This window comes from Chenopodium album, chromosome 13 (genome assembly GCF_948465745.1).
Source record: "Chenopodium album chromosome 13, dcCheAlbu1.1, whole genome shotgun sequence".
Classification (NCBI taxonomy): domain Eukaryota; kingdom Viridiplantae; phylum Streptophyta; class Magnoliopsida; order Caryophyllales; family Amaranthaceae; genus Chenopodium; species Chenopodium album.
In genome coordinates this window covers 45,985,657-46,057,745 of record NC_137846.1, presented here as the reverse complement: position 1 = coordinate 46,057,745, position 72,089 = coordinate 45,985,657, and the positions used below count along the sequence as shown (strand labels likewise).

Genomic DNA, 72,089 nt, shown 5'->3' with positions numbered 1-72,089 from the left:
AAAAAATAATTTAAGTTCAATAACAATAATTTCAAGTTAATAATGACATAGATATCTATTTACAAACAAAACTACAAAAAATACGCTATTCTATAAATAAGTGATAGGATATCGTATTATAAGGAGGGTGTGCCCATCGTAAGGGATCCTTCTCCTTATATGCCCATGGCCCTTTAAAAGCCTAGGACTTTACACTTGTTAGGGTGTATTAGGATTTGAATTCCTGACTGTTTGGGGGACCTTGAATTAGATTTGATCCTATCATTACGCTTTTTTGTAAGAAACAAGTAAGGTGTCGCCAATGAGTTTTAGGAAAACTCATAAACCTCGTTCATGCCTTTCTCCCAAGTAGAGTTCAAGGGATATTTAGCATGAATCATAAGTTTACCCCGTGCCCAAATTGGTCTACGTGTACCAAAAATGAGTTCGGGAACGAGGGTACTAAAATAACGTTCCCTTTAGGGGGGAATCGCTATTCTAGCCCTAGTGCGGCCTCTACTAGCTCTTCCTTTTTCAAAATTTCATCACCAAACAATATATGCAACGTGATACCTAAAACTAAGTTAGTTGATTTTATTTACAAGCATTAATCACATAGGAATTACATTGCAAAAGTCGTTATTCTTTTGTTATTCAAATTCGTGAAAAGAACAAGAAATAAACAATGTTCGCCTTGACTTAGGTGATAAAACAATCAATTAATTATTCAAATTCTAGTCTTGATTAACACAAGAATGCATTGTGAATTAAATTAATTAAAAGTTTGTTTAAAGTGATCAAACAACACTATTTATTCAATTAAAGTTATTTAAACAATAAAAGAAAAGTGATTTATCTAAGTGCTCAGGAAACTAACTGTTCTTCTATTATGTTAAATCTCCGTCTAATGCGTTCATGGACCTTATTTCTTCTTCGTACCTCCAAGGATTTCAATGGATTCGGTTAGGGTTGGAAAGTATTTGGAAAGAGAGAAGAAAAGTAGTATGATAGTAAGAGAAATTGAGAGATTAGGGATTCAAGAATACTAGGGTTTAAAATTCTGATTTTTTGTCCTCTTACGGGTTGAACGAAGACCCCTATTTATAAGCGTAAGAATCTAGGTTTAGGGTTTTAGATCAGCAGCGTCAGGTGGCGCGCGCAACTCTCAGAACCGCGCTGGAATGCCCAGCGCAACTCTTTGACTTGCGCTCGGCAGGCGCGCGCGTTTCTGATAGTTGCGCGCGGTGCGGTTTGCCTTATACGAAAACACGTTTTTAAAACTTCCATAACTTTTGATTGCAAAGCCGGATTAAGGATTGTGAGATATCATTGGAAATATATGAATGTCTACTTTCCAATGCCATTAGAATTAGGTTATAATATGTTATGGATCAAAAGATATAGCCGTTGAAGTGCAAGGGTGTCGGTTTTAGGGCTCGGTTTAGTGTTTTTATCATAACTTCTTCGTTTTAACTCGGAATTGGGCTTATAATATACCGTTGGAAATTCTTTGAAAGGGCTATCCATATGTATTGGTATCTCATAGAAATTTGATAGTTAGTTTTTCTGATTGGCTCGGTTTTTAACAATGTAAGATCCATTGGATCCAATCATTGCATTTGACGCATTTAGGTCTGTTATTAATCAACTTTAAACATGTATGAGCACGTTTTAGGCCTAATTAGTTAAATTAAAAGGATTTAAGATAACTTGGTCTCAAATATGGGTTTTAACTTACTTCATAATGCATTTCATAGTTCATAAACACTTCAACTTTAATCTAGCATGAAGAACGGATTTTTGTAACATCATTGCACTTCCTGTCGGGACAAGAGGCCAAAAGTAGGTGTCTAAAGTTAGCCCCCACTTTGATTGAGTGTAGAATAGACGATGATCAAAGTAGCCAAGGAAATAAATCCGAGAGTCATTCTGCGAAGTTCCATAAAATAAGGAATCTTTCAATAGTGTTTGAGAATGTCGAAACTATCCACGATTCGCTACATGTTCAAGACAAGTAGCTGCTAAGGCTAGAAAAAGTATTTTCTAGACTTAGTTTGCTAAAGAACCTAGATTGATCCTTTGCAAATGTAGAATGCTTTTACAAGTAAAGTTCGTCCTAAGTGATGTCATGTCATGAGAAGATATCGGTTTAAAAAAGTGTAAAGAGGATGATATCCTCTCAATTATGGCATCATTGATCTAAAGTCCCTCGATATGTCATTGAAACTTTAGTCTCTAATTTTAACAAGTTAAAAGATGATAAAAGGAGAGGTATTTTGGCATTAGTAGCCTAACACGTGAATAAAGTTCTTGACACTCGCTTGCCAAAATGCAGTATTCACGGTCCACAAGATAGAAATACATGTCTCAGGATTGGAGGCATATATCCAAATCCAATGAGAGAGAAGAAAATCGGCAACTCTCTCAGCAGTTTTGTCCACAAGATGAGAACACGTATCTCAAGACTGGGGGCACGTGTCTAAACAGATGCGACTTCGCATGTCGCTCTTTATACAGGGGGTGGACGGACACCCTAACTGTCTGATAAGCCAGTAAGCTCACTAACTACCGTATTTTCTTCCAATCGAGAAGTGTCTGTTCTCGATTGGTTTGGCGCGCCAGTCGACTAGTTTAGCTAACGCCTACAGAAAGACAGAAAATTCTACCGTTTTAGTTACGGGAGGTAGATCACGTTGCAGGGAAGAGGTGAAATTTTACGCAACACCTACGCCATACAATTTTACGCTATATGATAACGCCATCCTTTTTACTGTGGACGTCAAAAAGAAAGAAAAGAACGTGACATTTCTAGAGTCAGTACAGTAAAATGACAAACCTGTCTATGGGAGGTTTTTCGTAAAGCACCACTACGGAACATTTTAAGACACGCTTACGAAAAACGTCCAAAACGTATGCTTAGGGTATGCACAAAGCACGATGTGCATGCAGGATGATGCAAAAAACTATCAAAAAAGAAAATAAACTACGAGATGCAAAGTAAAAGATTTCGATTATTCGTGCGTTATTACGGCTAACAACGCACAAAACCGTTGGAAAATTTCAAAACGATCAAAATCTGAGTACCAGTCTTTGGAAGTATCCGCGCGCAACTCAGTAAGTCGCGCTGGCCAGGCGCGCGCAAGAAATTGGGTTGCGCTGGGATGCCACGCGTAACTTGATGAGTTGCGCGCGACTTTTGATCAGTAAAAAAGGTGGAGAAGTGTTTGTAGCTTACTCTCTTCTTCTTCACTTTCGCCATTTTTGTTCCATTTTTGTTGTCGTTTGAAGCTAAGGAAAGTAAATCTTGCTCTTTTTATTGTACCAAACTTTGAACTTGGTCAATAAAATGGAGAAAGCCGAATGAAGAACTCTAACTTTTTCATCCGACTTGTTTTCATGAATTTGTTTGTTCTATGTCATTGGGACATGTTTGAAAAGTGTATTGCAACAAAGTAATGTGAAATGGTAAAGTATTGACTCTGTATGAGCATATACAAGCATATACGTATTTTTTATTTAATTTCGAATTTGTGCTCGAATTTTTTTCTTTTCGCTTATATGGACTATACTTGTAAATTTTAATGTAAATTGAAATGTTAGAACGAAAATTATGCACTAAAATTCTGATCGAAATTTTGTACTTTGATAATGGCATGAAATTGTTCTTGCGACTCATGTATATTTTTGTCATGCCTAAGTTGCAAAATTGGTTTTAATGATGATAACAATAATCGAAAGTTATTATTATTCACTTATAAAAATATGATTTCAAGATTTGCATAAACTAGAAAATTTAGGAAATTCTTGAAGACATCATCGAACTGGTGTAATTTGTCTGTATCTCGAGCTTTTAAGCCCCAATTTTATTTTTTTGAATGTCGTAGCCCCCAATATTGGGTAGCTTCGATGACTTATTTGTTTTTAAGAATTAGACCCTTTCATGTTGCTCGAAATGGGTCTAGAAATCCCTTGTTTTGTCTTATCGTTATAACAACTAGGATCTTTGAAACTTTTAAACGAGTGTGTTAAAATCGTTTTCGACCATTCATAGTTTTATCAAATGAAATTTGCTAAGTCTAGTAATATTGGTCGTTTATTGGAACAAGTAAGAGGAAAAAATGAAATGTTGCTCAACTTTTCCCTCTATTCTCTCTACTCTCGAATTCTTTTTCTTGAGTTCAAATTTTGTTACTGATTGAAGCTCGAGAAAGTAGATATTATCCTCTTTGTGAAATTCTAATGTTTTCAATTTTTTATTCGTGCAACAATAGAGAATTTTAAATGAAGACCTCTTAATTTAGAATTTAGGAGTCTTTTATTCTAACTCATGAAACTGTTTATCTTATGTTAATGAAGTGTCTTGATACAAATTTCATGATGAATGTTTGAGTATTAAACTTTCGTATGAGCAAGTACATTGTATGCGTTTGAATTCTATTCATGATTTTGCTCTATGCTAGTCGTACTAATCTCTAATCTTTAGAGTAAATTGAAGTGTTGAGACAACAATTATTCACTAAGATTAGTTTTTGAAGTTGAACTTGAAAATGGCTCGAATATGTAGCTTGTTCTATGGCCAAGTTCAATTGCAAACTTAGTTTTAAAAGGAACGAAATGGTTATTAAATCATTGTGATGCATTTGAAAATTGTAAGGCTCAAGATCTACGTAAACCATTTGTAGTTTTATGTGATTCTTGAAAGTAGCTCGAATGGCATGGACATCTCATTTTTATATTGGAGCCCCCATGTGTCGAGTTATGCGCATTTTTGCAATTTCTCAATTCTTGGAGCCCCCAATTTGGGGTAGTTCTCATAACTTGCTATTGTTTGGACCATTCATATAATCATGATATTGAGATGGACCTATGTATATATTCCATTTTTTTTTTGTTTTGAGATTTTTTAGACGATGACATGGCTTTCGCATTTTAGTTAAAGTCATGTTCAAGAAAGCAATTTAATTCTTTGCTTGTTTACAAACCAAAAACAATTCTGTTTAAGGTTTAGTAATCTTTACCTAATGTCAAAACGTTCGTAGAGATCATTGCGGTAATATTATTCTTCAAAGTTGATTTAAAACATCAAATGATTTCATTGTTCTTATCAATCTTTGATTTTGGTCTGTAGGTGGATCGTTTACCATCCCTAAGCCCATATTCGCACGATAACTAGGCGAGAACAAGTTTGAGTCAAGAAGAAGTCGAATCTTAGTTCATTCCTTTTGGAAATATTTATGTATATACAAGTATTATCCAAACGGTTATTGAGAATCTGAAAATTTATTTATTTGAGAAAGTGAAACAAAAATTCAGAAAGGAAATTTTGAAGACTATTTTTTAGAGAGTAAGAAACATGTTATTTCGAACTAGAATTCAAAATTTGGAGAGGATCCAATAAATTTAATAAAAGTTTGTTTTGAAAATAAAATGAAGCAACTTTTTCTAGTACGCAAAATACATAATCATGTTATTTTCGAAACTGGACCCAGAATGGAAAGAAAATTCTAGCTCGTAATTAAGTGTGACTTTTCCGTCCATGATTGATGAAGGTAAGTTGTAATTTGCAACTTATTTCAACAAAGCTATGAAAATGTGAGCAAACTTTTGTATATCTAATTTTGTTTATGTTTTTCTTTTTAGTGTTTGTCATCATTGTCATATTTTGCTAATTGAAAGTGAAGTTCTTCCAATTAAATAAGCACCGTAGTTTGAGAATCAAACTTAGGTTTGATGGAGTGTTAGAATAATTTATAAAATCATTCGAATCACTTTCCAAAATATGGTCTCACGATAGTTAAGGTAAAACCTATATTTTATATCCCCCAAGTGTAGACTCAGGTGACTTTCAGAATTCATGTATTCATATGCTAGGGGATGTTTCTCGTGTTTATTTGGGCCCCAGGATTTGTATTTTCAATTTGTGGAATATTGCATATGTCTATCACGAACTGTTTGATCAAGTAACATAATTAATTATCTTGGTCAAATAATAGGAAGTGGTATTATTACGATGATTCGTAATAAGCTTTGCATGACATTGATTTCGTAGCATAAATAGCGTGTTCAAATATGTAAATAGAGAGAACTGGGGATGTCTTGGCTTTTTTAGCCCCCAGTTTGAGGCAAAGAGTGAAAAAATTATGCTATTCAAGTATTTTATTTGCCAAATGGGAGGGATCATCCCGACTTACCCCCTGAAAAATAAATGAACAAAAAAGACGAACTTGCATAAAAAGGAAGGGGATCCAACTTTCCCATGGAAGAATAAAAAAAAGAAATAGACATGTTTTCAAAAAGTAAGGATTATTGACTTAATATTAGAATCATCGTGATGATTTGGCAGTGAGGTATACGTGTGACAGCGATAACGATCATTTTTGCCATGTAGCGATCATGTTCGATCAATGTTCCTCGCTTTCGAGAGGATGAAAATATCCCATACATGCGGACATATTAGTTGCTCATGACAAGTGAGAAGACCAATGCTCAAGAGTTGTATAAGACATCTAAAGTTAACCTCGAGGCTGTTGATATATCAAATCAATTTACTTTATTAACTCGTTTTCTTTCTAGGCAATGTATATAGAACTTGAATCACCTTAGTAATAAATAGCCCTATGTTTAAAAGAAAATAAGATGATTGTTTTTGTAAAAGTGGTAGTCATCTCATTTTTCTTGGCAAAAGATATGGAAAACATCGAATTTAGTTTGATTCGATTGCTTTACTAAAATGATGTAATCAAGCCGATGGCTGTCAAATCATCAAAATTATTTGAATTTTTTATATGATTTTGTAATCATTACTCAACACTTCATGCATTTTATGTATGGGCATAACTACTCAATAGTAGGGTCCATATGTGCAAAGGCCTAAGGTGGGCCATATTTTTGTAGAATGATGATTTTGTGGAACATGATTATGGTCTACCTCAAGGAGGGCCTTTCCAGGGTTGTAACGTGGCTAGGCTTAAGATTATGAAAAATGGACAGGCTCTAGTATACTCCCTTAATCCTTTACTTTTGGTGCTTCTCAAATTAAAACCTTTCTACTTTGTGTGACAACTCCTACATTAGGTGCCTTTTCCTTGTCCTCTCTCTCTCTTTCTTATTTTTCTCTTTCCTTTTTGACAAGTTTGGTTTTGGGTTTAGAACGATTTTGCATTCAATCTTTCCTTTTTTGAGTTTAGACTAACTCTGTGTCCCCCTCTTATGTTTCGTTCCCCCAATTTTTCTTCATTTGTATCTCTTTGCACTCCCATCACAAGGTTTTGAATAATGTAGGTTGAATAAGTAAGGCTCAATTGTCGAAGCTCAAAAGGGCTAACAAAAGATAGATTGTTCTAAGGTTATTGCATGGAATTATCTACGTGGAGTTTCAAGTTTCCTCCTGTGTTGGTGTAATCATCATATATCTTTTTAGTGGGCCAAAAGATAGGCCTCTTTTCATCTAATACATCTTGTAAGCCAAAGCTCATCAAGATTCTTAAAGTGTTGAGTATGTATGCCTTTTTTGATATTGTCTGTTTGCATGCATATGTTTTATTTGATTCGAGCTAATAATAATAAAGAGATTGAAAAGAAAATAAGATAGACGTACTTAAAAATATAATTTTTATTCATTAATTAATGAGAGTACAAAATAAGTAGATTTGACAGCATGAATCTCTTAGTCTATCATAAAGAAAAACAAAAGGAAAGAAGCAAAACAAGACCTAGGGTGCTACATCTTGAATTGTTGACAACTTCTTGAGATTGCATCTTCGAGATTTGTCCGTTTCCAATGTAGATGAAATCCTCTCTAAAAATCTTTTCCGTCTATATGATTCATGGTTTCATTTATCAAGTCTCTTTCAATTAATGTTCCCACATTATAGACTTTTTGAAATGTGTCTAAACCAAGGTATTGTAAATGGCACTTGTATGGTGGAGACATATTGTCTATGAACTTTGGGACAAGTTCATGATTCGGAGGTCTTTGTGAAAGAAGAGCAACCTTTGATCGTCGCCTGGAAAAGAAGTCAATAAAGCCTTCTTCTTCCCCTTGCTTAAGAAATTCAAGATCGCGCAAGGTAGTTGTGAGCTCGATGTTATCTCCATATTGGATTGAGAACGCTTTTACAACGTCACTCCAAGTGGAAGTTTGTTTTGCATCGAGGTTATAAAACCATGATCTAGCAGTTGGGTCCAATGAAAGAGGAAAATTACATGCATATAGGATTCGCTCAAACCCTTTCAATGCCATAATTCCAATAAAGCTCATTAAGTGAGTCCTAGGATTGTCTGTCACCTTAAAGGTTAGTAAATCCGTAGTCAAGAACTTTTCTGGGAGAGTCTTGCCACTAGGTTGTGGTGGCAAGCTCATAATTGAAGTACTTAGTCCCTGAGCTAGCTCGCAGGACAAGTTTCTCCAAGGCCTCTAGTCTTTCGGCTCTTGCCTTTTCTTGCAGAATGTTTTCTCTTTCTTTATCTGTTTTCATTTTAGCCTTTTCTGATTTTTTATGAGCCTTTAATTGGGCTTCTTATTCTCATAGGGCCTTTAGGTTTTGGAGTTCCTATCTAAGTTTCTCCAATTCTGCTTTGTCACCCATGATTAGACTAGTATGCAATGTGGAATATGACCTAGTAATGTGTATCAGGAGAAATTGAGCGCGTTCACTTAAACCTTTTCTTCCAAGCATTTAAACAATGAATCAAAGTCAAAATGATTGTTTTATTTCTTTTTTTTTAATCCTTGTAATACAAATTCACTTTAAGCAAGTTTGTTGATGAAGAATGTCAAAAAATTCACGAACAATCATTAATGGAATGTCATGATTTATGTTGACTTCAACAAAGTAATCATCTAAGGATTTTACTTGAAGTGAATTGTTTTCGAAAAAAGGGAGAAGAGAAAGAAAGGGAAAGTTGGATTGACATGCTCATCAAATTTTTAGAAATATTAGTCAACCTTGGTACACTCCTTAAAATGATCAAAATACTAGAAATATGGTATTTGTTGATCATTTAGATTACAATAGAGATCTTTATCGTTTTTTTTAATTATGATTCTCGTATTGCTCTTCTTTAAAGGATAGTATATTACTATTTGCTTAAAAAGAATGATGGCCTTCGAATGTTAAATCCAAGAAATAGTTAAATCATTTTCTCGGTTTTATCATTCATTATCATCTCTCTCTCTTTTTTAGGATAATAATCCTTTTGTATCATACTCTTCTCTCTCTTTTTTTTTTCTTTTTTTTTAGAATGAGTTTTTGATTTTTTTTTCTTCGTTCCAATTTTTTTTTTTTTTTTTTTTTTTTTTTTTTTTTTTTGTTGTGAGGCAATCATCCCAAGTAAGGTTCTCGGGATTTTCTTTTTAAACCATAGAAGAGGTAAATAAATTATGTTCTTAGGTCAAGGTTGCTAATTACAACTAAAAGATGACAACCATGAAAATATGCATGTTTAAGAATGGGAATATTGATGACACCCTATCAAGAGATGCGAACTTCTAATGACGAACCTTATGAGAAGTAATGTCATTAGTTCGATTATAAAGTACGTAAATGAATCATCATAATTGAAAACAGTATTCGCGCGCAATTTTCTGTCTTGCGCTAAGGTAGTAGTGCAACTTCAAGAGTAGCGTATGCCACATGCTTTTTTTTTTTTGCGAAAAAACGCATAAAGGACGATAAAAGACTTTTTTTTGGGAAATGAAAAGGACGATTAAAAGACATGTTTTTTGATTTTTTGAAAAAAGAAAAAAAGAAAAAAAAACGATTAAAGTAAAAGTTCCTAAGTTAGACAACGTTGTTAGCCAAAGAGATATTTTAGCACCTACATAACTATTAACCTTGAAGCGGTAATATCATTTTCTCCGTATAACATTGCTCGTAACGAGACAAAGTCAACGTTGAACAGTGGGCGCGCACAAGACACAGAGTTGCGCGGAAGGGACGTGCGCAGCTTCTGAACTTGCGCTTGGAAGGCGCACGCAACTTTGACAGTTGCGCATGCCACGTGATAGGTTCGACACATTTTTTTTCGAAACTCGAAATACAATTTTTTTTTTTAGAAAATCGAAGTACAATTTTATTTTTTTTTCGCGAACCACAAATTTTGCTAATTTTTTAAATATCTCCAGGTAACAATTTGGAATTAATTAGATTAGACACGAAACATACAATAAGCATATATTCATGTAGTCACATAAGCACATAAAAGGAACCGTCAAAGCATACAATGTTATTCTAAGGTCAAGGCTTGGGTGTCCAAAGGTACCATATCTTAAGGGACGATCCAAGAATCAATCACTCAACGTGTTGACCCATGACATAGCCCTTCCAACATTTTGTTGGCAATATGGGTGGGATGATTGTTATTGATTTCGGGATAGAAGCCTAGTGTTGGCGACCCCTAGTCTATGAGCCAATCCCCAATGGTTAAAGTGTGCTATGATTATGCATGATGCAATGTTGCTTTGGCTTTTACTTTTGTGAAAAAAGAAGATATTATGCATTTAAGTCTCACTCTCTAACTAGAGATTATCCAAGTTAGTCATCGTTACAACCCATAGGTAACCTAGTGTTGGAAACCTTGGACCATAACTCTGAACTAATCTTGTAACCTCTAAGTCCCCAGTGGAGTCGCCACTATAAAGAGGGTGTGCCCATCATAAGGGATCTTTATCCTTATATGCCCATGGCCTTTTAAAAGCCTAGAACTTTACACTTGTTAGGGTGTATTACGATTTGAATTCCTCACTGTTTGGGGGACCTTGAATTAGATTTGATCCTATCATTACGTTTTTTTTGTAAGAAACAAGTAAGGAGTCGCCAATGAGTTTTAGGAAAACTCATAAACCTTGTTCATGCCTTTCTCCCAAGTAGAGTTCAAGGGATATTTAGCATGAATCATAATTTTACCCCATGCCCAAATTGGTCTACGTGTACCAAAAATGAGTTGGGGAGCGAGGGTACTAAAATAACGTTCCCTTTAGGGGCGGGGGGGGGGGATCGCTATTTTAGCCCTAGTGCGGCCTCTACTAGCTCTTCCTTTTTCACAATTTCATCACCAAACAATATATGCAACGTAATACTTAAAACTAAGTTAGTTGATTTTATTTACAAGCATTAATCACGTAGGAATTACATTGCAAAAGTCGTTATTTTTTTTGTTATTCAAATTCGTGAAAAGAACAAGAAATAAACAATGTTCGCCTTGACTTGGGTGATAAAACAATTAATTAATTATTCAAATTCTAGTCTTGATTAACACAAGAATGCTATGTGAATTAAATTAATTAAAAGTTTGTTTAAAGTGATCAAACAACACTATTTATTCAATTAAAGTTATTTAAACAATAAAAGAAAAGTGATTTATCTAAGTGCTCAGGAAACTAATCGTTCTTTTATGTTAAATCTCCATTTAATGCGTTTATGGACCTTCTTTCTTCTTCACACCTCCAAGGATTTCAATGGATTCAATTAGGGTTGGAAAGTATTTGGGAAGAGAGAAGAAAAGTAGTATGATAGTAAGAGAAATTGAGAGATTAGGGATTCAAGAATACTAAGGTTTAAAATTCTAATTTTCTGTACTCTTTCGGGTTGAACGAAGATCCCTATTTATAGGCGTAGGAATCTAGGTTTAGGGTTTTAGAGCCACGGCGTCAAGTGGCGCGCGCAACTCTCAGAATCGCGTTGGAATGCCCAGGGCAACTCTTTGACTTGCGCTCAGCAGGCACGCGCGTTTCTGACAGTTGCGCGCGGTGCGGTTTGCCTTATACGAAAATGGGTTTTTAAAACTTTCATAAATTTTGAATGCTAAGTCGGATTAAGGCTTGTGAGATATAATTGAAAATCTATGAATTTCTACTTTCCAATGCCGTTGGAATTAGGTTATAATATGTTATGGATCAAAAGATATGGCCGTTGGAGTGCAAGGGTGTCGGTTTTAGGGCTCGGTTTAGTGTTTTGATCATAACTTCTTTGTTTTAACTCGGAATTGGGCTTATAATATACCGTTGGAAATCTATTTGAAAGGTTTATCCATATTTATTTTTTTTGCATAGAAATTTGATGGTTGGTTTATCTGATTGGCTCGATTTTTAACAATGTAAGAACCATTGGATCCAATCATTGCATTTGACGCATTTGGGTCTGTTATTAATCAACTTTAAACATGTATGAGCACGTTTTAGGCCTAATTAGTAATCCGAAAAGGCTCTAAGATAACTTGGTCTCAAATATGGGTTTTAACTTACTTCATAATGCATTTTATAGTCCATAAACACTTCAACTTTAATCTAGCATGAAGAACAGATTTTTGTAACATCATCGCACTTCCTATCGGGACAAGAGGCCAAAAGTAGGTGTCTACACGTATACCTAAATATCCTGCATTATCAAAAGGGATTACATAAAGATATTAATGAACATTCAAGCCAAAAAATTCTAAAATTTTAACAATCTGGGCATCGCCCGGGACCAAAACTAGTATATATATAAAGGGGAGTTTTTTCTAGAGTTTTTAGTGAGCCACATAGAATTAAATTTTCTCAACGTGCCATGTAGGATTATAAATTTTTGTTATGGCCAATTAAATAGGAGATTTGTAAATTCTTTTAGAATCAAATAATTCAAATACCACATAAACAAAATTGACAAATGAAATTTTTTAAAGTTTAAATTAATTAAATATAAAATATTATCTTTTGAGATTAACAATTTTATCTAAATATATAACGAATGAGTGGAAATTCACAATTTGTTTTAAAATAAAATATTACGTACAACGAATAAAATAACAAATTTTATCACACAAAATACAAAAAATCTTTGTTTTAAAAAAACCAAACAAACCGTGCATTTGATGCACGGGCTTCATATAGTATCATACCATATCACTAATAAATAAAAGTCGGTCTCGCAGCCAGGCCACGAGACATCGACACTTGACATTCCAGTTTTTCGTCAAGTTTCACGCCATGTAGGCGACAAATATGAATTATTGTGATATATATGACGCTAAGTAAGTGATGATAGATTATTTTTAAGATAAAAATGTTGTATAGAGTTTTATTATCACTATATTTCTAATATTTCATATATACAAAATTAATCATAACTTTTAATAAATATCCTATAACTCGATTTTATTTCTATAATTTCAAGTCAATAATAGCATAGATTCTATTTACAAACAAAACTTGGCAAACACTTGTAAAAAAAATAAAAAAAAATTAATGGCAAACGGGTCGTTCAGGTCGATTTTGGGTCAAACAATATACGGGTCGGGTCAAGTTCGGGTCATGTCAGTTCGAGTCGGGTCAATTTTTAGGAACAATTTTCGGGTCAATTTTGGATCAGGTCAATTCGGGTCGGGTAAGTTCGGGTCGAGTCAAGTTTGTGTCGGGTCATTAAAATAAATCCACTTAAAAAAATAGTTGGAAAAATAAAGTAAAATTGTTAAAAAATAAATTTAAAAAAAAAACTTGAATACCTATTACTTAGGAAAGAAAGAAGCCCTAAACTAAGTAATTAACTATTTCACCCTATTTACTTCAGGAATCGGGTCATTTTGGGTCGGGTCATGTCATTTCGGGTCGGGTCGATTCGGGTTATAATTGGGTCGGGTCACTTTGGGTTTTGGGTCATTTTGGGTCGGGTTAAGTTCGGGTCAGGTCATTTCGGGCATCGGGTCAACTCCGTTTCGGGTTGGGTTAGTTCAGGTTTGGGTCATTTTTGGGTCAATAATTTCGAGTTAACTTTCGGGTCACGGGTCAGGTCGTTCGCGTCGAGTCACTCGGGTCAGGTCAGGTTAAAGTACACTAGTCTAAAAATAAGCGATAGGATATCGTATTAATGAACATTCAAGCCAAAAAGGGATTACATGACCGTATTAATGAACATTCAAGCCAAAAAGTTTATCCTTATTAAAATTTTGTGAACAATTCAGGCATCGCCTGGGCACAAAACTAGTATATGTATAAAGAGGAGTTTTTTTCCCGAGTTTTTAGAGAGCCACATAAGATTGAATTTTTTTAACGCGCCATGTAGGATTATAAATCTTAGTTATAACAAATTAAATAAGAGATTTATAAATTCTTTTAGAATTAAATAATTCAAATTCCACATAAGTGAATTTGGCGAATGAGATTTTAAACTTTAAATTAGTTAGATAAAGATATTATCTTTTGAGATTAGCAATTTTATCTAAATATATAACAAATGAGAAGAAATTCACAATTTATTTTAAAATAAAATTATTAAATGATATACTACATAAAACAAATAAAATACTTGTAACAAAATTTTCCTAAAAAAACAAATTTTATCACATAAATACAAAAATACTTGTTTTAAAAAAATACAACTCGAGATTTTTTATATATATGTAACACATAAGAATTTTTAGAGAAATTCAATTTTATTTTTAAAAAAGTGTTATATAAGTCATTTAATTTTAATTGACTATCATTGTTTTAAAAATCTTATTATTATGAATCCGTGCATCGCACAGGGTCAAAACTAGTATTTTCAAAAATCTAGTTTTTTATTTTTAGAATTTTGTTAGATTTATAGTCAAATAAAAATTATAAATGCTTAGGCCTCGTTTGGTTCGTCTTAATTTTGCTTATCTGAACTAATCTGATCTAGTCTGATCTTATCAGATTTGGTCTAATCTTATCTGGTATGGTCTGGTCTGATCTGATCTGAATGTCAGATTTGACCAAACTTTGACCTTAAATATACGGTAATCTATGCGGAAAAAATATATCAAGTGGGATCTTGTTAGATTCGTTATAATGTGTATTTTATTAATATGTGATTTTCATAATTTTTTTCATTACGAAATTAAAGATATTTAGTGATAAAAAAACTGCACATAAAACGATGATCTGGTCTGAATTTATTTTTTCTGATCTGATCTGAATTTATTTTTTCTGAAATAAGTAAAAATAAGGTGAACTAAATAAGGCCTTAGTATGTAAGTAAAATTAAATAAACATCTATCTATACTATAAACTAAAGTAATCACCGGATGGAACACTTGGCATAATTTTATGAAAAATTTTCCCTCCAAAATGCTTTTTTTAAATTCATAATATATAATTTATTAATAACAATAGTCAATAAAAAAGTTTCATGTAACACTTTTTTTTTTTTTTGAAATTTAAATTTATTAATGTCTATCCTTTAAATTCTTATGTGTTACAAATATGTATAAATAAAACTTATTAAAAGAATTTTAATTTTTTAATCGTAAATCCGTGCATTGCACGGGGTCAAAACTAGTAACTAATATTAAAAGAATTACCGCTGACATCATAACTATCCACATGGCAGCTTCTTATAAAAAAATTTCCCTCCAAAACTATTGTTGACATCATTTTTTTATTGGTGGATTTTAAGTTGTACCCGCCCTATCCCCACCTTATACCCACATCTATATATCTTTAAAACAAAATTATATACTTTTATACTATTTTATAAAGTAATTAGATGAAATAAAATATTAATTATAATACTTTGTATTACACTTATATTATAAACAAAAACGTGTGTAATACTACCTTCGTTAAATGTTATGTGCAACTTTGGGGTATTATTTGTGAGATATAAACTATTCCAAAGTTGCACATAACATTTAAAGGAGGTAGTATTAAGAGTGTTTTTTTTTATTTTTTTATTGTAATCTGTATTAATTATGTAGGATTGTGTATTTAAGAATCGGAGGTAAGGTGGTCGAGTCTTGGGTGGGGATTAGGTGGATCTTTGGTGGGGATTAGGTGGGGGTGGATATCCAAGTGGAGGATGGGACGAGATGGTTTTGGAGTTGTACCCGCCGGGGTGGGGATGGGATGAATTTTAGACCTGCTGCAGGGATGGGGATGGGGATGAAAATGTTAGGTAGGGATGGGAAAGCCAACATCCGCCCCGCCCCACCCCACCCCACCCCATTGACGTCCCTAATTACTCCCTCCATGTTTTAATTAGTATTATACTTATCAAATCTTGCAGTATTTTAATAAGTGTTACACTTCCTTTTTTGGCAAAAAAACTACCTTTAAATATTTATCTCTCTCCTGTCATGATCTCCATCCAAACATACTACTTTTTTATTATATACTTCTTCTCACATTCATTATTTTTTTAATAAACTATTAACACCATTATCTTTCTTTTACATTTTTTTAAGGAAATTGAAAAATAAAAATCCAACTTTTGCACTTTTTTCTCATAAAATTCCAACCTTCATTTTATTCCTCAACTTTATACCCCACCTTCTCCACTAGATCCATTTGACTTTTAATTCTCTCAATTTCCTTTCTCACTCCTCCTCTTTCTTTCTCCTCAAAAATGGAAACAACCCAAGAACCCCATGTACACCACCAGAACACTGTATCACATACGCCGTCAGTACACCACTAACACCAGTCAACCACTCTCTCACCACCACAACCCATCCCGTAACCACTCTCAACACCACCATGACATGAAATCCCACCATAACCACCCCAAACAAGTCGCACCAACACCATAACCCTTAACCCAGTCACCACCACCGAAATCCGAAACCCAATCCACCCATTTGCAGCCACAACCAAGATCTGAAACCCCTCTAAAACCACCGAAAACCAACCTCAACCAACTTTAACAAGGGAAAAGAATCAATCGGCGGTGGTTGTCAGATAAGAGAGAAGAAATAAAAAAATTGTTGTGTGAGGTAAGTGGTGGTTCGGAGTTGGTGGTTGCGGGTTTCAATTGATGGTGGATGATCGATTGGTGGTGCTGGTTGAGGTTTGGAATTGTTGCGGTGGTCAGTTGTTAATTGGTGTGGGTTGAAGTAGGTGTGGCGGCAGCCTAATTGGTGGTTGGTTTTGGGTTTTGGGCTGCTACTGTTGGCTGGCCGTGATTATTGGTGGCTGGGCGGTTTGAATCGGTGGTTGCGATTTTCGAGGCTGCTGAAATGGAGGGTTGAAATGGAGATATATGGGCGGTGGTGCAAGCTAGATTCGCTAATTGGTGGTCGTGACTGTTGTGGCGTGGCGGTGCAATTGTGTTGCTGGTGTCGCTGGGTACCGGTGGCCGTTGGGCGGTGGGCGGTGGGGATAGGGTGGTCAGGGAAGGATCGGAGGGTAGGGTTGGCTTTTCTGATTTTATTTTGTTTTTTTTTTCTTTTAATTATTTTTGTTTTTTAATGATTAAAAAAATAATTGACTAATTAATGGCTGACACGTGGCAAATAACTTTCAAAAATCGGTCATCAACTAGTAATGGATCCGTTGGAGAAGGTGGGGTATAAAGGTTGGATTTTTGAGGAATAAAATAAAGGTTGGATTTTTATGAGAAAAAAGTGTAAAGGTTGGATTTTTTATTTTCATTTTTTATTTTTTTAGTACTACAACTTCTCACTTATCTCTTATTTTATTTAAGTTAATTAAATTGCCTAAAACTATACGCCGGTCAAAGTGTAACATTTATTAAAATACGGAGGGAGTACAATAGATTTTCATAAGTGAAATTCATTCTCTTTCTCCCGTTTCCCTCTCTTCCCCTTCTCTTCAACCTCTTTGTCCTTCGTCTTCAAGCTCCCGATGCTCTCTTAGCTATGGATTCCGACTCCGACTTCGACATGGACTCGGACTTCAGTGACTCCATCTCGGCCAAAACTAGTAGAAGAGGAAAAAAGAAAACCAACAAAGTAGAGAAAAATTTTGTTTGTATCGTATGATGTGTCAATTTATAATGGTAGGTATCACAAATTTTAATTAAATTATAATTAACGAACAATTTTTATTTCTTATCATAAATACTATCAAAATTTATCTTATAATGGTATGTATCAAACTTTATTATAAGCGTTTATCAATTGAAAATTTTGTTTTTATTATTATTGAAGATTTATCTTTTCCTATATTTTTTTGGATTTCTTATACTTGTAGTATTGATAATAAATTTACCTTTTCCTATATTTTTACTTTTTTTTCATTAAAATAATTTAATTCGTGGATTATAATCTACGTGGCATTAAAATTTTAGATATATCAAATCTAATTCGTTACTTTTATCTAGGTGGTGATATAATTTTTTAATTCAAAAATAAAATACAAATTTTTTTCTTATTGGTCGAAAGAAGTATATTTCTTACGTGGTGCTCCGAATACTCTCCAAAAATACCTACTTTATATATATATATATATATATATATATATATATATATATATATATATATATATATATATATATATATATATATATATATATATATATATATACTAGTTTTGTGCCCCGTGCGATACCCGGGTTGTTTATTACTCCGTAATATTTAAGATACATTTTAAATCTATATGTCAAATTTTAAAATATATTGATACAAAATTAGTTAGCAATTGTTGTGCTTTTTGACGCTTTGCTATCTAGTAGGCATGTAATGACATAAAAAATTAAAAATTAGCAAAAAATAAATTTAATAAAAAAAATGTTCAAAGCCTGTTGGGTTGACCCGAACCCAAACTTTGGGCAAGAGTTGAACATTTCTTGGCCGTAACCTAAAGTGACCCGATCTGAGATGACTCATGACCCGACCCTGATTGATAGATTTACATAGTAATAAAATTATATTAGATTGTGAAGTATACTATTTTAACCGATTAGTATATATATTAGAAATGGATGTTTTATGTTTTGAACTATTTCTTTCGCTCCAAAAAATATTATGATGTTAAAAATAAAATTATATAACTACTTTTGAGAATTATAATCTAAAATATTTTTTGAATAAAATTATAATACAATTTGTACATCTGAAATCTTGGTCTTTTATCGAAAATAAAACTCTAAATTAATAATTTTATCCTAAAACTCTATCCAAATTTGATTGAAAATAAAATTCTAAACTAAAATCCTATGAAGTCTATCTAAATCTGTCCAACGTGGCACGACACTTGGCGAAAAGTTATAACGCCAAGTGTTACTGTCTCGTGGCCTGACAAAAAGTTTAGGTTTAAATATTAGTTACTTCCTCCGTTTTTCTTTTATTGCACTATAAGGACTTTTACACTATTCACTTAATCTTCTTTGACCATCTTTTGTGATTTATCCATTAGGAAAAATATAATCATGTGAGATCTAGTTAGATTCGTCTCGAAATCTACTTTTCAAATATCAATTTTTTATAATTTTTACAAAAGTATAATTAAACATATTAATAGCTAAAGTAGTGCATTGGCAAGCGTAAAACCCCCTTATCAATATACCTATACTAAAGGCGAAACCAGAAATGACACTTGTCATAATCTGGTTAAAAATTTTCCCTCCAAAAGGTCCTCTTTCTTTTTTTCTTTTTTTTTGTTTTTTTTTTCAAAGCTTCTTAGAGAAGTATTTAATTTAATACTTACTTTACAATAATACTTCTTTTCTATTTGGCAAGTACATTCATTTTTACACATTCAACAAAGATTTATATATTTATTTATTTTATGACGGGAACAAAATCATATAATACATCAATATATACCTATACTAAAGGCGAAACCAGAAATGACACTTGTCATAATCTGGTTAAAAATTTTCCCTCCAAAAGGTCCTCTTTTTTTTTTTTTTTTTTTTGTTTTTTTTTTTCAAAGCTTCTTAGAGAAGTATTTAATTTAATACTTACTTTACAATAATACTTCTTTTCTATTTGGCAAGTACATTCATTTTTACACATTCAACAAAGATTTATATATTTATTTATTTTATGACGGGAACAAAATCATATAATACAATAATGTAATATTATCTATAACTTTGTAATGTAATCTATGATTATTTTTGTTAGTCGTGCATGCATTTCTTCCTCTGTTTTCTTTAAAGATTCAAAAAAATTGTAATTACAGAACTTTCATCCTATTTTGCAATTTGATATAATTTTTTATAGTAAAATAATTGTATAAAACTAATGATAAATATTGAAATTACCGTGCATGGCACGGGATCTAACCTAGTGGTACAATAAAAAAAGAACGAAAGAAAGTATATGATTAGATTAGTCAATATAACCCTTAACATACAAGTGATACAAGTAGTTCCTAAAATTTTGTCATTTTATACGTCAGTAGGTGAAAAAAAAGGTAACTCTTTTATATTAGTGAGAAATTAATTGTAATTATATTAGTGAAACAATACAACTTTAAAAAGAGTTACTTTTGAGTATCAAAATAACTTGCTACTTTGGACCTTGTATTGAATTGGTTAAGCTTATAATTAAGGACAATCTAGTTTAATTAAACAAAAGGGAATTGATCCTTTAACAACTCAAGCCCAAAAGTTTACATCCAAGGTCTAGTGAAATCTTTCACCATTCATACAATCTAACTTCTTTCAAAGTGATTTATGTATTTTAGACACAATTTAACGTTTTTGGAAAATAAATTTTCCTTAGCCTAAAGACACATTCTTTTCTCAAATAATTGAAGATTTTGTGCGAGTCCGTTTCACGTGATTTCGGTTTATAATGTATACTCCCATCCCCTACCCATTGTCAGCTCTGTCACTACCCAGCCCCTTTCGGCGGCCGACGACCTTCTCCCTCCCAACCCCCGATGCCGATGACCTTTTCAACGTCGATGGCTTTACATTCTCATCGTTACTGCTTTTCTTCTCATCTTCACCATTTCCTTCACTTTCTAGGTTCTTTCTCTCTCCTTTTTTCTGCTATAACTGCTATTTCATGCATTCATTTTTTATTTGTATTGGTTGATATTATCTGCAGTTTTTAGGTTTTCAAATTGAAAGACAAAGTGCAGGAAGAAAGAGGGAAAAAAGGGAGAAGATTACCTAAAATTGGCGAAGAAGATGATGCAAAGCTGAGCAAAAGTAGAGCTTTGCTCCTCATCATCGTCTGACTCCTAGTTTTCACTTCTTAGACATGAATACCTGCTGGCTGCTACTGCTAGTGTTGGCTACTGCGAAAATTGAAAAGGGGATTTAAGATATGAACAAAACAACCTGACCAATAGTATCTAATACCTGACCAATATTATCTAATTTCTAATACTTATTATCTAATACCTGACTAATATTATCTAACTTCTGACACTTATTATCTAATTTTTGATACTTATTATCTTATATCTGACCATTATTATCTAATTTCTGATACTTATTATCTAATACCTGATCAATATTATCTAATTTCTGACACTTATTATCTAATTTCTAACAATTCTTTTTTTGTATAATTGGAATCACGTGAGTCCGTTCTACCCAATACTTTTCCGTCAAAGAATGACTTGTTGTTTTACATGAGATCAATGGTGTGAATACCCATGCTTCTTAGTTGACCTTTAAGCAAATAAATTCAAAACTACTTAATATCCTATCTTTCTAAATTTCTATTGTACCAATAATTATTAAATCAACTAAACAATATTAAATAGGGACCCCTTTTTCGTTTTATTTTAAAATTGATTTGCCATTTATATTGAAATTTTTCATTTCAATGTATAGACTCTACTAGTTATGAAGATACAAAAGTCTATCAAAGGTTCCCACATATGTCTTACAAGTGACTAAATAAATAAAATAATGATTTATATACATCATTTGAAATGCTAGCTACACCAAAATCTCGCACAACCCAACTCGGCCCAATCAGTGGGTAAGACACTAATGCCCTCTTGGAAGTTGTAAGTGATAAAAGCAAGAGAAATTTCACCATTAAAGTGCCTCTAATAAAATCTCACAAGCATAAAGTTGTAAAAATTTTGAAATTAATCTTTATTCTAGACCAAACTTTACTTGATAAGTGATACGCCATCTTACCACCCGTGCTCTTATCTCTTGTATTCGAGTTGCTCTACCTAGAATCAAACAAAGTGTTTAAATCAAAAAATAGCCCCACCACACGATAGATTCCACACAAGAGACAAAAATTACAACCCCCCTCAAATAATACTATCCACTTTAGTTGACACCAGGGAAGGCTCTTTCTCTCATTTTCCTTGTATATTTCAACCAAGTCCACTTCCTCCCAAATCTCCACTATTTTCTCCTTCAATATAAAATCATATAATCCAAAAAAAACAATAATTTATTCATCAAAAACAACATCCTTACAAATTTAACATGTCACCCACTGCTGAACCTTTTCAAGGTACGTTCATGCTTCCCTCTCCTCTTTTATTTCATTACATAAAATACGAACTAATAGAGCTGATCATATAGCCGGCTTAGGGTCACAGCGAGTTTAAACTCTAAAAAATTGTGCCCAAACCCACTAAATTCAAAATAGGCCCAATCGGCCTAGCTAGTCAAAGACTATTAATTAATAGTCTAAATGTGTATTTTAATCGGACTATATTTGATCAGCTCTATATATTATTATCCTATAATTATATTTATAATTTGTGGTGCGATGGATAATACAGTTGAAGGGGTTGACCCAACAGAGCACCTGCTCGTTAGCATTGAAGATGATAACAATATTATCAATGGTGATGATAAGGTAGAAAAGAAATTTGAAATAAAGAATTTGAGGAAAGTTTAAGATAAAGGGGTGTGCATATTAGATGGGGTGAACTTGAAGATATCAAGGGGTACGATCGTAGGGATCATTGGTCCTAGTGGTAGTGGCAAGTCGACGCTGCTACGGGCGTTGAACCGGTTGTGGGAGCCGCCGGCTGGGACGGTGTTTTTGGACGGCCGTGATATTTGTGATCTTGATGTGCTCTCCGTTCGCCGTCGTGTTGGCATGCTCTTTCAACTCCCTGCCCTTTTTCAAGGTAAATTGTTAGCTTAGTCTTTTTTTTTTTTTTTTTCCTCTTGGAGTTGATCAAAATGGATAACAAATGTGTTGTTATAATGAATCTAATTTGGATATTTATTTTGAAAGTGTAATTTTTGTAGAGGATGCCCCAGTTTCTCATGATGAGAAATCATGGTGGCATTTGTGAATAAATCAACAACTTTTTCAACTTTATTCAACTGTGGAGCCCACAATATTGAAAAAGTTGTTGATTTATTTACGAAAATGCCCCCATGAGAAACAAATTTCGTTTCTCACCGTGAGAAACAGGGAATTTCCCATTTTTGTATCGGGTTTTTGGTTTGGGTTTCTTACCATAATTGCCTTAATTGGTTTTTAAAGTGAGTCTAAATGATAAATAGTGAATGTAATTTGAGTGGTTAAAGTTATATGCAAAAGCTAATGAAAACAAAATAAGTCGATGGTTATATATGTATGGAGTAGTAATAAATGGTTTTGCAAATAGCTTGGTTGTTTACAGGAACTATATAAATCCAAAAGTTTTGGAAAATGTGGCTTTAGTAGTTTACTTGAGCTAAATGCAAATAGACTAGCTTAGATCCTTGAGTGAGCATTGAATTATAAGTTTGTAACATCAAAAATTGATTGTTAATTCTAAGTGCCTTATGTGATACAACGGCACTAAGGCAGCCAAGGACCGAGGGTCAGAGTGTAGGTCCAAACTTCCTTCTCAATAGAGGAATTCATTTACTTTTATCTACAATAAATACTCCGTAAATCATTAATATATCGGAGAAATTTGAAAGAAAAATGTTACCCTGTATCCCACTTATTCCTTAGCTTCTTAACCCGTCCTTTCCATTATTTACCTCTCAATCTCCTCTCTCTTTCTCTCCACCAGTGTTATCCAAACATAGGGAAGAATTTAGTGTTCTTTTAGTTCTTATAACAAATTGATATCGATTGAAGACCAACTTTCTTGATTTAACTCAAAGTATCACTAAGTATAAGTTTATACGTACCTTACATTATTGTTTATAATACAGCGTATGTACCATACCAATCTATACATTTTTAAAATTTCTAAGAAAAGAGTAAGTTCAATTGTTCACATTCTAAGTAAGCTTAGAAAGTACTTTAATAAGGTACGGCTTTAAAAGGAATTAGGAACTATTTTACGACTGAGGGAGTGTAATTTTGTTTCGAGGAAGGCAAGGCATGAAAACTTTTACTGTAATAAGTCCTCTAATATGCATTTTATGAGATTTGATTCTAAATTGCTAAAAAATGTTTTGAATACGAGCTTGGATGCCCCTCATGAGAGTTGGTCTAAATTATTGAGCTAATAAATTGCTTAACAATTCTTAATTGGTTTCAATCAGTACATTTTCCTGCTTTAAGTTTTTATAAAATTGCAAATTGATGAAAATCCATGTTTTTACACTAAAAAACAGCAAGTCTATGTCAGTCTAACTTGTTCTGATTTGACAATATTCGATAATGTTCCAAATTATCGAATAAACTAGTTTATGAACAAGAATATTATATTGCTCGAGTCATGAAACATCACATGGTGACATGAAATCTTATGAGGTTGTTACATATTTGACTTGTAAATGAATTACACATGAAATTATCCAGATTAATATCTAATCAAAACTTATGTGAAAAGTAAATTTTCGAAATCAATCTTGTGTGATTTATCGTCAGTATATTATTGTTTACCAAATGAACCGTTATATATTGCAAAACAGAGGAGATATTATGCAATGAACTTTCCTGATTGCAAGTTTGAGTTTCGATTAGGATTGTTTAAAAATCTAAAGACCTTAAATTAATGATTAAAATTGCAGGGACGGTAGCAGATAACATACGTTATGGGCCAAAATTGAAGGGAAATAAGCTAAGTGATCAAGAAGTCCAAAGATTGCTAAATGCTGCTGATCTTGATGCCTCTTTTATGAACACGAATGGGAACGAACTATCTGTTGGACAACAACAGCGAGTTGCACTCGCAAGGACCCTTGCCAATGAACCCGAGGTAACAACAATGACTTACATTCATATGTCCAATTTCATGACTTTCATAAATTCTAAATTTTGAGATTGTATTGTTTAAAGGTTTTGCTGCTAGACGAACCTACAAGTGCCTTAGATCCAATATCGACTCAAAACATCGAGGAAGCACTCGTGAAGTTAAAGACGGCACAAGGGATGACAGTGATCATGGTATCTCATAGCATAAGGCAAGTGCAAAGAATAGCTGATATAGCTTGCCTTTTGGTAGATGGTTCCGTATTTGAAGTTTTGCCGCCTAATCAACTTTCAGATGCTAAGCATCCAATGGCTAAGAGATTTCTCGAGCTTAGTTCTTAATAACCAAATTAAGACATCCTTGCAATTAAGGAGAGAAGTTCTTCCTTGTTTGAATATGAAGAAGATTAGTACTTTATAGAGGAAGAAACTTCCTTGATTTGGATATAAAAGACTGATGTAATTGTATAATGGCACTTAGGTCTTGTTTAGTTCACCTTATTTTTGCTTATCTGATCTGGTCTGATCTGAATGTCTAATCTGACCAAACTTTGACTTCAAATATAAGATAATCTATACGGAAAAAATATATCAAGTGGGGTCTTGTTAGATTCGTAATAATATGTATTTTATTAATATGTGATTTTCATAATTTTTTCATTACAAAATTAAAGATATTTAACGATAAAAAACTACACATAAAACGATGATCTAATTTGAACTTATTTTTTCTGATCTGATCTAATCTGAACTTATTTTTCTGAAATAAGTAAAAATAAGGTGAACTAAATAGAGCCTTAATAAGAAGTCGGTGTATTTTTGAAAATGTGCAATGTCATACAGACAACAGAATGCATCAGATATATATATGTTCTCTTTTAAGATTTAATCAACTTTGCAATTAGTTTTAGGATTTTTTTACTTTTACCAAAAAATAAAAAAATCAAAAAATAAAAAAATCAAAAAATTGTTGTTTGCCACCAAAACTTCTAAAACTTTTATTTTACCACAAAAAAAATTCTAAAAATTGTTTTTACCACCTACCGTCAAGATTTGTTTAAGAAAATCAAAATCATTTAGAGTATTGTTAGATTCTCTCAAAGTCTATTCATATCAAATTGATACGATTTTTCTTAAATATGATGTATAATTGAAGATATTAGAATTTGAAATTACAAGTAATACCTCCGTTTCATATTATTTGCAACGTTAGATATTTTGCCTCTCTAGTTTATGTCAAATCTTTGCAAATAATATGATACAAATGTAGTAGTTGACAAATATGTGTTACCGTGTATATGAAATGTGCCATTTAAGATGAAACAACGAAGGAAGTACTCCATTTGTTCCACAATGATATTTCTATTTGGAATCTTTGACTTTTTAAAAATAAGAGGAAATTTTCTAAATTTCTCTCAATCTATAAAAACAAATATAGTCATGTGGGATCTACTTTAATTCGTCTTGATGAGTACATTATTAATATCTAACTTTTATAATATTTGCTAATGTGATACTAAATATATTTGCGGTCAAAGATAGGTAAAAATTTGCATTGACTTACATAAACAGAAACATAATTATGAAACGGAGGGAGTAGTAATTAGTGTAGTGAAAATTTTCACTAGACCTGACTTAATTTATGTGAAAGATGACTAGTTATTTGCATGCGTTACCAATTTTAAAAAAAAAAGTCTTTACCTTATTCCTACAACACAAGCGAATAATTATCCTCTTTACTTTTTATAAGTACTTCATTTTGACTTTTGCACTATTCAATTCACATGTACCACTTTAACCAATATTTGTGTTTTGTACATAAGAGTAAACATAGTCGTATTAGTACAAGTAATAATCATTTTAATGTGTATTTTTCAATAATTAAAAATACTAGTTAAAGCTCCACATCAGCAAATGTGTTGATCAAAGAAAGACAAATAAAAAACAGTAGGATTTTGATTTTTGCAAATCTATACTAATATATTAAAAGGCGTTTCTAACAAAGTCTATGTGCCACGTAGACCCTTTCACATAAGCCACATCACCTATTTAAACTCTCATTGTGCCACACAACACTTCAATCAACCTTCATCATTATTTCACGTCACTACTACTCCATATAACACCATAAGCATAAGAAGATTCGAACTGTAATACCCCGTATTTTTAAAACGTATTTTTTAATTAATATTAATTAGTATTCTCTTAAAAAGAGTATTTTAGTAATTTATTTTACTATTTGAATTTTGGCGCCAAAAGTATTTTAAAACTCAATTACTTAAAGGAAATCCGAAAATTTGGAGCATGGAAGCTCAAAATATACGGCCACCTTGGTTGGATTTTGGGTAAATTATTTTGGTAATTTGTATTTTTATTTATCTCCTTAAAATCTCTTGTTTTCCTTAATTTTATTTTTCAAGCTCCTAAATATTTGATCATCTTATTTTCCTACCTTATATCTTCCTTGATTATTTTCCAAGTAATCTCTTTTGCCATATTATATTTCATGACAACACACCTTCCTTAAATTAATTATTCTTAGTCACCTTAATATTAAACTTTTCATAATTCTTTAACTCTCTTCTCCAAGTAATTTCCTTAATTATTTTTACCATAATTCTTTCTACATTCTCCTATCATAATTCTTTCATTCATGAGTCTATAAATACCCCCTTCATACCTCTCATATTATTCACACCAAAACCCAATTCTCTTCTTCTCTCTTCTTTTTCTTTTCCCTAAACCTTTTCATATTTTTCTTCTCCTCTTTTTATACAAATCAGCCCGTATACCTTTGAATCCACTTTTCGGGCACTTCTGGTCAGTTTTTGGGATATTGATGTAACAAAAGATTGTTCCTCTTGAAAAAAACTTGAGGTTAGGCTCAAGAATTACCCAATTTGGAGTTATATTGAAGGAGTTATGGCCTCTGCAAGTTCTGCCTATTCTTTCCAACGAAAATTCAATCCTCTTTAATCCTATTCCTTTAACTTCCTTATGATTAGTTTTCTAAAATATAAATACCTATTTCAAAGCTATAATTTTATATTAAAGTATTATTTTAAAAGAGTTTTATATTCCATGCACATTAGATTTGAGTTTATGTTGTGATAACCTTATGGTTATGTTATTTGCAAGGTGTATTCATGATTGAACTTTGAAAGTGCAAAGTGTTGATTGATATTCGGAAATCAAGGTACGTTTAGGTGGCTAGATACCTTTGAAAGTGTTTGGTTTGAATAAAATGTTTTGAATGATTTTATGATGATTGAATTAAATTGATTTGAATTATGATTTATGAAATAAATTATGTTTGGAGGTATTGATTTCAATATTTGTTTTAATAAAAGTATTTTGAATGACTGAGTTTTAAATAGTATTTTGAATGGTTTGAATTACTTATCATGTTTAAATAAAGGAATTGATTTGAAAAGTTTGTTGAATTAAATAAAAAGGTTTTCAAAGGAAAAGTTATTGATTTTGAAAAGTTATTAATATGAGATTTTATTCTCAAGTATTTATTAAAAGGTTGATTTTGAAAACATGATTGAATTGAATAAAAAGGGGTTTGATTTAACCTATAATAAAGGTTGATTTTATTTAAGGAGGAATTATTGAATTATTATTGAATTAAAGCTTTACAAGCATGTTCATAATCCCACTATGCGGATTTGGTTTGATAAGGCCTTAAGTATGACCGGGTCTTTCCTCAAGAATAGTAGGAGACTAGCTTGAGCGGTGTGCATACTTGGGTGAGAAATTGGTTTCAAAAAGAGGAATTGGTTTTATAAATCATATTTATTGAATTATTGAATTGCTGGAATTGTTTCGAGAATACCGAGAATTGGTTTTGAATCATGAGTTTTGGAATTGTTGGAATTGGTTTAAAAACATGTTTGCAAATAAATAACATTATCTTTCACTAATCGTACTTAGCGTATATTTGCTAACCTGTATTTCCTATTTGTTTTAGTTCGCTCTGTTTACCGTAATGGTAAGCAGTGTTGACTATTATCAGGTGGAGTCATGAATGAATGAGCATATGGGAGTCCCGGGATTTGCTTCACCTAGTTTAGGAACGTTGGCCTCGTCTTTATTTTGAGTACTCGTAACAATGTTGCTATTTTTAAAAGTGTTAATAAAAGAAAGTTGAGTTTCCGCTGCAAGTTTTGTGATTGAGTTAAGTATTTTTGAGTAGCCTTGTGTAATCACGCGACGGTAATACGCCTAAGTCTATCTCTACGGTATAAATATACATATTATACTAGTATTTCCGTAGAGGGAGATTTGGGGATGTTACACGAACACCCAACCTCTTGTAGAAAAAAATGATTATTTAACCATCTAAACTAATTAGCAACCATATTATAAATATGAAAGTAAGGGCTTGTTCTCTTTAGCTTAATTTCAGTTCAATTCAATTCAATTAAACTCCAATCAGTTCAATTCAGTTTTTAATTTTCTTCTCTCATAAACAATTCATTTCAGCTCTATTCATTTATGTTTAGTTCAGTTCAGCTCCAATCAGTTCAGTTTAGTTTAGGTCAGTTAAGTAAATTAGAATATGCCCTAAATGTATATAATTGTTTTTTTTTTTTTAATTTTATTTTTTGAAACCAAATGTATATAATTGTAAATCACAAGGACAAATTAAAAAAGAAAAAAAACATCAAAAATATTAAATGCATATAATCACAAAATTCAATTAAAATAACAACCCGGTGCAAATACCCGGACCATACACTAGTTATATGAAATGAGTTACAAGTTTGGTTAACACAAGTTTTGAAACTCGGGATCATATATAACTACTTTTGGTACCAATCTTACGTGATCTTCTCTTACGGAATGGTAATTCTATAAGGCTGAAAAAACAAGCTCTTACAAAAGGAAGATCAACCGAGGTCAAATGCAAAACCCCAAACTTCATTAAGATCTAAGACAAACTTTAACCATAAACATTCATCATTTACAAGAAATTTTGTTAGAACCATTTGAAATGAGTAATTTCATGCATTAAACGTGCAATTGAATATAAATAAGAAAACTAAAAACTGACAGAAAAACCGATGGACCAGTGGTAGTTATGGGTTCAATTAAACCCACAATATTTCCGAAAAAAACTAATTGGTTTTCTTATAAAAATTAGTAATTGAAAACGGACTATATAGAAAACAAAGCGCTAATTTTGTACTATTCTTTGACAGCCTTATGGTAAGGGATTTTTTATCTACTCGTAATATCAATGGTCACAAGTTCAAATCTGCCCCACCCCCATCATTATTTAGTTGAAGTAAATTAATTTGAAAAATGAACAATAGAGTCATGTTATATTAAATTTTATTATTGAGATTTTAGAGTTAGGGTTAATAACTCATGTAAAATTATGTTAATTAGTTTTGAATATGTGAAGTGTATTATCTTCAATGACTTATGTAAAGAAGTAAAGAACAAATTGTTTAATAGGAAGGGTATCCAACTATGGAATGACAGTTAGTCATATTTATTGAAAAATATAGTCATATTCATTGAAAAATACCTTTTTATTTTATTTATTTATTTTTATTTTTTAATTTTTTTTTATGATAACATAATAAATCGCTTTTAAATTGTCTAGTTCAATTGCATTTTGTTAAAATTATATGCACACCCAAAGTATTATTTGGAATTTCTATTTTAGATTATGTAATTTGATTATACTGTACGTCAGTATGTGTTTAAAGATTTGAAACTCATAAGAAATTTTTTCTAAATCTGTAAAGAGAGTAAATTTTTTTTTTGGATCTGCCACCAAAAGAGGAGAGCTTGTTATATACACCCGGGTGTACCGTACACCCATGTGTATTTTGTTCTCATTTTGATGATTGTTTTTTTTATTTAATCATCAAATGAAGAACAAATACTAAGCTTAAGTTAGTTGGGTGTACGGTCCACCTGAGTGTAGAATAATCATTCAATGCATGTGAGATTTTCTCCATTAAAAGAGAGCCTTTTTGGGTCTGTTTACATTTACTGAACTGAATTGATTGGAGCTAAATTGAACTGAACTGAATAGAGATGAAATAAATATTTTATGAGAGAAGGAAATTAGGAGCTAAAATAAGCTGAACTGAACTGAACCGAACTAACTGAAATTCAGATGAAGATTAAAATTTAAAGAAAGGGAGTGGAAAATCCGGGAAGAAACGAACAACGCGTAAAAACTAAGCGACCCAAAAAAGCATAATATACTTGAAATAAATATGGTTGTATTAATATAAAAGTCAATGCCTTGGAAAATAATCAACTAAAACTATTTTAGTCCAACAGAAAAATTAAATAAAAATATAAATAAAGCAGCCAAACGTCTGTGAAAATACAAAATAGAGAACAAAGATCGAGCTCCTACTGTAGGACTCCCATTTCCATTTTCTCTCTCTAGATTCTCTCTCTTTCTCTCTCCTCTCAAGCTCCTCATCAATGGCGAACAGTAATCTACCTCGAAGAATCATCAAGGTTTGTTCTCTCTTTTACCTAATTTAATTTTCTATTTTTTATTCATTTTAAGCGATCATTTTGTAAAAATTGTAAAGATGAAATTCTAGGGTTTGTGCTTTTGTTTGTTAATCATGATTAATTTGGTGATTTTAATGGTGGTGATTTCGTGTTGTTTTGTTCAGGAAACTCAGCGTCTCCTCAGCGAGCCAGGTCTTTCTCTTTCTCTCTCTAAAACCTTTTTTTTTTTGGGTTTGGGAATTTGTGTGCAATTTATAGTGGATTAATTGTGAATATTTTTGTGTTTTTATGATAAAAAATGATTGAATTTTGAGGTTGATCATGTTTGTTTTTTAATTCTTGGGTTTGGTGGGTTTTGGTTGCAGCTCCGGGTATAAGTGCTTCACCTTCAGAAGACAATATGCGGTACTTCAATGTTATGATTCTTGGACCTTCACAGTCACCATATGAAGGTATAATCATGGTTTTATCGTCTTTCGGAAAAGTTCATTATTTTTTGATGTGATTGTGGTACTTCAACATTCTTTTGTGGTTTTTAGGAAAATGGGATTGTTTGTTTGATGTTTTGGGGGATGAGGGAAGAAAGGGCATGTGGAGAGTGAGTGGCAGGGTAGTGTTTGCAAGGTGGCATGCGGTGCAAAGCTTCATTGGAGTTTCTTTTTGCTCTCGTGTCTGATTGTATGGGGATGGGAGTTGGGGGTTGATGAGATTTTCAAATTAGGTATTGCACTTGTGAATTATGCTGATAAGTCACACCAACTGTATATGCTGACATCCTTAGGAATACCGGCTTTTGTTTCTTTGCCTTCTCTTTCACTTGTTCTTGGTTGTTAGATTTCAGTCGTCCTCTATAACTCTTAGTAAATAACAGAATCATCTTTTGGCAGTGCTGTTTTTGAAGTTTGAATATGATTCACCTTGCGATGCGTGTCCACTATTGATTTGTATAAGATATCTTTCGTAATGAATTCAATCATTCTCAGGATTTTAGAATAGAAGCTTTTTCTAACATGTTGTGGCTATATCAATTCTTCTTGACCCATTATACTCAATGCCTATGATTGTAAAGCCATGCCTCAGTTCTTCTTTGGCATGTGTTTTTTGGTGCATCACAAGTCTGTTCTAGTCCTCATTGAGTATAATGTTGAGGTGCACAATAGCTCTCCCATTCTATATTGTGCTTTATTATCTGGGTTCCAACTGCTATCATCTTCCTCTCTTCCTTTAGCTCTCTGCTCTTCTCCAATTATGTTCAACCTTTTTTTTTCATCAAAACCTCTCTTTAATTCTGCTTTTGTTTATGTCCTTAGTATCTTTGCCACCCGTGCTTTCAGAGGCGGAGCTGGGGGGGGGGGGGCTGGTGGAGGTCCCAAACGCCAACTCTTTTATCTTTAACTGCTGGCCCCCTTAAATATAATTAAATAATAAATGTTTCTTATATTGATACATAGAACGATATAGCTCAATGGTAATTTAAGATTGCTGCAATACTAGAAGACCCAAGGTCGAATCTTGTTACGTACTTTTATAGTTCTAATCCTTTTTTTTTTTTTTTGGGTTAAATTTTGCACATCTTTTATTATATGAGTACTATACTAATCCTTCTTTGCTTAGTTCTCATATATTTTCTTTGGTCACTACAATCTTTCATTTAATTAATTTTGCCCATTTACTATTTTATTCCAATCTTGTATTCATTTTTCTTGATTTTACTTTTGAACTTATCATCATATTATACAAATTTAACCGTTGATAACTTTAATATTACCTTTGTTTCTTATTATTTGCAACAAAAGGGGTATTATTCCTTTCGTTGTGAGATATAAAAAATTCCTTTGGTGCAAGTAATAAGAAACGGAGGTAGTAATAATGATTAAAAGTTAAAAATGGTTTTAAAAATATATATGATCAAATAAAGGTAATTGTATTAACGCAAAAACAATAATTTAGCAATGAAAAAGCGTACAAAATATTATATGGAGTACAATTTTATTTGTATAAGTTTCGGCCCCCTTGGGTTTTGATTCCTGGCTTCGCCCGTGCGTGCTTTAATACTAAGTTATTATTAGATCAGTCTTGTTACTTCTGATCCTGCCCCCCCCTCCTCTGCCTCTCCTATTTTCACATTCCCAAAATTGTGGCTACAAAACATGGATCTGTTGTTTGGTGGGACTAGGGCCAGGTTTCCTTGAAGCTTTACTATCTAAATTTTTATATTTATTTTTCCCTTTCTTCTTTAACTTGGAGAATTCAATTTTATTCAAGTGTCACTCTTGTTGTAACTTGTAAGCCAGCTTAAATCTGGAAGATGACTTTCTTACCTCCTACCCCCCTCCCCCCAACAACAACCAAAAAATAAAATCAAAATCTTGAAATTGCTTAATCTCATAGAATCATCTTTTGGTACTTATATTCTAGCTTAACTGCTTTAGCCTTATATATTTCCATAACACGTAATTATGCTCTAACTTCAAACTGATGCTAGAATAATGTACCTTCGTATGTGTAATAGTGTATATCACTACTTATTGGGGTTCTTAACTAGTTATTGAACTTGGCTATACTTCTGGGATACTGTTATTGGCAATTTAAAGCAACAGATTGAAGTCAATCACTTATGAAGCATACTAGCAGCCATGCATTTGTAATTTTTTTTTTTTCTTTTCTTTTTTTGTTTTTTTCTTAAGCTGCATAGAAGTATAGAACAGTGGCCTGGATGCAGTATTTTTAAAGAACTTACAACAAAGAGCTGCTTGTAAAGCGAGTTTCAAGATGGTGTTGAGTTATCTGACCTTTTACAGTGGCATTCCATTTGTTGAGTTATTGTATTGTGAAACAAAAGATGTTGATTTTTAAGGGGTAGAAGCTGCTTACTCCTTAGGATTAAGGATGTCGCCTTTTTATGGGGCTTCCCCTTTACGGCTTGACTAATGGACAGTAGCCACTGGTTTCCAAAGACTTGGTTCCAACTACTGTTAAATTCACACTTAGCTTTCTTCTAATTTAATATCAACGCTTGAACCCATGAGCCTTGCGCTTAGGGCCCAAGATTCACCTTTTTATTCTTTACACAATTTTTGCTTTAGGCATTAGCTGGTAGGTATGATATTCCCTTGTGGTGCTAAATGCCGTTGCCTTATCATTGTTGCTTTCTGAATTTGCATAATTCTATGATTGGTTGTGAATTTCAGTTAACACCATACTCTTCATTTTTGTTGCTCTTCTAGTCTTGTTTCAAAATTGCAAATGGAAATGTTCACTAAAACTCATTAGCATTTGATTCGGTTCCAGATTCTGACATTACTGCTCCGAAATTGTGTTCCTATTATTATGTACAGGAGGAGTCTTTAAGTTGGAACTATTTTTGCCGGAGGAGTATCCAATGGCTGCTCCAAAGGTATGTCAAACTTCACCTGCCAAATTATTTTTACTGGTTTTCCAATTGTGGTTTTGGTTTCTTGCATATCGTGCAGATTATACCTCTGGATCTATTATTTGTTAGCACTGAGCCATCTCATTAAATTTCCCATGTAAAAACCTTTATAGCTAACTTATACCTCTATTAGGAAACTAAACTTTTTTTAGATATTTACTTATGTTTACAAAAAAAGCTGCATAGCAACCAGTTTCTTTTTTATTTATGAAAATCTAACGTAAAACAAGCTCCTTGCTCACCCGTCTAACGTACTACTTTTGTCCCTCATGGCCACATGTCTATTTTTTTTGAACTTAAAAAAAAAAAAAGAAAAAAAAAGAAATAGTGAATAAAAATTGCCTCAGTTGCTTGAAGAAAGGAGAGAACCAAAGGCGGGGTTGGTCTTTGGCTTTTGGTTTACAAAGATAACTTTACCTTTCCTCCATTTAAGTCCTATCCATTTCCGATCTTATAGTTTATTCTTTCCCAATATCAAGATCTAGGGTTTTTTATTAGACCCTAGATCTGATAAGATAATATTTGGATTCACTTCAGATTACATTGCGAAATTGACATATCTTTAAAAAAAATAAATAAAAAAAAAAGACATGTCTAAGCTGCTTATTGGTAGTAAAACATACGGTCAAAGTTTGTCTGTGAATAGTACAAAAGTCAAATTATTGCAAAAGCAAAGGAACTATGATAGTGCGACTAAATCACTTTAAGTTCATCTTTAACATGGATCGTCCCTTCTAGCTGACATACTATGAAACATGCTTTAGGTAGAGAATTGGACTTCTAAACTATGAGCTCTCGAGCTGTCCCGTTTCTGTCTTTAGTCACCAGTCTCACAACCCTTATTGGTGTTGTAAGGATTTTGGAAAATAATTTGTTTTATCTAATGGGATAGCAAGGGTGGATAGGAGGGATGGTTTCTCAAGAATTGGGAGGAGGTCCTAACACTATACCTTTTTTCCTATTAAAAAAAAAAATTAAACTAAACAAAAGCTCTCATATGATTGGGTTTAGAAATTTGTAAATTATAAAGATGTGTTTAGAGAGATTGAGGTGAAGTAGAAAGTATCCTTAGCAAAAAGAGTGGCTTACCCTAGGAAATTTAATTTCCATATCTTATAGGTCGACATCCCTTAAGAAAGTGATGTTGGGACCTATTCTTCTCTATCAAGCTCAGTAAAAGGGAGCAATCTGTACCATGCTCAGGATGCTTTCTTAAATTATCAAAGATCCCATTGGAGGTGACTATGTGCTTTATCCAATTTCAAACGCATAGAATCGCCTCAAAAACATATTTGGGTCTAAAAGAACATTTTAGAGCAATGCACTATCCATAAAGTAATGGGAAACTATATTCAAATGGTGGTCAAAGAAATATACTGGCTCAAGCTGATTTGTTGATTATTTAAACCCCACTGATGTATATCCTGATTTCGAAATTTGGTGTTTCCTTTGTTTCTGTACCCAATTTTGTTTTCCTGTTTCATTGATTAGAAGTGTTAAATTATTGTCACCTATTTGTGACTTAATATTCTGTATATAAGGAAATAAATCTTTGGAGGATTTTTCTCTTGCGTTACAATTTGAGATACTGCATTGGATATACGCCCTACAATATCTTACTGCCGAATGGCAGTCCAGAGTAACACACCTGTTGCAACTGATTGGAGCTTCAAGAGTTTACCTCCTTGGCCCCTTTCCCATGGGATGAGTCGTTATCATTGCTAAAATCCTGGCTAACTTATAAATTAATCGTAAGCAAAAATAATGCAGAATTAAATGCATGAACCAACAATAAAAGTGACACACAGATTCTATCTAGAAATCTGAGAACTGCGAAAAAAATCGCTGAAGTGCTCTGGGACCTCCTATGATGTTTATGATATTTCAGTGACTTACAAGGCTCTCACGATCAACCTTGATTGGAGTAGATTGACCATTGTCATGCCAACCCAAGGTAACCAATCCCGTGATCAGAGCGGATTGACCTTTGTCATGTTAAGTTAAACACTAACATTTTATAGCTATCTTTGTCATTCTCTTCTTGATTTTACAATCTCTCATGATCTTTATTTATTATTCTAAATCCCTACATTCAAAATATGAAACAGTCTTGTAAAACATATCCTATGCCAAGTCAGCATCTTAACTGAATAGGCCACACAGTTGTGTACCATGAACCACATGTCCGTGAACCTTGTACAACTCACATCTTCTATCTTCTCAACAAAGGGGCGCATGGCCGTATGCCATTTCACGATTGTGTATGTGGTCTCTGAGGACATTTGTTACTGCATCACGTCTTCACATAATCACGCAATATATGCTTCTCCGGTTATACTCAGTTTTGACAGCACTCATTCCTGACATTTTTACAACCAAACAACTTTTTTATTCTGCAAGGATTTTCTGGCTGATGGCTTATAGTTGCTGTTGCATTGTCTATAGTGCTTTCATTAGTTCTTATGGTGTAACCATCAAAGGTTTAACAAATTGAATGTATTACTGAATGCCTTTCTGCTACCTCTCTCTTCCTATCTCACCTTTTTACTTCTTAGGGGTTTTGAATCATTCAGTCAATTGGTGACGATGAGTTACAAGAGGGTGTGATGTTTCACTGTGTTGATGGATTGATCTAAGTTGTTCTTCTCCACTTTTTTTTTTTTTTTTTTTTTTTTACTGCACATTTTGTGGTGTTTGATTTTACTTGCTTGATTGACTGTAACAGGTTCGATTTCTCACCAAGATATATCATCCAAACATTGATAAGGTAAGGTGGACTTTTTCTTTATGATTCTTTACTTTTTCCCTATTCAAAATTATCCTCGCGTAAAATATGATTTTTGTTTCTGGCAGCTAGGGAGGATATGCCTTGATATTCTCAAAGACAAGTGGAGTCCTGCTCTTCAGATACGAACTGTACTCTTGAGGTAATTTTTGTTTGTGATTCTTCCAAAGATAATATGAACAATCAGCCCTCAGGCTCCCCTATTACTTTGGATGATACAGGGGTGTTACCCGAAAGCTTCCCTCCCCTCTTTTCCTTTCTTTTTAGGAAACTAGATCCCTCCATATTGAAAAGAAAATGCATGCCCACTCCTTTCTTCCTCTGTCCCTTTCCTCCATGGTTGTTAACAAATACTATGAAGTACAATGGAATCAAAATCCGTAGTTGGTACCACCATAACCGCCAACAAACACTTCATCAATGTGAGTTTTCTGGGGAAATCAGGGGATACTCTGCAATATGTTTGTAGCTTGAAGGTTTTCCTTAGAAGGCCTGTCAAATATTAGATTATTTTTTTAATCACCACGCTATATTTTATCTAATTGAACCGAGTCATATGAACTTGTTCCTGATGGCATTTTGTCCTGTTTTAATTGTGTTGTTTTCATGCCTTGTTTCAGTTTGTAACTTTGGTATGGTTATTGATGATGCTCCTATGTTTGTTATTTCAGTATTCAAGCATTGCTTAGTGCTCCAAACCCTGATGACCCTTTGTCTGAGAACATTGCTAAGCATTGGAAAACAGATGAGGCAGAAGCTGTTGAAACTGGTGAGTAATTGATATTCTTCTAGAAGAATTTATAGTTTGAATTTATTTATTTTTGGCCTGCAAATAAGTGGCCAAATATTATTTCTTCCATCCACAAATTAATAAAGTATTTTGTTCTAGAGTTGCAATTGATGTCGCCTTTTCATCTGAAATGTGCAGCAAAAGAATGGACTCGTCTATATGCAAGTGGGGCTTAATTACATGGCAACAACTTTACCCTCTTCAAATAACAATTGTGATGTTTGTTATCTGACTGATTCTAAACCAAGCCTTCTGGTTAGAAACATGAATATCAAGTGATAATCTAGGTTAAATGATGATCAATTGTTCGTATAAAATAGCATTATTTTCTGTTGTCTCTTCTATCTTTTCTACCCTGTCGAATCTTTTGCTTGGAAATTGTATAATTTTTATTTGCATTGCATATCTGGAGCTGTTTTATTGTCATTATAGAAGGTAACTGAAATTCAGTTGCGTGTAAGCATCATGCAAGAACTATTTTTCAAGCTTCCTGGTGATCCTTGGAGGTGAGTAACTGTGAGTTTATGGTGGATCCAAGGGTGCGAAGTTCTAATAACTCGTACCAAATCCTTTTCTGTTATGTTCAGCTAACAGGGACATGGGATAAAACTCCGAACTTGTTAATCTTATTGTTTATCGTAAAATTTTGGATTCCAATTACTTAGAAAGTTTGAAGTACATGATAACCTTATAATGTAAGCCGACTCTGATTTTCATGACTACCTAAAATAGTGTAACAGTATTCCTGAACTTTCCCCCGATCTAGTGCCAGTGAATTTTACAAATGCATTTAAAATGGCCCTTTTTTCTGTCATAATAATGTTATTTCATCATCCCTTTGTTGTTACAGCTGCTTTGCTTACTCCGTCTCTTACCTATCGATTGCATCCCATTTTAGCCCTACTGTGCATCTTGAACTGTGTAGGCTAAAACTGTGTAGGCTAAAACTTCAACTACAATCATTCATGCCAAATTGGCAAAAAATAATTACGTCGTATAAGCGAAAAAACATTGCAAAAAGCCAAAAACATTTTGTAATGAACCCTATCAGCTGAGCAAATAGGTTATTTCCGTTCGCCAAAAGGAAAGGGTTAAATCTCTACGTTTTGGGACTACTTTTTAAGATTTAATAGATAATTTTTAAATTTTTAATTACAAGAAACGATTTAATAAAATCCAAGATCTAACCTTGAGGTTGTGGGATGAGATAGCTTCACGCAAAAACTACCGGTGTAAAAATACACGATTTCCGCCATAAGATAATGGTGTATACAAATGGATGGTGAGGATAAACTGGATTGTACACTCAAGTACGGAACAAAAAACATTAAAAGCCTAAAGCATGATCCTAATCTAGAGAGACAGTATATCTCTGTGAGTTATAAGTATCTATCTTTATCTTACTAGTGGACACTAAGATTACAAGTACTTAAATAATTACTGCAAAATTTCATGTCACTAGTAAAAATTCTACTTACATTTCTTCTTTGTACTTCTCCTTTATTTCAATCTCTACGTGTTGTCCATTCAACTTTCATCCCTCACATTTATTACATGGTCTCCAGATCTAATGGCCTTATATGGTCCCAATTTACTCATCATCCAATTTTTCTTTATTTTTTTTTAATTTTAATATAATGTAGTCAACATTAATCTTTTTTTTATATAAATTAATGTGAGCGATTTCCATAAATAATGTTAGAAGTAAATAAAATTTCATAAATACGCTACATTTAAATAAAATTCCCAGCGTAATGTCCACGTCATTTTTTGTAAACCTGATATTTTAAAAAAAAAATAAAAGTTTGAATCCGCTAATTAAATTAGTGGTTCATTAAACTAAACCGCTAATTCAATTAGCGGTTTATTTGTTCAACCACTTACTCAAGCAAGCCAATCAATATTACAGTACATAAAACTGCTAATTCAATTAGCGGTTTTACATTATATGAAACCGCTAATTCAATTAGTGGTTTTATTTTAGATTTGACAAAATAATAATAATAATAATAATAATAATAATAATAATAATAATAATAATAATAATAATAATAATTACACTTGCTGACGTGGACAATACGTCAGAAATTTTCTTAAAATGTTGAGTATTTATGGAATTTTGTTCTCTTCTCACATTATTCAGGGAAATAACATAATATACATGTTATAATTTTGAACATAAAAGACAAAGCCTGTAACCTTCATAATCTCTAAGAAAATAATCTTGAATATACCGTTATAAAAAAGTATTTGATGTATGAAATAATAAAAACTTCATTGAAAACACAATATCAACAATTATACAAATGTGTTTTTTTTACAAAAATACACTACTTACTCCATTTTTTTTTATTTTTTTTATTTTTTTTTATTTTTTTTATTTTTTTTAATTTTTTTTATCGTTTAAACTGAATATACACACAATAACATGGTTTTGGCTAGCCTTGATGATATTAGGTAAATGTATAGGGGTCTTGTTAAATTCGTAGATTTATACTTTTCACAATATCAAACTTTTAAAAATTTTAGGTATGGGTAATTATTGATACCAATGATTGAAATAATACATTGCTAGTGTGAAATGACAAGGTGTTGCAATAAAAAAAAAAAAAATTAAAGCAAAGGAAGCATAACACAATCTTACCTTGTCTAATAAGACCACATGACATTAATAAATAATTCCTCCGTTCTTTTTTACTTGACTCGCTTTAACTTTTACACTATTCATCATTCCTCCTTTGACCGTCTTTTGTAAATAATATGTAGGAAAAACATATTTATGTGGTCATGTGGAATCTTTTTGAATTCATCTAAATAAGTACTATCATAATGTTTAACTTTTATAATTTTTACTTATGAAGAAGTGAAATTATTAATCGTTAAAGTTTTACATTGGCAAGCGTGATAAAAGAAACAGGTCAAATAAAAAAGAACAGGGCAATTAGAATAACTACTACTAGAGGTGATCAAAAAATCGGATCAAGCCTTAACATGATACATCGTGCCAAAACCCACAAAAAATAGCGGGCTTTCGGGCTTTTTTCGGGGCCAGATTCAGGCTTTTAACTAAAAATGCATTTTTAGGCTTGTCCAAACCCACCCTATATTTGGACCGCATCGGGCCGAGCTAACGGGCCAAGCAGATGTTGGTCATCTCTACTACCCTCTTTGTCCCTATTTTTTTGCCCCATTGTTAAAAATTGGGTCAAACTTTAAAAATTTTGATAATAAACTCTTACTAATATATAATAGATAATATAGTCAAGTGAAGTCTTGTTGGATTCGACTCGTTATATTTTATTAATATCAAATTTTTATAATTTTAACGCTTATGAAAATGGAGCTGTATACTTCCTCTGTTTTTCATTTATTGCACCATTAGGACTTTTACACTATTCACCTAATCTTCTTCGACCATCTTTTGTGATTTATACGTAAGAAAAAATATAGTGATTTGGAATCTAGTTAGATTTGCCTCGAAATCTACTTTTAAAATATCAACTTTTTATAATTTTTACAAAAGTGTAATTAAAGATATTAATAGGTATAGTAATGCATTGGTAGGCGTGAAATCACTCATGATGCAATAAAAAAACGGAGAAAATATGTTTTAAAGGACGTCTTGAATACCATGAAAAGTCAAGTAGGGTAAAAAAATTAGGGACAAAGAAAATAGTATGAAAAAGTAATACAAATAGCGTTATAGCTAGAAAAAATATCTGTTGAAAAAAAGACAAAAAATGATATTATTAAAGAGGAAAAATTGTCCGCAATAATCCCACCTTTAGGCCATCCGCGAAAAATAATCCCACCTATGAGTTATTTTTAAATAATCCCACATTTACCCCTATTCTGCTCCCAATGGTCCCAAATGATCAATTACCTGTTACAAAAGTAATTTTTATTTTTTGGGTTTAAACTTTAAAGTACACATGTCACCATATAATTTGTCTAAAATTTTAAATAAAAAAATGAATAAAAAAAAGGAGCAGCCCTCATCAAACCACCAGCCCCAACCATCGCAATACTCCACCAAACCATCAAATCGAAGCTCACGTGACGGGGGAAGGGGATAGGTGGTCTGAGCGGCCGAAATCAAGGCAAGGAAGAGTGATGGGAGGCCGAAATCGTGGATTCGTGACTCGTGACGGAGGGAGGAGGTTTAACGGCGTGATGGAGGAAGGAGATTCAGCGGCGTGACGAAGCGAGGAGGTTCAGCGGTGTGATGGAGGGAGGAGGATTCTGGTTTCATGAGGGTCCGAGGGTGGTTCAGGGGGAGGTTTCGTGAGGGAGGTAGGGGTTTAAGGGTGGTTCAGGGGAGGGGGTTCGACGGTGGTTCAGGGGAAGGGTGGCATAGGAGGTCGGCCCGCCGAGATCGGTGGCAGGGGAGGTCAGTGCGCCGAGAATGGTGGCAGACTGGCAGGGGAGGTGGTTTGGATGGTGGGTGGTTTCTAAAATTAATTAATTGTTTTTTTATCTTTTTTTTTTAAAATTTTATTTTTTGGACTAATCAGGTGCCAACACGTGTCAAGTAACTTGCTATAACAAGTTAACTGACCAGTTGGGACCATTAAAAAAGATCGGGGGATAAAGGTGGGATTATTTAAAAATAATCCAAGGATGGAATTATTTTTAACGGACGGCCTAAAGGTGGGATTATTTCAAGCAATTTTTCCTATTATTAATTCTATTAATTTAACTCTGTGTATTAAATAAATTGTTCCGACATCATCTCTTCAAATACGGCACTTGACATGTCATTAAAAACTTTTCCTACAAATCCATATGTGATATTAGCACAATTTTAAAAAATAAATAAATTTGTTCAATTTTTAAAAAGTTAGGATTTACACAAGCATTAGTCATTTTTTTTACCCTTTAATTTTCATTCCTAAAATTGTGTAATGCATGGGACTATCTAGTGATGAATATAATAACATAAATACCATATCTAATAAAGTGAAAAATACTCCATATTTGATAAATGACTAGTTGTTGGCCCAAACAATGTCCCGAATCATTATACAGTATGTATATTGTGAATGAGGTTTTATAATAAAAATTATATGATAAAATACAAATTTAGATTAAATTAGTTACTTTACTGTAATTAAAGGAGTAGTCTAGTACAAATAGTATAAAAATATTTAAGTAAGATAAAAAAAGATAATCTCACAAACAATGGAACAATGTCGGTGTGTCGTGATGCAAATCACTAACTTGAAAACGAATTTCTGGCACAATCAAGGTGTTTAATTGCATTCGCTGGCACATTCCATAAGGTTAACACATCACTTCCACACAAAGACACTTTTGGCCTGGGTAGAAGGTTTGAGTGAAGTAATTTATGTCCAATAGAGAATGTGTTTAGACTATTGTGCTTGATATATTTTTCAAGTGTTAAAATAAAAAAAAAGCTTCTTCTATTCATAGAGAAACATGAAAGAACATAGAAGAAAAATCACAAGCATCAAGAAAGGTGATTAATCACCTTAAACATCCTCTTAAATGAGGGGTTATGAGAGTTACTTATCAAGAGAATAATGGTGGTACCTTAAACATCCTCTTAAATTGGTGGTTATAAAAAATTACTCATTAAATTAATGTAATACCTCGGAAATTCCCTTTCTGTAAAATATCTTCCAACTCTAAATAAAACTCATTTTTAGGAAATATCCAAAGTATTACTGCCACCATGATAACGGCTAAGACTATTTTCAAAGTCACACAGCGGAAGTCTTAAATAAAAACCAACTTTTAAAATAAAACTTGAGTTCACACCCTCAAAACAAAATAAAAATAATTAAATCACAAGTTGGAACCATTTCAAACATGGCCCTTTCAAAAATCCAACTTTAAATAATACATAAAGTTTAGTCCATAATAAAATAATTCAAAACATAAAACTAGGAAAGCATAACAAGTAACTCTTGACACTCATTCCCATCATGCTCTTCATGCTTCACGTACCTGTCACTTCCCCTTTATTTCAACACTCTATTCACCATATAAGTGGGTCATATTAGGGCCAACCAAAGGAAAGCTAAACACAAATACAAAAGTACGAATCAGCAAAAGCTGAGTACATATACACCACACTAATATGAATATCTTATCAATTAGAATAGTAATAAAACATGTTTGTCATACAATCACAATTAACTTACCTTTGACTCATAACTAACAATATTAATTATTAATTAATAGCATCAAACGGGTTTCCTTCCTTAAAAATATAGCCCATTAAAAAAGGAGCTTCTAACCAGGGAGCTACCCCAATTGGCACCTACTATGTCACACCTTGGTGACGGAATTCCAACGCATAAATAATAATAAAAGAAAGTACAACGTCCTGTATCCCTGTAGAAGCTATGGTTAAATATAAAACCCTACAATTCCCTCCATATGTTCACACTCAAGGTATATACGTTCCAAGAGTTTTGGTGCGTATCCTCTTACACTTTACGTGATTTACCAATTTAACATGTGAAGACTCCAACCAATCAATCAAGAATAAACATAACAATAATCAACACATTCTTCCAATTAATTCTTGAATTAATTAGTGAACACATACTATTTATTTTAATTAAGGTTCCTTGCCTAGTTTTGTGCACAAAATTGCACGATTACTACCTTGGTGCATAGAATGCACTAATAAACTTTCTTGACTCAATCTCAACTATGTGAGTGCGCAATAAATTAACTTCTTGACTCGACCTCAACTTATGTGGGTGAGTAAATAAATAAACTAACTTTCTTGTCTCAACTCCAATAATAAATGGGTGAGAATAAAATCTAAATCATGCTCAATAAATATAACTTTAGCTCTTTTCAATAAACATAAGCCTTGCTTATTAATTACATGTCTTCTTGATAATGAATAACAAATAATATAACATGATTCAATTACTTTCAACTTGTATCAAGCTTATAATAATTATTCCGATATATTCACATACTTAATTATAAGACATGGATAACCAATCAATCAATTCAAGTATCACAACACAACTTAACATGATACTAGTTTCATACTTGATACCAATTTAACTTCCTAACATGGTACTACGCATAATTAATATATCCTACGCGCATACTTAACCTCAAATCGTCTTTCCAACTAGCCACAATGCCAAAAATTACTCAACTTAAGGTCTCCTACAATACCAAGTATATAAAGTCAATTAATCCCTTAATTACACAAATTTTCAGCAACTTTTAAACACTTTGAAACCTCTCTAATAAGCTGAAATTTTGGTTAAAAACCTTTAAAACGCTTTCTTTAAGTGGGTAATTAAAACCAAAAAGTAAAAACATAATTATAGTGGTTATATAAAAATTCCAACACACTTTTTAAGGTCTAAGCCCTTCAAATAAATCTGAAAATTATATTAAAGACAAATAAAACCTTCTCTACTTATGGGTAATTAAACCCTTTTTATAAAAACACAAAAGTAGTACTTTGTAATAAAATTCCAGCAATTTATTTTAAATAAAAAAACTCATTGAAACTCTATAAAGATACAATCTTTAAGCTTTATTATTATCACTTACAATCAATGGGTATATAAAACCCCTAAATCAATTGCAAGTTACTAGAACCCTAAAAATCAACACTTTAATAATTAAAACCCTAACTTTTAAAACCTCATAAAATCATAATTTAAAACAATACAAAATCTGAAATTTATACTCTTTAATGATTAAAACACAACTTTAAAATACGAATCATAGTTTAACAATCAAAATCAATACCCAAAAATATATAATACATAAATCAAATTAAAACGAGGAGACAGAGAGTGAGAACCACTGTGGAGGGTGGCCGGTTGGCCGAACTGCCGGCAGAAGGTGGTGATGTGGCGGCGGCAAGGTGGATGATAGGGTGACGTGTCATGGTGGAGCGCGAGTGTGCGTGAGGTGGGTTTGTTTCCCCATGTTTCTCACGAACACAACCAAAACAAAGGAAAGAAAAAGAAAAGAAGAAAAAGAAAAGAAGAAAAGAAAAAGAAATAAGAGAAAAAGAAAAGAAATAATACTTACCCCAATATGATTCTCGAGTCTCTTTGTGTGGGAAAAGTTTGGGGTTTTGAGAGGTATTTATAGAGTAGAGAATAGGGTTTAAGTTTGGACTCAATAAATAAATGGGTTTGAGTTATGTAATATTTGACCAAGGGTTCAAATAATGGGTTGGGCTTATTTAAATGAAATAGGTTATTCCAATAAGAGTATGTATAGCTAGTTTATATACGATATTTTAAACAAGGCTAAATAATTAATAAATGTTCGGTCCAAAATATATTTTATTTTTATAAAACTTTATAATAAAAATACTTTAACCCTTTAAAATATTTGATTAAAATACTTGATCTGAGCACTTAAAAATATATTTTATAAATACTTAAATACTTTATAAAAATACATAAAAATACGGAGTATTACAATTAAGTGAGGGAATCCAAAGATCAAACCGTTGGAGTCCAACGGGCCAACACGCATCTGATCGAGCGGTTGATTTGACGCCTTGAATTCCCTTTCTTTATCCCAACAACATTTACTTCAGTACACGTACTATTTAAATATAGTTTTCCAATAATTATTGAACATCAAAAAATATTGTCCAATATCTAGTATTAAAAACTATTAATTTGCTCTGTTCAACCTCGAGTTTATGAATATGATTAACTTTTTAATTTTTAACAAAACATTGTCTATTAGATGTGTCATTGGAGTAGTGGTTGAAGTTAAAGTATAATAAGCATGAGGTCATAGGTTTGAACATTAATGCTAACAATTCATTATTTATTTAATGAATTATATTAATTATATGACATGATGCCACATAATCTGCCTAATCATGATGACACGTGGCGAACTCATGTCTTCCCATAGAATTCTAATTGCTATCATAGTTCTATAGTATGGTTTCATCATGTAAAATACGTACTTCTCTCTTCATTTCGTATAAAAGTCAAGTAATTATCGAAACAACATAGTGATACTTCTAAACAAAAATTTAATAAATGTAATATGATTTCGTTGAATATAACTTAATATAATTCGGTTAAAGTAAAATTAGACTTTTATTATTGAATTTTTTTTAGAAAAATAGTTTATCAATTTTCAAAATTAGTTCTTTGTCCGAACAATGCTCGGATATTTACAGGAAAAAAAAATATATTCATATAATTGTAAGTTTGTATTTGTTTATAGATTTTATATACATTTAATATTTATTTATTTAAAGTTGTTATTGTTCTATAATTTAGGTTGTATATTTTTTTTTTGTAATCAATTATCTTATTATTTTGTAAGGAAAAAATAATTTGGCAGGAAAATTTTTAATGTGAACGCAATATATGTACTTCTTAGATAATCCTGATAATTACTTTATATAGTTTTATTTATTTATTTATTTATTTATTTTTTAAGATAAGGAGAAATCCCTTGCAAGTTGGGGGAAATAAGGGATCCAGCTTACTTAGGGTGAGAATCGAACCCCTTTCACAGGGGTGGAAGGAGGCCCTCCAACTATTAGGCCAACCTTGATTCCCATATAGTATTGATTGATTGATGTACTAATAGTAGTATAGTACATAGTATAGGTATAGCCCGTATAGGTAGTACCCCCACTACACATCATTTCAATTTTCAAACCTAATTTTGCGGCTTCTGATTATAGCTCTAACCCTAATTCAGAGAAAAATTTATACACAAGAATTTTCCAACATTCAACAAGAAGAAATATTCAGTGTTATATTTAATAAATGTCAAATGAATTTGGCTAGAACTTGAAAAAGCAACCGTTACAGCTCTTACTTAAAACAATCAAGGGACCACATATGCCTTTTTTAATCCATACTTGGTACTATTTTGGTGGCCCATGTTTTTACCGTTAAAACAAAAAAATTTACTCGATCGTAAATGAATAAATACACAAAAAAACAAATGAAATTTCTTCTTTAAAAAAAAAAGTGAAAAGCTAAACGTTGTCCTCAAATCTCTAACTAAAGACCACAAAATAACCTAAAATTACCTACGTAGCCTTATTATAAAAATAATTAATTTTACCTCAACTTAACACTTTTACCCTAAACAAAAAATTTAACTATTCACTTTAACCTAGAGAGAAAAATGTTTTTAAGAGAGAATAGGGAATGAGGATGAAGGTAAATTATGTTAGTGGGGTTAATTTTTGTTTACATATGAGGGTAAATTTGTAAAATACATTTTATTTTGTGGGTGTTACCTAAAAATTCGAGGGCGGTATTTAACAACCCCAAAAAAAAAAAATGAAATTTCCTAATTTTGTTTATAGTCATATACCATAATTAAAACAAAATAATTCCCAAAATAAATACTCCCTTCATTTTTAAATACTTGTTTCATCTCTTTATACGCGGAATTTCAGGATCAATTGGAGAAAGTAATAAAATATAGAGGTAGTGAGGTAGTTGGAAGAATAAAAAAATTGTAAGAAGCAAAAGTAGTAGAGAGAATTAGAGGAGAGAGAATATGAAATTAATAAAATATGATTTATGTTGGGTCCACTAGGTGAGAGAAATGAATTAAATATTGTAAAAGCTTTCCAAATAAGGAAATATAGCAAGTATTTAAAAATGGCCAAAAATGAAAAGTGGAGCAAGTATTTAAAAACGGAGGGAGTAATACATTAAATAATTTTTCAAAAAAATTGAATGATAAAAGGGTAGGTACCTACTAAACTTCTAAGCCTAGAAATAGACGCATAAAGGTTAAACATTTTTTTTTCCCGAAAATTGATACTCGTACTAATAATAATATAGTTGACCAAAATTTTAAAAAATTAATAAATAAAAATCATAAAATATGACATCATATTTAGTTTTGGAGAGAAAATTATAAATGACAACCTAACATGTGTACAATTTTAGAGTAGGATGATGTCAGCGGATACTATTTTAGTATGGAGTATTAGTCATAGATTTTATCTGAACTTACTATGTTTTATTAGAATTTATTCGGACTACTTTTATTTATGTGAACTTATTTTCTTTTAACTTTCTAACTTTTTTTGAATAAAGATTGATTTATAAATAAAAGACATACGACATCTGCAAAGAAATTTAAATCTAATAAATATATGATATTTGAATCAAATAAAAACATCCTTTCAACAGAGTTATGTGTTGCAAATCATACATTCTTCAAATTCTCTTTCATATTGATGTGATTTACAGCCTTTTTCGACAAGGAGGTCTATTGATTTGTTACAGTCGTGAATAAATTTTTTGTCTAATTCATCTGATAATAATTGAAGGACTAACCTCTTTTTCGATCCCGCACAAATCTTTCCCAATGAAATAACGTATACCATATTAAATTCAAAAAACAAAAACAAAACTGGAACAAAGTCCACCATAGGGGAACTTAGTACACTCAAACCCACCATAGGGTACTTAAAAAAACATAAAGAAGCTAAAATGAAAAGGATAAAAAATAGCCAACTTTCTGGCCGATGAAACCCTTATATTGAAGAACCCTAGAGAGAAAAAATAGAGAGTAGCTAGAAGGCTAGGGTTTTGATAAATAGTTAGCAATAGTTAAAGCAGTTCACAAATTCTTTTATGTGTCTTGCCACACTATGTACATATGTGAGCAGCTATTATAGAGGATACTTCGTTAATATTATAGGGTTACTCGGTCAGTTCTACAGGGTTATTTCATCAATGCTATATGGGTTATTCGCTCTGTATTAAAAGGGTTACTCGCTCAGTGTTACAGGGGTTACTTTGTTAATTAACAAGCGGCCACATAATGAGGTCAGCTGTACACAAGATATGTTGTTACAAATTTTCTAAACTTATATTATCCGAAAAATAAATTGGCCACAATGACACCACCTATTGATGAGGTGCGTAGAATAGCACCACCTATTAGTTAAATACTCTATAGCACAACCTATTGTCTTGGGTGCATTAAATGACGTTATTGACATCGAAGGTCAGAGATTCCATCGAAAAACTAAAAATTGTCTTTTTTTTTTTGAAAAAAAAAAATTCTCTCTTTATATGAATTTTTTTTACAACCTCACCTCACTCCCATCCTTTCTTTATTTTAATAGATAAAAAATGTATGACATGTAGGGTGTTTTACGCAATTTTTTACTTTGCTATATGTATTGGCGCACTGCTATATGCCTATATGTACTGCCATTATGGAATTACAAAAAGAACTATATTTTGGTAGTACTTGTATTGATAAAGAAAAAAAAATGTCAAAACACATCCAACCAACTACATTCCAAGCAATTATGATCATCTTAACACACACAAGCACAAACAAGAAGGAAATTTAATTCAACAGTAATCAAACCTAAAAATAAAAATAAAAAAGGCCCTAAATTTAACATTTAAAATCATCAAGATCTCTTACCAAAGTTTATAGAAGAAACTTACAAAATTTTGCAACAAAGCTATAAAATTGCAAATGCTGGTGAAATTCGTGCTTTTATGTTCATTAACAATGGTGATTCATGGTTGAAAGAATGTGGAAGGTGGAAAGGTTCAAGTAGAGTACAGTGAAACAAAGAAATATAGAATACCAAAAGTCACGTGGAGTATAATTTTTTTTTTTAATAAAAGAATTAATTTTTTTTTAAAAAGCTAGAAATAAATAAAATAAAAAACAAAAACCAAATTTTTAGAGCTTATTTGGCATTATTTTTTGTTTTCAGTTTTTTGTTTTTTAAAAACAGAAAACCAAAAACAGGAAACAAGTAAAAGGAGTTTCTACTTTTCTGTTGTCAGTTTTCAAAATTATCATGACTTTAACAAGTTTAACTAATTTTTGATTCATTATATGACATATATCATATTATTTTGAAAAACAGAAAACCACAACGATGTCAAACGAACCCTTAGTTTTCCGGTTAAATCTCTGGCCTCCTATGTCAAAAATGTTATTTTATGCACCCAAGACAATAAGTTGTGCTATAGAGTATTCAAAGATTAGGTGGTGCTATTCTACGCATCTTGTCAATAGGTAGTGTCATTGTGGCCAATTTTCCCTTATTTATATGAAATTAATTTATCTAAACTTATTTTATTTGAAGTTATTTTTTTTTATTCTTATTTATATACAAAGTATGAGAACATCTAAACATTTTTTTTTTCTGATTTGTTTTTTTTTAAAAAAAACACTTTTTTACTGAAATAAAAAAAAAAAATATAGTAAAATAAGATTACATAAGAAAGACTGTTTTTCTATCGGTATCTTTGGGTATACAATTAGATACGGAGTATATGATTGTATTTATGCTATAATACATAAATGAGCTTTCCATTAGAATGAAAGACACTTGACAAAAACAATCAGATATTCAAATGTAAGCATCTTTTTTTTTTTTATTATTATTTTTTTTTAATGTAAGCATTATGTAACAATTAGATGTACTTGTTGGATTAAAGAGATTAAAAACCAAGTTTTTTGGAGGTTGATTAATTTGCTCCACAAGGAGGTTGTGGCCTATAATGTTTGCCCACAAGTGGGTTGTGGAGTAGACTTTTTATGACTGCTTTATAAGGAAAAATCAGCCTACTCCACAAGTAGGTTGTGGCCAACAACGATTGCCCACAAGTAGTTTGTGGAATAGATTTTTCATGTCTACATTCATTCAACTTTTGGCATTCTTCTTTCATCTCTTGAATTCTCTTGTAACACCTCATCGAATTGGATGTTTATTGTGATTTAATCATCCTTTGATGTCTAGATTCATTCTCTTGTTCTTCATCTTTCATTATATATTTTCATGATTGAAAATAATGAAAAAAAAAAACACAATGATCAAACACTTTAAGCTAAACACATTCCTCTTTTTGGGCATAAGTTTATATGACTCCAACCTCTCATCCAAAAGTGCCTTTGTATGAGAGTGGTGTTTTAACTTTAGGGAATGTGTCGGCGAATGCAATTGAGCACCACGGTTGCGCCGGAATTTCGTTTTCAAGTCAGTAATTTGCATCATGACACACCATATTTGTTCCATTGATTATAAGGTCAACTTTTCAATCTTATTGATTATTTCTTCTTGATAACCTTGAAAATACATCTTATTTTACAACAATTTGAAAAAAAAAATTCTTATTTTCATGGCTACTAATTGGGTATTGATCGGAAGATTAAATGTGCAAAGGAAAAAATTTTGAGGAAGATTATGTTCACGTTTTTTTGGGAGCAGTCCTGGAAATGGCCCCCGATCAAAGGTAATTTATTCTCCGTTTGGGTTGAAATTTTGGGAGCTTGTTCGGGTCATATGAGGCTTTATTTTCAATGGTTAGATCGTTGGTATCTGCTTGCGTTTGGGAGTTATGGCTTCAAAGTTGAGTTTCATTTTTTGGAGAGGATATTTGGGCATACTACGAAAAATGCTCATTTCAACACTTGAATTAATTCAAGGGATGTCCTTTCTAAACTAATTTTGATTATTCTTAGCATGTGATTTTAATTCTGATAATCATCTTGACAAATATATACCAGTTGTGATTTTTGGTATTATAATGTTGGATGATTATATGTCCATAATGTATTATTTGTTACACGATTATTAGTTTATAGGCTAAAGTATAATCCTTGTTATATGTGTGATATTACATGGTATGATTAATTCTATTTCTTTGTTCTATACTTGTGGTTTGAACTTAGTACTTAGAAATATATTAATTGGTTTTATTACCGATTTGTTGGTTTTTGAACATATGGGTTATTTTGTTCATTGATAAAGTATATATTAGGGCTATTGTTTTAGATTAATTTCTATTAGCAATTTGGTAAGTACCTAATGTTTAAATGCCTATGTTGATAGATAATTCATGGTTACTTAAGACTTATTAAATTGTAGGTTTTAATTATAAGTTTTACCATGATTTTTTGTTGCAATGAGTATGATGTGGAGTATGATGCAATGACAAAGTCTATTACTTTTGGTACATATGTGTTGATACTCATATATATATTTGTCTTACTTGTGGAGGTCATTCAGTTGTTCATCATTGATCGCTAAAGTAAATTATTAGAGGCACCATGGAGGTATGTCCACATATTCTTTTCTCCATAATCAACTATGTTTTGTTTTTAGACTTAACTTTGGCATGTAGGGGTTATGATTCTATGAGTGTATAGAATTTTGTAGTAGGAATTTAGTTCTTATATATCCCATGTGAAAGGAGTATAGTTTACCATGTCTAATTTCAATACTTAGTTGAAAACTTCTATCGTCCAATGTGGGAAAAAAGTGTAATATGAGAATTAGTGTTGGACTCAAAGTCTTAGTTTGCTTGATGTCTTGTTTTTCTTTTTAAGCAATTGATTGTATGCTCCATGACTTTGTATGTAAATGTTGGATTATTGGATTATCTCCATGCATCACAATATTGGATTATTGTATGTGATTATTGGATTACCTCCATATACCACAATATTTGATCTCCTTTACTAAAATAATTTGTTTTTAGCAATTTTATGCATTATGTCATGTTTAAGTGACAAGTGATTGGTTACACATATTAGAATTCTCATTGCTATATTCCCATCAATATATCTATTTTGTTTATTGAGTAAACAAGTTGACTATAAGATCGAGGAATAAAAGGCATTAATATTAGATCTCTCTATTATTTGATGCAAATCATGAAAGCGACTAGTTATGCTAAAGACTATTATTTGTTTGCCTTGATTTGTTGATTTGATATCTCTATGTTTGAAGAGTTTTTCCTTAACTTAATGAATTGATGACGTGAGAGATTGTTTACCTTGGAAGAAACTATTGAGGATGAGTTAGATCATTTCTAACATGCTTAGAGTTCTCCTATCTTTTTTATGGAGTGTGTTTTCTAATATTTCTTCTAAGTTTTTTCAATGTCAATTCACTAAGTGTTGTTGAAAGTGTTCAAGGCTAAACTTGTGAGTAAAGGTTACTTTATTTTTCTCGTCTTAATAGAACAATGAAGGTCTCACTTAGATGACTTAATTATTTGGATCTTGATCCTTGATGATAAGTTTCCCTCTAGTGGTTGAAGTATATATATTAAGCCTTTTAAGTGGTGACTTAAGTGAGTAGATTGGGGAGTTCCATGTTGAATATAAGAAATGTGAGTTGAAAATTCAAGTGTGAGTTGACTGAGATTATTACCTACGAATTGGTACAAGAGTTCGATTAGTACCTTGTGAGAGTCTAATACTTGTGATTAAGTTTGCTTCTTACTCCTTGCTTAAAGGTAATATATTTTTTTTTTATTTCTACAATGTGAGTGTGGTGATGTTAAGAATCACATGTGTAATTGTAGTTAATAACTTTCTTGAACTTCTTATCTTTCCAATTTGTTTTTCACGATATTGGATATGATATATATTGTAAGAATAATAATAACTATATATTATGATTTTTTGGTTTTTTCTAAAGTGTCATACATGTTTCATGATTGGAAAGATTTTTGCGATGATATGATATTTGTTGTTCATGTCATCATTTGAGTGGAATATGTTTTAGCATGAATTATGTGTACTTTAAAAAGGTCTTAAAGTATGTCTTGAGTGGAGTATGCTAATACGTTTAGCAATGTGATAGTGATATGCATTACATTTTAGTTGAAATGTAATATTTTACAAATTTAATAGTGAATGATTAACGTTGTTTAAACTTATTTCATCTTTTACTAAGTATCTTTTTAGGTAAGAAGGTTAATAAATAATACACTAGCTTTCAGGAAAAGTTGTTCAAAAATTTCCAGAAAGCAAGTGTTGGTGATTGGTGATTAATGGTTGATGAAGAAAGTTCACTAATGCGGCTATATTATTTTCAAGGATTGGACTTGATTAAGTTTTTGAAATTTCAAGTTTTGGGTTGTCTTGTTACTTTATTCATCTAATGGTGAATGTGACATTTCTAACCATTTGTGCAAATTAAGTTGATGTTGGTAACATGCTAGTTTTCCTTTTTGGAAAAGTATTCTAGCAAAAATAATTCAGCGCTATGGTAAGGAAATTTTGAACATGTAACAATCATTGATAACTTGTAGAAATGTCGAGAGGGATAGGCCTTAAGCCCATGTGGAAAGATTCAAAGCATTATTTTCCTATCCCTATGGCATGTGTTGTAATGCTTGATTGAGGTTGAGCTCTTTGAGTTCTTAATGGATTAATAAACCATTTAGGTTGGTGCTATTTGAGACGCACTTGATTAATCCACCATTTGAGGTTGAGTCCTTAGACTCTTAATGAATCCAAATTTTTGAGTGAACGCACTAAAACTTTGGAATCACCGTTGTTTATGGTTGTTGTGAGGCTGAGCATTAAGCTCTTAATGAATCCATGGTCTTGTGGGGGTTAATGACTACAATGTAGCATTATTTGAGTTCTTACGAACACCTTAACCCCGTCGACTAAGTACTATTGAGAAGTGCTTGTGATTCACCTATGTGGTTGTAAGACTAGCCATCTTCTATGGAAAACTTGGGCGGATTTCCTAGAGCTTCCACTAGACCCAAAGTGAATGTGCTTGGCTATAAAATAAGTGCATCTCTTCGCGGAGTTAATATAAAATCTTGGAGTGATGTATGTGTTGTAGGGGTCTTGCGCTAAATCTTGCAGTTTCAAGGTTAGTCCACTCTTTGATCAAGGGTGTAAGGGTTTCAAGGTTTTTCCACCCTTATGCTTGTAGCTCATTGCCTCATTTCACTAAGCACTAGATTTTAAATTACTAATGTGATATCTAAGTGTTATGTACTACATCTCCTCTTATGCCCATATATTGCTTCTTATTCTTTTGGCTTTGTTTTTCCTCCCATTAGTAGGGGATTGTTGGATTAAAGAGAGTAAAAACCAAGTTTTTTGGAGGTTGATTAGTTTGCTCCACAAGGAGGTTGTGGTCTACAATGTTTGCCCACAAGTGGGTTGTGGAGTAGACTTTTTATGTCTACTTTATAAGGAAAAATCAGTCTACTCCACAAGTAGGTTGTGGCCAACAACGATTGCCCACAAGTGGGTTGTGGAGTAGATTTTTCATGTCTACATTCATTCAACATTTGGCATTCTTCTTTCATCTCTTGGATTCTCTTGTAACCTCTCATTGAATTGAATGTTTATTGTGATTTAATCATCCTTTGATGTATAGATTCATCCTCTTGTTCTTCATCTTTCAGTATATATTTTCATGATTGAAAAAAACGAAAAAAAAACACAATGATCAAACACTTTAAGCTAAACACATTCCTCTTTTTAGGCATAAGTTTATATGACTCCAACCTCTCATCCAAAAGTGCCTTTGTATGAGAGTGGTGTGTTAACCTTAGGAAACGTGCCGGCGAATACAATTGAGCACCATGGTTGCGTCAGAATTTCGTTTTCAAGTCAGTGATTTGCATCATGACACACCGTATTTGTTCCATTGATTATAAGGTCAACTTTTTGATCTTATTGATTATTTCTTCTTGATAGCCTTGAAAATACATCTTATTTTACAACAGAACTTCCATTAATATTTTCTATAGCATATGCATTGAATAAATTCATAAAGTGATTAACCACTAAGAACTTTTCAAAGGGCAAGATAGTCTATCAAGCTAGGGGCCTAGGTGGTTGTAGGTTAACGGAGTAGAATGATGTTGATTAAAAGCTTAACAAACGTGTTAGGTTTATTTTTAATTTTTATAAAGCTATATAAAAATCGCAAAACATTTGCCTAAATCTAAAATTAAATAGTTCACCTAAATCTAAGGTTCTATTTGGGGTCTATTCAATTCTGCGTAATTTCAATTCAGTTCATCTCCAATCAATTCAGTTCAATTCAGCTCCAATTAGTTCAGTTCAGTACAGCTCCTAATTTCCCTCTCTCATAAAATATTCATTTCAGCTCAGTTCAGTTCAGTTCAGCTCAGCTCCAATCAGTTCAGTTCAATTCAGTTCAACTCAGTTCAGTAAATGTGAACATGCCCTTACTTCACCTTAAAAAAATATTCAGCAAAAATATTTTCACATCGGTAAAAATAAGTTCAGTTCAATGAAAATAATTTAAGTTCAGTAAAAATAATTTCATTTCAATAAAAATCAGTAAGTCTAAAGGATAAATATATTAGAGAATTAGTGAATTAAAATAATTTCAGTTCAGCAAAAATAATTTCATTTCTGTAAAATTAATTTCAGTTTAGTAAAAATAATTTAAATTCAGCAAAAATAATTTCAATTCAGTAAAAATAATTTCACTTTAGCAAAAATAAGGTCAAATGAACGGCGTCTAATTAGGATATTTGTCTTTTTTTAGAGGAAGGATCATGACCACACCTTAACTTTTTCAGTTTTTACTTTGAAAGTGAGGATGAATAGTAAGAATTCTCATCCTCAAAGTTTATCTAATAAGAATTGAACCCTTAACCTTAAGGTTAGAAGGTGCAATCTTTTCCACTAGATTGGTCTTGTCATTTTTAATGTAAATACTTTCCTAAAATTATACTCGTACATATAAAGCTGTCAATTCGGATAAACGGGTCGGGTCAATTCGGATTAACGTCGTAACCTATGTGGGTCGGGTTTGGATTGGGTCATGCTTGAGTCGGGTCATACATCTTATCGTGTTTGGGTCGGGTTTAGGTCAGGTCAATAACAGGTCGGGTTAAATTCGGGTCGGGTGAATAATAGGTCGGGTTTTCACGGGTTAAAACGAGTTAGGGTTATTCTTGGGTTCGAATCGGTTTCGGTTCAAGTCAATAATTTACGTGTTATAATCAGGTCGGCTCAATCAGTTTTGGTTCACGCAATAATTTGCGGGTCGGGTCATTCTCGAGTTCAAGTCAATAATTTGCGAGTTGCAATCAGGCCGGGTCATTTCTAAGCCAGGTCATGTTCGGTTTCGGGTCTCAAATATTGGGTTAATCTTAGTTTCGGGTTGATTTCAGATCATGTCATATCGGGTTCAGGTGCATTTTTTGTGTCAGTTTGCTAACGGTTAATGTTGTAATGACGTTCACGTTTAATCATTATCAATTTTTTCATTTATTGTAAGATAAATAATTTCGGATAAGTTACTTCAAATAAGTTTAGATAAGATATACATAATAAGTGACAACGTAACTATATAACTATACTTTGATCAATATTAATAAGGTGGTCTAATTTGAATTTAAGGTGATTTGAAATTGGGTTAGGTCAATAATGAAGGATTTATGTCTTCGTCAAGTGCAATTATTTGATAGATAATGGATCAAATTATGAAGATATTTAAGTTCGTCCATTTGGATCGTCGTTATATCATAGCTAGAGGTATTAACGATGTTTGGGCTAGTAAAATAGGTCAAAACCTAATTGGACGGATCCTATAAGGTCACACAAAGGGCCTAGATCAAGCATAAGAGGACGAGGCCCATCAGGTGGCCAGCCATATAGAGGGTTTTAGAGGGTTTGGGCTTTGCTCATAATCTAAATATAATATGATTATAAATAGACTAGGTGTCTACGGTTGAATAGAACAATTTGATGATCAGTGAGATCAAACCCTAATTTGCAAACATGAGACCAAACCCCTCAAACTCCCTCTCTCTCACTCACGGCTCTCTCCTCCCTCACGGCTCCATGGTGTGCGGTGGTGGTGGTGATCGTGGTGGTGTCTGGTTGTCCAAGGAAGGTAGTGATCGCAATTTTCCCTTTCACTCGACCAATCTAGCATTGGTGGACGCTTGATCAAATCCCGTGGCCTAAGTAGAGGAGTCACACTTGGGGCTCTATTCTCTCCCTGATTTGCCGATCGAATAGCTACGTGGAATTCACGTTTCAAAGGTATGACTATGTGACTCTTGTGTGTTATGCATGTGATCCTGATTAAGGTGCGTATGAATATGGTTTATGAATTCCCGCTTATTATACATAAAGTCCTACAAATAATAAGTAAGGTTGAGTTTGAAATGGGTCATGAATAATTTGGGTTGAATTTGAATCGGGTCAATAGCAAGTCGTGTTGATTTTCGGGTCGGGTTAATAACATATTGGGTGGAATTTTGGGTCGGATAAGTAATAGGTCGAGTAAAATTCAGGTCTGGTTACTAATAGTTCGGGTTAAATTCGGGTCAGTTTAATAATAGGTCGGGTTAAATTTGGGTTTTGACGGGTTAAAACGGATTTCGGTCAATCTCAGTTCGGGTCAATAATTTACGGGTTATATTCCAATCGATTCATGTTCGAGTTCGAGTCTCAAATACTCGGGTTAACTCGGGTCTAGGGTTGGTTTTAGGTTGGGTCATATTAGGTTCGGGTCACCATTTTTCCGGATTCAAACAGGTCGGTTAATAATCGATTTTGGGTCGGTATCTCAGGTCGGGTCGGGTCAACTTTTGTTCGCTCTACAGACATACATAGTTTTGTTTATGTCAAATAATTAATTCAACAAAAAGTTTAACTAATGATTAGTCATTTAGACTTAAGATTTATTATATACTCTATTGCAACACTCACATGGAATCCGTTATTTATTTATTTTTTTTATATTTTTTTTTGTCATCCTAGCTTTTGAGCCTGAAAATTGATTTTATATTCAATCATTTTATTAAATTGAAAAAAAAACAGAATTTCCCATTGAGCCCGTGAAAAAAGAATAGAGAAACAAAATACAATTACGTGTCTCCTTGAAATAAAGAATAACTATATATAGGCGCATAATACCTATATGTTAGCAAATATATAGGATGGCATTCTTGAAATTAACTTGAAGTTTGTCACATGAAAGTGGGCCAAGGTGGAAGGAATTTTGGTGGAAAATATGATAGTAAAAAATACCCCTACGTGTATAATAATATACAAAAAGTACTATTAAGACAACTTATACTTAATGGTACATTATACATGCATAATAGTACACATGAATGTATCACTGTAGCATAATTGTACACATGAATGTACCACCATAGAAAAATCAAACGAAAAAAAATTTGAAAACCCCAAAACGCCCTCCTATATACATGCTAAATAAATAGGTGCTATGTGCCTATATACACTCAAAATAAAGCCTGAAAGTCATCTAAAAGAATTTAATTTTTTTTTTCAAATGAAGCAAGTCCCCTTCTATCCAGCAGGGCAGCCAGACACAACAACCACCTTACCTTAACTACCACGTCTTTTTTTTTTTTATTAGATTTACTTTACTTCTTTACCCTTTTGATTTTCTCAATTTGTGCTCTTTATTCATACATTCTTCTATGTCAAAATATAGAAGTACACTCCGTCTTAAATTTGTTGGTGTTTATATACATCTATCTGATCTATGTATACGTTTGAGCATGCAACTATGCAAGCCGGCATTAGTTTATATCGGGACTAAGGGCCTATTCTGTTCAAATTAATATCACTTCACTTCATCTCCACCCACTTAAATTCAGTTTATTTCTTAATTTCTTTCTCTCATAAACAATTTATTTCAGTTTAGCTCAGTCCCAATCAGTTCAGTTCAATTCATTTCAATTTAGTTCACTTGTTTTCAGTAAATCGGAACAGGCCCTAAGACTTTGTTGTTGTTGTTGCTACATAAGACTTGTACTAGTAATTGATATCAAGTATATTACCTATTTGGCCGGGTTGATTTGTTCTAACAATACTAGACTAGGGAAAAATAACTCCGCTTGAAATTTCAATCATAACTCAATGATGTTTTGATACGTAACTTAAAACATGTAAACATGAAAATTTATTTGGCTCATAAACAACATAGATATGGAATTATGACAAATCGATCTCACTTGGATTCCGGAGGATAAACAAATTAACCAACTCACTTATACCATTCAATTCATGATCTCTTAGCTACCTTCACATTTCTACTAGGGCTTTTTTTATTTTAGCTCTATCCTCAAAAGCTATATTTTGTTCAACTTACTTCAATCTCACTTATTTCAAGGACAATATGTTCAGCTTAGTTCAAATAAAAGTTAATAAATTTAGATAATTCCAAAAAATACAAGATTAAATTAGCTTTCATAAAGGTTAAAAAGACCGCTCAAGTTCAATTTACAACTAAAGGTCTAACGATTAGTTTAAGTATGATCTAACATAAAACTATTTAACATTAATGTTTTTAAACAACCTTCTCTCTCTTACCTATAGAGTAGTAAGTAAAAATAGGAATCCACTTTTTACTTAATACTTCATTCATGTGAAAAGTAAATGACAAGATGAAAAGTATTTTGGGGGAAAAGTGTCATTTTGTGTCTGTGAATAATAATATTGTAAATTCTTCTCAACCTTCTTTTTGTGTATTTATCTCAGTTTATTGTGGTTTATTTAACTGAAATAGTTATTTAAATGAAATCGTTATTTCAAAAAATAATCAACTCAAATATAACTAGCTTTTGGACCCATACTACACACGGGTTGTGCTTAATATAAATTATATATTATTAGTTTTATTTAGAAAAAATGAAAATTAATAATCTCACTTTTACTCCATTTTCTATAAACAATCCCACCTTTTAAAATTCCAAAATTAATCCCACCTTTAACAAGGATCTTTCACTAACAATCCCTAACCTGTTATATTGTTTTGGTAACCAATTTTACTACGTTACAAGACACGTGTCGACTTTTAATTAGTTTATCCTTATAGGCGTCGTTCGAAGCGCGCCTACGTTAAGCATGTTGAGAATATGCTTGACACTCATAGGAAGTGGGAATTGACACACGATTAGGGACAAAGCAAAGTAGATAGCTAGGGAGCCCCCAACAAGTTTTTAAGGAACTTGTAATCCATTCACGGATCATTTAAGGCTACCACGATTAAGGGACAACAAAAGGCAACAACGATTGACCCGTGAAGGTTACACCCCATTCATAATCCATTATATTACTAACCCCATATGGTTTAGAACCACGAAAGGAGGATCGAGGATGATGGTACGAAGTGAGTCATGGAGTCACATTCGCCCGTACTGGCCGCTACTCGATTCTTATAGCGAAAAGTATTTCTTACGATCTCAAAGGCATGCAATCAAAGATTCAATTTCCTCCAAACTAAAATTATACTAAATTGGTTGAATATTAATGCAACATATAATTCTAAAGTATCGTGATCACTTGATTAAATAACAAGATTAAAAAGAATTCTAGCTAAACCGGTTGTCCAAATTATCTTATTAGGCGTTATATCAACATTAATATTGGAAGCAATTTAACAATAATAACGTTAGTCAGATCAAATTATAACAATAACCCTAATCACGATACTAGCAACAAGAATAAAAATAATAGTAATTAAGTGATTAATTAGTCACTTTCCGCGTTTCCTTGAATGGCTAAATCATGAATAAATAGTTAGTAACTTCAATAAATATATAAATCAAATTGAAACAATTAAATTAAATAAAAAGTAGTGATGATTTGGTCCAAACCCTCAGTTATATCTACTTTTCACACCTTGGTTTAAATATAGAACTTCGGGTCAAGTAAGGACTCCTTGGAGTTCTTAGGGGAAATATTATGAGATAATAGGGAGGCTAGTATTTAGGCTAAAGAGGGATAAAAGAATGATTTTTTGTGTAGGGAGAAAGAGAATGATTTCTGGTGCCCCGAAACTGAGGAAATTAGGTTCGTATTCATAAAGAAACTATGAGGGGTGAAGCACGGAACCCTGGAATTGAAGCGTTGTAAAAATAAAACCCTAGAACAATGCCGTGTAATGGCATGTGTGTCGTGACATGGTGCAAAATACCGTGACACAGCATGAAATGCCGTTGCGCGATATATGTGCCGTTGAGCGGTAATTTCAGTTTTTACGCATTTTTAAAACTATGATAACTTTTTATACGTAACTCTAAATAAGACATTTAATATATCGTTGGAAAACTTATCAAGTATAATTTCCAACCCAATTAGAATCAAGTCAAAATATTTTGTAGATTTTAAGATATGGTTGTTTTAGTGAAAAGGTGTCGGTTTTGGGTCGAGTTTAGTGTTTTGCTCATATCTTCTTCGTTTTATATTGAAATTGTGCTTATGATATATCGTTGGAAAGTTTATTTAAAGGCCTATCCAACCAAATGTTATTTAGGTCAAAATTAAAGGGCCAGAAAATCAGTTTACCTCAGTTTTGTGATGTGGACACGGAGAGTAGAAAGTAAGTTATGGTTTGGGGAAATGGACTAAGAATTGGGTTGGTTTATGAAATATAATAGGTTAACTACGGATATAAGCACTCCAAAGATTAAATACTCAAATCGACTAATAATGGCGGTGAAATTTTGTTCATCATCGGGTTTGGTTTTGAGGAGACATTTTTAGGTGTCTACAATCCTATTTTTTAATAATTAAAAATTTATTGGATAATCTATATTTTAATAACTAAAGAAAACAAACTAATTAAAAAAAAAAAAAAACCAAAACCCCCAGCCACCTGAACGACCCCCTTTCCCTCCAGTCCTTATCACTCCCAGCAACCCAATCAACGCAATCGGAAGCCTGATTACGAGCCGAATCCTTGTATGGCCAAAACCTTCAACAAGCCTAACAAATTAAAAGAGGTTTTTTGGGGTGGTTAGGGTGTTTACTAGGTTGAGCTTTCAGGGCTAGGTGGGATTTTTCGGTGCTAAGGTGGAGTTTGTCAGGGTTGGGGGTTGAGTTTTCAGGGATGGGTCGGGTTTTCGGCCAGGGCTAAGGATGGAGTATGCAGGCTCCAAAGCCAAAATCAACCTCTATTCTTTCTTCTTAATTTATTTTGGGGCTAATTTTAAGGCTAATTTGTGGGTGTGAACTGATGTTGTAGTGGTTCGATATGGAGGTCCGGCGACATGCAAGTGAGCTGTAGTGGTGACACGTTGATGCGTCGCTGCGTGTGAGGTGGGCATTGATTTTGCGTTTGTAACAACAGGTGGCTGCTTGCCTGCTTGTTGCGAGCTGTTTGTCACACATCCAATGACAATATCAGATTTAATATGAAGAATATTGTGAAGAGCAGTAAAAAATAGAGCAGGAAAGGTTCAGTCTTTTCTATTTCATTCTTATTCTGCAATCGTGGCTGCGTACATCACAATCATTCCCTTTATATACAACAGCACACCAATCCCTAGGAAGATTACCCTAATACAAGGAAAAGGACAGTTGGTTGTACCAACCAGTCAATGGAAAAATAACAGAAGAAAACAAATTAAAGGAAAAATAAAGGAACAGGAAAGAAACAAGGAGGTAGGTAACCCCCTTTCATCACTCCCCCTCAAGCTAGGTGTGAGAGGATCGAACGCCAAGCTTGGGAAGTAAGAGATGTTGTTGAGAAATAGTGAGTGGCTTGGTGAAGATGTCAGCCAATTGCTCTCCTGAAGGGGCGTATTGAGTTTTGATGCAGCCTTCATTAATTTTGTCTCTAATGAAGTGACAATCAAGTTCAATATGTTTAGTCCTTTCGTGGTAGACTGGATTAGCAGCTATGGATAATGCTGCCTTGTTGCCAAATTTCAAAATTACAGGACCAAGTTTCTTCAGCCCCAAATCTTTAAACAATTGAGTGAGCCAAGTCACTTCACAAGCAGTAAGAGCCATGACTCTATACTCTGCTTCAGCAGAGGATCTGGCAACTGTTGCCTGCTTCTTAGATTTCCATGAGATTGGTGATGAGCCTAGCAGAACACAAAACCCAGTTGTTGATCTTCTTGACATAGGACACCCTGCCCAGTCGCTGTCAGTATAAGCTGTGAGAAGAGCAGCGGATTTAGAAGCTAATAAGACTCCTTGTCCAGGTGCATAATTGATATATCTCAGCACCCTCTTTGCAGCTTGCATATGACTTGTAGTCGGTTTGTGCATAAACTGACTTAAAATATGAACAGCATAGGCTATGTCTGGCCTGGTAATGGTCAGGTATATGAGTTTTCCCACCAATATTTGGTACTCAGTTGGTTCTGACAAAGGATCCCCCAGCTCAGGTGTCAATTTAGTGTGAGCTTCCATAGGTACTCTAACAGCCCTAAATTTATGCATGCCATATTCCTTTATCAAGTCACGAGCATACTTCTTCTAAGACAGAAAAATACCTTGTTCTGTCCTGTCAGCTTCTATGCCCAGAAAATACCTAAGAGCTCCCATATCTTTCATGTGGAAAGTGGATGAAAGAAAGGCTTTAACCTTTTGTATTGTTGTATTATCATTCCCTGCTATCAGAAGGTCATCCACATAGACTAAGACAATCACCAAACTCTCCCCCTCACTTCGAGTAAATAAAGAGTAATCTGTTTTAGATTGATTAAATCCATAGTCTTTCAAGGCTGTGGATAGTTTAGAGAACCATTGCATGGGTGCTTGCTTCAAGCCATACAGGGATTTCTTCAATTTGCACACTAGTTGCTTCTTGTTTGTACTTTGGTGCTTCACAACGCTGTTTGCATGAACTCTACTGTTCCATCTTGTGTAGCCTGCTGGGAAAGTCATGTACACATCTTCAATGAGATCACCATGTAAAAAGGCATTCTTGACATCCATTTGGCATACCTCCCAATTCTCCATAGCAGCTACAACTAGAAGTGATCTTACTGGAGCAAACGTTTCCTCGTAGTCTATCCCATGTCTCTGTCTGCACTCTAATATCACAAGTCTAGCTTTATTTCTTTCAACACTTCCATCTGGGTTGTACTTTGTTTTATACAACCATTTGCACCCTATGGCCTTTTTTCCACTTGGCAACTCAGCAATCTCCCATGTGTCATTGCTTTCCAGTGCTTGCAGCTCCTCATTCATGGCAACAACCCATTTTTCATTTTTAACTGCTTCTTTAAAATGCACAGGATCTTGAATCATCTCAGCTTGGCTCAGATAAGCAACAAATTCAGGTCTCACCGGTGTCATTGCAAGGTTCACTACTGGTGCAACATTCACTTCAGCTTCACTTCTCTGTGTTCTGCTTTTCTTGACACCCACTCTGCGATCATATCCCATCAGCCACTTTGGTGATCTATGTGGCCTGGTTGATCTTCTCAAATGAGTTTCGGGAGCGGTTTGCTGAGTATCATGGTGAGATTCTGAAGTGTATGCAAGTTCATTTGGAGTGTCTGGAACTGTTTCAGTGATGATTTCTTCATACCGTTGAACATCAAGATCATCTGTCTCATGATTCAAGACTGGATCATTTTCAGTTTCCTCATCATCAATCGATATTTGATCCATATCAGGTGCTAATTGGCCACTATCATGATCACTATCATGACTTAACTCATGCATGGAAATTGGCAGAGGTGTGTTGTAACTGCCCGTGCTGTTGGCTTTGTTAAATGGGAAATATGCTCGTAGAATTTCACATCTCTAGACACAAAGCATTGCATATTCAACTAACTCATCACCTTATAACCCTTGGTGTCTTGTGGATATCCCAGGAAAACACATGGTACACCTCTGGGTTTGAATTTGTCACCCATCAAATTTGGGTTATAAGCAATAGCAAGGCAACCAAATGCTTTCATACAAGTATAATTCGGTTTCTCTCCAAAGATCAATTCATATGGAATTTTATTTCCTCGCACTGAATTAGGCAACCTATTTATGATATAGGTTGTTGTTAACACACAATCACCCCAGTACCTCAAGGCTAAGCCTGCTTGAAATCTTAAAGCCCTAGCCATTTCAAGCATATTTCTATGCTTTCTTTCAACTCTGCCATTCTGCTGAGGTCTGTCAACATAAGATTTTTGATGTACAATGCCCAAATTCCCAAAGTACTCTCTACACTTAGTATCATCAAATTCTAACGCATTATCAGACCTAATAATTTTTACAGCTGCATCGAATTGATTCTTTACAAACAATATAAACTTCCTGACAGCACTATAAGCTTCTGATTTTGATTTCAGCAATTGAACCCATGTGGTTCTAGAGTAATCATCGACAATAGTGAGAAAATATTTATAATTTCCTCGAGCAGCCACTCTATATGGTCCCCAAATATCAATATGTATCAATTCAAACACAGATTTGGCACAAGCATTACTCACAGGATAAGGAAGTTTAGTAAATCTAGCCATTGGACAGATCAAGCAAACAGAATTGTTCTTACATTTTCCTAAGACACGCCCAATTTTAACAAGTTTCTCAAATGGTGCATGCCCCAGCCTATTATGCCACAAAGTACATTGATCTACACTAGCTACGTTACATTCAACAAAATTCTTTTTTACAGGATCACCAGTTCTTCTTTCAGCCTTCAGTGTCTTTGAGCCATTATTTCTTTTCACCTCTGCATTCTTCTTCTTGCTTGCAAGATCAAGACTATCATTCACCAGATAGTATAGTCCATGGCTAGCTTTCCCAAGTGCCCTAGTTTTCAGAGTGACTGAGTTTTGAATAACACACAATTCAGGTTGGAATTTAACATTGCACTTTTCATCTCTCACCAGTTTATGTATTGATAGAAGATTGTGCTTAAATTCAGGTACACACAATACATTTTTAAGATGCAGGCCATTTTTTAACAAAACATTGCCTATGTGAGTTATTTTTGCAGTCCCACCATTTGGCAAATTAATTTTTGTGTTCCCTTTCAAAGATACAGATTCATCAAGCAATTTATCATCAGAAATCATATGATCACTTGCCCCTGAGTCTAATATCCATTCATTTATACTATTGGAAGCAATATTACAAGTAATTATACCTGCAAATCCAGACTCTATCTCTTCTTCAGTGTCATAGCCTATCTTGCCTGTCTTAGAGCTTGATGGCACCAATTTTAGTAACTGCTCCAACTGCTGAGCTGTGATAGATACACTCTCTTCCTGAGTCTAAGCATTAGCTGCAGTTTTCTGACCATTGAATGGTTTTCTTTTTTTCCATCTTGCTCCTGAGTTGCCTTCCTTTCCTTTTTGCCTCTGCTGCTTTTTGTACTGAGGGTGCCATGAAGGATATCCTATCACCTTCCAGCAGTGTTCAGCAGTGTGAGATTTGTTACCACACACTGAACATCCTGCCTCATTTCCTCCTTTCCCATACATAGTAGTAGGTGGTTCAGGATCTGGTTTTCCTCCTCCCTTCAGGGTTTCACGTTGAGATTCTTCTTGCTGCAGTTGAGCACAAGCAAGTTCCACAGTTGGCAGAGGGGATTGCATAAGGATCTGACTTCTCAATGTGGTATAGTCTTCATCTAAACCATTGAGAAACTGAAATAGATGTTGTTCTTCCTTCTGCTGGTTGAGAGCACTCACAAAAGCATTCACTTCACTATTCATCTCAGTTATTGGTGGTAGTAAGTTCAGCCCTTCAATTTCCTCCCAAAGAGAACTCATCTCAGTATAATAGTCACTCAAACTTCGACCATTTTGTTTCAGGTCATAGACATCCCTGCACAGCTTGTATTTTCTAGCTCCATTGGTCTGAGAAAATTTGATCTTCGGGTTCTTCCACATCTCTTGCAGTGTTTAAGAACATCAAAGACCTTTTGATGGAGTCACTCATGCATGACATTAGCCAAGTGTGGGGAATATTTCAAGCATTACCCCAAACTTGAACCCCACGGTGATCATACACTTAAGCATGGTGGCGTCCAAAGGGAAGGAAGCTAGAGCAAAAGAGTCGCCAACAAGTTTTAGGAACTTGTAAACCGTTCACAGGGTGAAGGTACACCCCTTAACGATCCATGAGATCATCAACACCAAAAGGTCTTGAACCAAATAGGGTTCAGGGATGAAGGTACAAATCCAACCTAAAAGAGATTGAACCTGCCCTAAAAAGGACTCTACTTCATTCTTCTCGTATTCATGTGCGCTTTCTGACTAACATGCAATCATTAGATTAATCCTAAACCTGTTTATCTATGTTGGTTGAACTAAATGCACAAGCAAAACTATTCCCTTTAAACATGCATAAAAGGCGTGATCAAGCAATAACAATAATATATAACATCAAGCAACATAATAATTATCATAATAATAACCATAACAATTATAATCATGTTAATAATAAAGCTTAAATATAATAGCAAGATCCTAGGCATGATACTAACAAGATTAATAACAAATCCTAGCATGTCACTAAGCATTAAAAATCAAAGCTTTAGCCCTAACATGATACTAACATGATATTAGAAAAGAGTAAAAGACACCCTAAACATGATACTAGAAAACAATAATAACATCCTAACATGATACTAGGAATTAAACAAATTTAAACATACTTTCTACAAGAATAGAGCAATAAGATTACATACTTTGATGCCTCGTACCTCTTTCTAATAACAAAATACACGCGTTAGTAACTTCAAGGAAAATAATAAAATCAAACAATTAAATTAAATAATTAAAATAGAGAATAGGGAACAAACCCTCAGAAATTATAACCTTTCACGTCTAAGGCGAAGGCAACTTCGAACTCGGCTAGGTGTTTCTAGATCTCGTGAATGCGGAATTTTGTAAGAGGGAAGGTTTAGAAAAAGAGAGAGATGATTTTTTATTGTAGATTGTTAATGATTAAAAACGGAGGTTCAGGACCTATTTATAATAAAACAGTCCGAAAATAGGTAGAATTTGATAAGGAATAAAACTCCACTCTGTCGCTGCAAAATCGACCTTGTCGCTTGGCGACAGGGTCTGTCGCGTGGTGACAGGCCAATCGTTTGGTGACAGGGTCTGTCACTTGGCGACAGGGCTTGTCGCGTGGCAACAAGCCTGTCGTTTGGCGACAGCCTGGATTCCTACGCACTTTCAACACGGAGTCCACATATGAATCAAAATCAATTTGTAAAGTCCGTATGAAACTGAAATCGTATCTTTTATAAAATAATATTTTATTCCAAATAAAACTTATCAAAATATAATTATTAATTCTAATCCTATTAGGATTAAAGAGAACCCTCTAGAGAATTCTAGAAGACTATAATTAATTCTAATAACTTTAGGAATAATAATTGGGCCCTCCCCTAGATCATTGGGCCGTATGTAAAGATCAAACCGGGTCCAGTTTAGTATTTTGGCCATAACTTCCTCATTATTCATCGGAATTGGGCTTATAATATATCGTTGGAAATCTCTTTGCAAGCCCCATCCAACACACTACTATTGGACCCTTGTCGTGGACCAAACTAAACTGGATTGGCTGTTTTCATAAAATAGAGTTGTTTTCGAAAACAGAAAGAAAGAATTTAATAAAAACCAACCGCAACACTTGAACTTTCACACTTTCACCTCATTCGATTATCATTCGACGCAAAAGGTATTCATCACTGGGTTTGGTTTTGGGGAGACACATTTGGGTGTCTATAGAAGCCCCCACTTTGACTGTGTTTGGAGAAACGCAAGTTTCGAAAACAAAAGTCAAAGTATCGATAGGGACGGAGAATGATTCAGAACGTTCTACGATCCTAAATCATTCTTGTAACGCCGATACCTGCAAACTAGCATTAGTTAAAACAGATAAAGAGTTAAGAAACGCGTATTTTGCACCGTCGAGCACACGTCTTTGAAGTAATCGATTTGTTGCATTTTGTTTTGACGACCTTCCACAAGCTAGAGAACGTCATCCCGCCGTTGTTGATGTTGTGGTCGTGCTTCATCGCCGATGATGTTCACTCGTCTCTGAACAAAAGAGCTTATTTTTTAGGAATGTTCACTCGTCTCTGAACAATGGAGCTTTTAGAGGGATGTTCACTCGTCTCTGAACAATGGAGCTTTGTTAGGATGCCTACGCGTCTCTGAGAAAAAGAGCTTTGATAGGATGCCCACGCGTCTCTGAGCAAAAGAGCTTGGAAAGAAATGTCCACGCGTCTCTGAACAAAAGAGCTTGAAAAGAAATGTCCACGCGTCTATGAACAAAAGAGCTTGAAAGAAATGTCCACGCGTCTCTGAACAAAAGAGCTTTGAAAAGAAATGTCCACGCATCACTGAACAAAAGAGCTTGAAAGAAATGTCCACTCGTCTCTGAAAAAAAGAGCTTTGAAAAGAAATGTCCACGCGTCTCTGAACAAAATAGCTTGAAAGAAATGTTTGTTGCGATAATATTCCGAAGAAAACTTCCGAAGACCAACGCTTGTCGATCTTTAAACCTCGCTTTGAACTTTGCTTCCGCTATGCCAGTACGTCGGCGCTTTTGCTGCTTGTGAACCATTATGTCGGTGCCTCTGTTGTTTATGAACCAGTATGTCGGTGTCTTGCGATGAGCCAATGTTTAGGCGCTTTAAGCTAAGTGACACGATCTTTCGTCAGGTCAATCACTTATTGCGATTGTAATCAAGCCGACTACTTAATCATGTCAAATTGCTTATAGGGGCTAACTGGCGTACCAAGGAACTCGAAATTGCTGAAAGAGGTTGAAATAATTGCTCTGAGTGGTTGAGCGTTCTGTCGCCGCTGCAATGCCTCTGGCGCCGCGATTTGGCTCTGTCGCTAGACGCTGAAATCTGTTGCCAGACGCTAGATGTTGTCGTCTGGCGCTGGAGTAGGGTCTTCCCTATTCTACTCTTGCTGCCGCTGGGATGCACCTGTATTTATCTTTGACTATAGGACTTTGCTAATTTCTCTAATTATTTTAGGGTTGACCTAAGGTTTAATGTCGCTTGACTCATTGACTTGACACGGCTCAAGGTATAAACTTGACTCGTTGTGATTGACTCGAGGTTGACTCGACTCGAAGTGAAATGACACGTGTGACTCATGACTCGTGTGTGCATTGTATTTTGAAAAGAAAAAATTTTCTGTTATTTTTGTGGAAGGTACCGACTTTCTCCCGAAAAAGAAAGACACAAAAAAGAAAGAAGTTTTTGATGGTGCATGTTGAATGAGCTTAGTCAAATGTGTATGCCCACGTTATATCTCATAGTACAAGGATTGTAACATCTTAGACTATCCTAGTTGACTTGATAATGAAAGTAT

General features: G+C 33.2%; 2 protein-coding genes, 1 long non-coding RNA gene and 1 pseudogene across 4 annotated transcripts; 2 read left to right on the top strand and 2 right to left on the bottom strand.

Moving 5' to 3' along the window:
- Window positions 1–21,975: 21,975 nt before the first annotated feature.
- LOC145576719 (ABC transporter I family member 17-like) lies at window positions 21,976–25,336 on the top strand. Its single transcript, XM_081634437.1, has 4 exons — window positions 21,976–22,101; window positions 22,376–22,729; window positions 24,567–24,754; window positions 24,835–25,336. Exons 2-4 carry the CDS (start codon window positions 22,699–22,701, stop codon window positions 25,087–25,089), a joined length of 474 nt encoding a protein of 157 aa, XP_081490563.1. The 5' UTR covers window positions 21,976–22,101; window positions 22,376–22,698; the 3' UTR covers window positions 25,090–25,336.
- A 5,742-nt stretch (window positions 25,337–31,078) lies between these two features.
- On the top strand, window positions 31,079–38,653 carry LOC145574818 (ubiquitin-conjugating enzyme E2 35). The gene is made up of 8 exons (XM_081632679.1): window positions 31,079–31,242; window positions 31,407–31,434; window positions 31,608–31,694; window positions 34,581–34,639; window positions 37,401–37,442; window positions 37,529–37,602; window positions 38,132–38,229; window positions 38,389–38,653. The coding sequence occupies exons 1-8, from the start codon at window positions 31,207–31,209 to the stop codon at window positions 38,424–38,426; spliced, it is 462 nt and encodes a 153-aa protein (XP_081488805.1). The 5' UTR covers window positions 31,079–31,206; the 3' UTR covers window positions 38,427–38,653.
- Window positions 38,654–43,989: 5,336 nt separating this feature from the next.
- LOC145576718 (uncharacterized) lies at window positions 43,990–46,290 on the bottom strand. Of its 2 annotated transcripts, none has more exons than XR_014098539.1 (3): window positions 46,064–46,290; window positions 45,356–45,411; window positions 43,990–44,293 (listed from the first exon to the last, which is right to left on the bottom strand). It is a non-coding gene; the product is annotated as an uncharacterized LOC145576718 (long non-coding RNA). The 2 variants fall into 2 exon arrangements; XR_014098538.1 differs by having other exon boundaries at window positions 43,993–44,247.
- Window positions 46,291–64,470: 18,180 nt separating this feature from the next.
- On the bottom strand, window positions 64,471–65,196 carry LOC145575583 (secreted RxLR effector protein 161 pseudogene; annotated as a pseudogene).
- Between the last annotated feature and the right edge of the window lie 6,893 nt (window positions 65,197–72,089).

What these genes read in the sequence shown, in the direction of transcription:
- LOC145576719 (XM_081634437.1), top strand. Translation starts at nt 22,699, where the DNA reads ATGCTCTTTCAACTCCCTGCCCTTTTTCAAG. An exon ending in ACTCCCTGCCCTTTTTCAAG is followed by an intron (nt 22,730 to 24,566) that starts GTAAATTGTTAG and finishes TTAAAATTGCAG; the next exon opens with GGACGGTAGCAGATAACATA. An exon ending in CCCTTGCCAATGAACCCGAG is followed by an intron (nt 24,755 to 24,834) that starts GTAACAACAATG and finishes TATTGTTTAAAG; the next exon opens with GTTTTGCTGCTAGACGAACC.
- LOC145574818 (XM_081632679.1), top strand. Translation starts at nt 31,207, where the DNA reads ATGGCGAACAGTAATCTACCTCGAAGAATCATCAAG. An exon ending in GCGTCTCCTCAGCGAGCCAG is followed by an intron (nt 31,435 to 31,607) that starts GTCTTTCTCTTT and finishes TTTTGGTTGCAG; the next exon opens with CTCCGGGTATAAGTGCTTCA. An exon ending in ATACGAACTGTACTCTTGAG is followed by an intron (nt 37,603 to 38,131) that starts GTAATTTTTGTT and finishes TTGTTATTTCAG; the next exon opens with TATTCAAGCATTGCTTAGTG.